This window comes from Myotis myotis, unplaced genomic scaffold (genome assembly GCF_014108235.1).
Source record: "Myotis myotis isolate mMyoMyo1 unplaced genomic scaffold, mMyoMyo1.p scaffold_m19_p_16, whole genome shotgun sequence".
NCBI classification, from domain to species: Eukaryota; Metazoa; Chordata; class Mammalia; order Chiroptera; family Vespertilionidae; genus Myotis; species Myotis myotis.
Window position 1 is genome coordinate 44,596,395 of NW_023416320.1, and position 72,089 is coordinate 44,668,483.

Genomic DNA, 72,089 nt, shown 5'->3' on the forward strand with positions numbered 1-72,089 from the left:
GGATCAGTCAGTCTCTGCACAGTCTTCTCTGTGTCTCTGTGTTCAGGTTTTCCTCTTCTTATAAATCCACCAATCACTGGGCTAGGGCTCACCTCGTCCCCGATGACCTCTGTCTACAAAGACCCTATTTCCAGAGAAGATCCCACTCACAGGTTCCAGGAGGAGGTGAATTTCTGGGGAACGCTATTCAGCACAGTACTCAGCCCGCGTGTGTAGATATGTGTGTGAAATGCACCCAGACCAGGCGGTACACATTCCCGTTCCTCTCTGCCTCCCCTCTGCTTCCTTCATTTCACGTGGACCTCGGGAATTCTCCAGTGCTTTAAGGGTTGAGAAGAGACTTTCTTACTCTTTATTTTATCAGGTTCTATCAATAACTCAAAAATGAGTTTGTTGTTCTCATTGACAGAAAAAAAACCGAGGCTCAGAGAGGTGAAGTCATTTTTCTGAAGATCCCACAGTTGGCAGGTGGCAGGAGAGGTCTGTCTGGTTCTGTGCTCATTCCGCGCAGCTGCCCATAATTTTAATTGTAAAAAGCAGCATGATTCTTCCATTGCCCCCAAACCTCTTTCACTAATGAAGGAAAGAGCCTTCTTTTTGGCAGCTTGAATTTGTTTGTTAAGGTCCACCTTCCAGAGAATCAACAATCCAATCAGGCAAATAGTACTGAGCACCTGCTGTGTTGGAGGCAGCATGGTGGGTCCCCAGGACAGCATGGCGAATGAGAGACAGGGTTTCCGACCTCCTGGAGTCTACAGTCTCACCACAGAGAAGACAGAGATGCAAACAGGTTCACGGATCAATAGACACTTGCAAATTGTGGTGGTTATTGGGGGAGAATGTGATGAGATAGGGATCTGGTTCAACTGGGATGGGGGTCGGTGAGAACTCTGGAAAGGCGACTTGGAAATGGAGATCAGCAACATGGGTGGGACTCAGCCAAATGAAAAGGGGTGAGGAATGTTCCAGGCAGGACAAACTACCAAGTTTGAAAGGAGCTTGTTGGGTTTGAGGGGACGAGGGGAAGTTGATATAGTTGTCAGGGCATGAAGAGAATCAGGGAGCCAGGGGAAGAGGTGGTTTTAGAAGTATGGCTGAGAGACGATGGGGGCTTAGGTTTTTGGCAAAGGAGATCGAAAGAAGGGGTAGGGTTTGAGATGAATTTAAGAGAAGATGAAGGTGCCATCCTGGCCCCTTGCACACTTATGCTTTTCCTGATTAAATGGAAATGTACCGCAGACAATTCCTCTCTCCTTTCTTATGGCCTCATATTCAGTAGCTTCATGAAACCTTGAAGTCATAAGTGGGAGAAAAAAAATCAAGAGAACAGTGTTGGTGCAGGCCTTGACCTCAGCAAGTTATGGAGTGAATGCCAGCAACCACTTACCTCCAGATTCCTTGATATGTGAGCAAGATAAAGCCCTGGTTGTTTAATTCAGGAGCACACATGGGCTTTCTCATAAATTGAGAGAATGCATCCTGAAACGGATACAGGAAAGTTGTGACACCATTCAATCAGGACCTACAGAAAGGATAGGGCTGAAGATTGGGATTTGGAAGTAACCGGTGTTTGGATGAAAGTGGAAGTCATAGGTGGGGATGATTGTAGAGTGACAAGCGAGGAGAACCCAGGAATGGCTGACCTGTCAAGAGTCAGAAGACTGGGACCAATCAGCAAAGGGGGCCAGGTGTACAGTCTATCTCAGGTAACGTGACAGATGCCATGATGCTCTACTTTGGGAATTCAAACCATTTGTTCTTTCAACACTTGTTTATTGAGTGGCCACTCCTTGCTAGACACAGATCCTACTTAAGGTCATGGGCGAATGGCCATTTACAAAGCAGTCCGCTTGGGAATGGAGTTCTCGGGTTTCTGGGGATCCCCACCTAGCATTCCATGTATAGAAGAGAGGACCTATCCCATTTCTAAATGAACCACTGGGCAGGGGTCTTTGTGAAACCCTGCACTGGGCCTAGAGTGGGAAAAATCAGATGCAGCCTGGCCTTAAACAGTCCAATCATTCAACTATGTGATCTGTAGGAGTCTTGGGAAAATCACAAAGCATAAACAAGTTATAGAACTGGAACAAGTTCTATACTTGTCTCTGGAAACGTCATGAGTTTTCTCCGTAACTGAGCAGATTAGGGGGATGCCAGTGCTCTTTCTTGATGGACCACTCCCACACTCTTCCCTTTCTCCATGGGGAATGGGTGTTTGATGACGTGACCGGAGTGGAGGCAGCTGCAACAGAAATCTTCTAAACTTTAGTTTTTGGTCCACCAGCAGGAATGGCAATGTTACAGTCAGAGAACCCCAACTGTGGCATCGACACACCCGAATGTGAGTTCTAAGCCCAGAAATGGAGGCTCCCTTGTGAAGGGGACACCAGTGATCTATGTGAGCATGTTACTTGGCACAGTGATCCTGGGGGCATTAAATCCCAACTCCCATGTATTTACAACTAAAGAAGCAAGTTTGCACCCCCGCTGGTATGGCTCAGTGGTTGAGTGTTGACCATGAACCAGAAGGTCACAGTTCGAATCCTGGTCAGGGCACATGCCTGGGTTGCAGGCTCAATCCCCCGTAGGGGGCATGTAGGAGGCAGCTGATCAATTCTTCTCTCTCATCATTGATGTTTCTATCTCTCACCTCTCTTCCTTCCTCCCTCTGAAATAAATAAAAACATATATATATATATATATATATATATATATATATATATATATATATATATATATAAACAAGTTTGCATTCTACAGCCTTCTGTGGAACTTCTTCAATGACAAGCTTGGAGTCTCACATTTAATCTTTAGCCCCGTCACCAGAAATCTGTTTGACCCTGTACAAGTCTCTTATCCTCTCAGGGCCTCAGTATCTCCCTTTGTAAAATGAGACACTTGACCTAGAATATGACTTTTGAAGGTCCTTCTGATTTGAACTGCTTGGTTGTTTCCATTAATTTTCGTTTTCTTCAGCTGCTTAAAGTTTTACCCTTTTTTGCCAGAAGGTGATGCTATTGAGTTCTTTATGTTATTACAAGGACCTCTTCATTTGCTTTAAGGTTGGGAGATTCAAGTTGGTCTCCCTTACATGCTCTGAATGTGAACTTTTTGTTGCTAGAGGTCTCTTTGTAGGTCCTTTGCCCCTTTCCTAGCCCTGCTGACCCAGGACACAATCTGGTTCAGCTTTTTGAGTCTCAAAGTGTTGGTCTGTACTGTCCCAGTTCCATTGGCCTCAATTCAGGGCCACAGAAGGGAGGCTGTAGGGATGACAGAGGTCTGAAAGTTGGCCCCAAGACTGTGGCTGGTGCAGGTTATACCTGAGATTGGACTGGCCAAAGACCAGTGTTTGGCTTGACCAGGATTTGCAAGACCATTCCTTGCCCCTCATCTCAGATCCCCATGTCCCCAAGTCCCTACCTCTCCCTGCCTTCTGAAGCTACTCTTCATTGTTTGAACTCTCAGGCCTGGCCCTCCAGATCCAACTGGAAGCATCTGTCTCCAGGCTGTGGCCAGGAGTTCTCACATCACCCTGGATTCTGGTGGGATTGCTGGTCTGGGTGTCATTGAGGAAACCACTGGGCTCTCTTAATTGTTCCTACCCAGGATCAAGATCCAAGAGTAAGTCTAGGTGTCCTGTCCCAATAGGCGGGGTGGGCCCTTGATGGTGCAAACCCCTGTCACCCATCAGCAGCAATCAGTGTCACTTTCTCTCAGACACATAACACTGATACAGCTGGGCCTGTCCTGCAAAGACACAGGCACACAAACAACCGTGATCAAATCCGGACGTGCGCCTCACTCAGGGCCCAGCCCCAGGTGTGTCTGTCTTTCTCAGCACAGGTCCCAGAAACTTACCAGCCTTCTTGTCCTTCAGGAGCTGCCCCCATCCACTAGGTCCTCTGCTCTGTGGGAACTTTCTCCCCTAAGTCCCACCTGAGAACCTGCCATGATCAAACCATGTGCTTCCTCCCCCCTACAAGCACAAATCAGGGCTTTTAGATTCAGGGGTTTGCTATGGGTCACTAATGAGAACAAGATACAACACACACACACACACACACACACACACACACACACACGTTTTAGTGTTTGGCTTCTGGTCATGATGGTTTGCTGAATGTATATCACTTCATGTCCTGTACACTTTAAAAAATACAGGATAATTATTAACTTATTTATTGAAAGAACTCTTTTGTGGTCACTGATTTCCTAGGTCCTGGCAATATTTCCCTTGGGTTTAGTGTCCATGGACTTAGTTTGGTAAATCTCCTTAGGAGACACCCAATATTTCCCCAACTTGGGGACAATAATTTCCTTTTTATTCTGGAGTATCTAAGTCAACCACTCAAGAGCGTATTTGGGTCCCATGGTGAAGCAATAGTGAGAAAATATTCTCAGGTGTTAGGGTCTCAGGTAATGCTGCTAATCCTTTCTCCTTTTTTTCTCCATGGACATGCAGGGAGATGCTTGTAGCTTGTTGCTGTGAGAATGGCCAGGGCAAAATGGTAGCCAAGAGGATGAAAGGAGGGGCATCAGAAATGTCTGACTTGCAGTTACGCGGCCCGAGTGGGCTGTGGGATGAGTTGCAGGGTAAGATCTGAGTGTGGCTATGGAGGGACTGAAAGAGATAATCCAGGTGCCTCTCCCATGTTAGGTAACAGCAATGGAGACACCCTGTAGGATCTCCTGTATGTGGCTGTGAGGCAGCCAGTATTTGGATGCCAACCACTCAGAGCTCATAGGTGTCCGAAGGAGCACCTGCCATGTAAAAAGACTTCTTCCCTCTCTGCCTTAATTCCCTCTTCTCCCTGGAGGAGAGAGAAGTGGAGTCAGACGAGGTAGGGTAAGAAAGGACTGAACATACCGCCCCAAGTCCTTCAGGCCACGATGGTTTGAGCGCTGGGGGGATGTGAATGCAAATTAGACATAACCCTATGTGTGCAACTGGACTGGACTGACTCTTTAGTGCTAAAAGGGGCTAAAAAGTTATGGGATGCCAGTAAGGGATGAAAAAGGAGATGCGACACAGCACTGAAGGCAGATTAGAGAGAATAAAGGTTTCATGTTTGTTCTTCACAATATTTAGACTGGCCATGGTAGACTATATTCATGGCCTCAATTCTTTACCCCTCTCTGTCAATAGCCCTAAGTGTTGAGGACACTTTCTTGTCTCTGGGCTTACCTTATTTTTATTACTTGTTTTGGCCAATGGTGTATTAGTAGATGAGATGCAAACAGAGTCTTGGGATGCACTTGTGAGCGGGTTTCCCCATCACCATGAGGAGGGCTTGCTTCAACTGGCTGCTCCTCTCAGGAGGGGAATGATCCCAGAAGAGAATGAGGTGCAGAGCTGAACCACACCAGCCAAAACCACCACCAACCAGCTGGCCCTCAGCTGACCTGCAGATGATACAACTAAATGAGTGTTGTAATTCTTTGGGCTTGGTGATGGTTGGTTGTGAAGTGATTTTGTAGCCTTAGTTAAACCAATCCATCACCCAAGACACTGGTAGCGTGGTGCTATTTCCTGCTGAGCCTCTAGGTGGCCCCGGATTCTTGGCCTACTATGCCAATATTAATCCATGGGAACAGCAGGCCAGGTGAACTCTTTGCCAGACTCCAGTGGTGCTGCTGGAGGTCCCTTCTTCCTTTCCTTTGTACTGTTTGCACTTGTCCCCAGAGAGGTGGTGGCCCAGCTCTCCAGCCCTCACAGGGTGTCTGATTTAGTCTACTTGGTCCCTTTTCTTAGCATTTGTACTCTGGGCTTTTTACAACTTCAAAGAGCTTCTCACCCATATTCACTAATTAATTCATTGCTCCTGTGAGTAAAACCTGAAGCAGTGAGAGGAGAAAGTCATTAGCAAGGACACCAGAGGCTCGTTATTTAGAAGAGGCTGCCCAGAGCCAGGCTCCCTCCACCAGAGCTGTCAACCCTTCCCCTGCCGACAGGGAACTTCACAGACCCTCAGCCGTCAGGCAACACTGATTGTGAGCTCAGCTGTGCTAGGTGCCACAGGGGATGTAAAAAGTTACAAAACATGATTTCCGATCTCAAGTACCTTCCGTCTAGTGAGAACAAAGGCCCTGGAGCCTTGGAATCCTGGCAATTTATAAGCTTTGAGACCTTGGGCTAAGTAGCCCCTCTGAGCCTCAGTTTCCTCATCTCTAAAATGGGATACCAAGTGGTGTAGGGAAATGCCATGGCCTTGGGAGGCGGGCGTACCAGGCTTTGAAACACAGCTTTCTCGCTCCCTTGCTGTGTGGTGGCTGAGCCTGTATTTCAGGTCTCCTGGGACTGAAGGTCCTAATTTATGTAGAATCCTCAGCACAGGCACTGGGAGTTGGTATCTCACCTGGAGAGTCTGAAGGCCAGAACATGTGTTGATTAGTCTTGGCACTCCTTTAAGAGTTCCTGGATATAATACATTCACAATAAAGATAATAAAGATTTGTTGACTTGTTGTTAGTTGACCCATGGTAGGGATATCTATTACTGAATAATGTTTCTGTGTTAGGCAGACGTCTCTGCATTGAAACTACCTATTTACTTAATCCTCATGGCTACTCCAAGACATAGACATTATTATGTTTGCTTTATAGGTGAGAAAAAAGAGGTGCAGCTATGGTGGGCACCAGACCTGACCCCTGGGTCTCCTTTGCCCTCCTGGCCAAGAGGCCCTTTGGTGAAGAGCGTGGACTCCATCTATGTTCTTCCCCACAGTCAGCCTGTCTTTCCTGCCGCTGTGCTGCCTTGCTAAGCCCCAAAGCCAAACTCTGCCCTGGTTTTATCCCAGCTCTCTCGTCCAGTGTTTGTCTTTCCCTTTCTTTCCCGCAGTGGGTGTAGGGTTAAAGTATATTGCTAAACCTGGGTCTCTTCGTGATCTTTCCGCATAACATTTAATCGCTGGTAATGACCGGGACCCCAGCGGCGCTTATCTAGTGAGCTTCAAGTTGGCATTTCAATTAGCTGTACTGATTGCTGGGCTGGGGCATTTCATATATTTGTGAGGAAGCTTAGCCTGAGAGCAGTCAGCGGAGGGACTTATTACCACAGTGCTTCTTGCGGGGTGGGAGGTGGGGGATAAATAACCTCATTACAGCTTCTTTTGCTCTGGTTGAGAGAAAACAAGGAAAGTTGACTCTCAGGCAGTTACTTGTGCAGGGAGGGGCTCTGTGCCCACCAAGTAGGAGGGCTTCTTTACCCTCTCCTCCCCTATCCTCCTCTCCTCTTTCGCTCTCCCCTCCTCTTCCTTATCCTCTTTCTTTATCCTCTTCATTTCTTTCTTTCCTTGACTAGAGCCTTTAAAGGAAATAATAGTAACTTAGGGTCTCCAGGCCCCATGAGCTCAGGGATGTAGATAGGGTTCCATTAACAGTTGAAACTGGAGTTCACACACACACACACACACACACACACACACACACACCCCACTTGTGTCCCACACACCAAGTCCTTTCTTTCTCCCGGTACCCAGCATTTAAAAAAATATTTTTTTTATTAATTTCAGAGAGAAAGGGAGAGGGAGAGAGAGATAGAAACATCAATGATGAGAGTGAATCATTGATCTTGATCGGCTGCTTCCTGCATGCCCCACACTGGGAATCAAGCCCGCAACCCAACCAGGAATCGAACCATGACTTCCTGGTTCATAGGTCAATGCTCAACCACTGAGCCACACCTGCCAGGCATAAAATGCTAACTCTCCAAATGCACATCAGCCAGGAAGCATGAGGTTGGAGAGAGAGAAGAGTGTGAGCTTTAATACTAAATATTAAATTTAGTATTCAAACTTAGGGTTCAAATCCTCCGGAGTTTATGTGCTCTGTGACTTTGAGCAAGGCCGTAAGGCTCTCTGGTTCTCAGCTTTCTCATCTATAAAACGAGAATAATAAATCCTCAATCATAGAGTTGTCAGAAAACAAGAGTGTAAATGGGCAAAGAGCTTAGCACATTGTAAGAGCAAAATCATTGGTAGGTGTTGGCATTACTCTTACTTTAAATACCATGGGGTTATTTATCTTCAGTAATGCCCAGCAGTCTACCTGTCCTTCCTTATTTCTTCTCCTGTTATTTTCTTTCATTTATGTCTTCCAGGACCCTTTACTGGCAACTTTATTAAGTTATTACCTTTAAGCACAAACACAGCCCTGCTACACTTAGGCTTGAGATTCTGGGTGAATGACGGGGAAGGGGCCTTGCTTCTTCCTGTGAGCTCCCTACGGCTTTCCATCAGTTAACCGTTTGAGAGCATCACCCCAGAAGCAGCAGTGCTCTCTGTAGCAGCAGTGGAATCAGTTCGCCGTTGGATTCAGGCTCCTGGTGCCTCACCTTGAAGACATCAGCAGGGCAGTGCCTCCTCAGATCTGAGTCCCGAGTCCCTGGAGTCTTGCTCTAAATGTAGAGACACCAGGCCCAGCCCAGCAGTGTCCTTCTCAGAGGTCTGAGGTTCAGCTCCAAGGGGCCTCTTCCCCAAGTTTCCAACTTTTAATAATTATTTATTTCACTGATACACCTTTAGCCAGGCTCATTACGAAAAAAAAGAGAGAGGGCCCAAATAAATAAAATCAGACATGAAAGAGAAGTTACAGTTGAGATCGTAGTACTAAGAGGGATCACAAGAGAATACTATAAACAATTGTATACCAACAGCTTGGGCTACCTAGAAGAAATGGAAAAGTCTAAGAAACATAAACCTTCTAAGACTGAATCATAAAGAAACAGAAAATCTGAACAGACTGATTACCAGTAACAAAATTGAATTAGTAATAAAAAAATCCTCCCAGCAAACAAGAGTAAAGGATCAGATGGCTTCCCAGGTAAAGTCTATGAAACATATGCAAAACGTTAATACCTATCCTTCTGAAACTACTCCAAGAAATTGAAAAGGTAGGAATGCTTTCAAACTCATTCTAGGAGGCCAACATTACCCCGATACCAAAACCAAAGACACTACGAAAAGAATTACAAGCCAACAACCCTGATGAATATAGATGCAAAACTTCTCAAAGAAATATTAGCAAACCAAATTTAGTACTAAACTAACAGGGTCATACAGCATGATCAGTAGGATTTATTTCAGGGATGCAAGGATGATTTTCTATGTGCAAGTCAATCATGGACGACGCTCAACTTGTGAATGGCTAAGTGGGAACCACAGTCCAGCCCTGCTAACCTCCAGATGTTGCAGTTCACTGAGCTGCACTTGAATTTGGATGCTCATTGTTTTTCCTTTAAAAACACACACACAACAAAACAAAGGAAGGGAGAGGGTCAGAGAGATAGGAACACCAAGAGAGAGAAACATTGATCGGTGCTTCCTGCATGCCCCTACTGGAGATCAAGCCCACAAACTGGGCACGCGCCCTGACTGGGAATTGAACCAGTGACCTCTTGCTTCATGGGTCGATGCTCAACCACTGAGACATACCAGCCGGGCTGAATGACTCGTTGTTGAAAATATCGTTGCTTAAGCTTCTCTGAGCCTCTTTTATGATGCTTGATAGGCCAAACATTATAACATTTACCAATGCTTAAGGGGAGAATGTAAAAGATCACTCACTTAATTATTCTAGATCTACACACGTTTTGGACTACCCTATATAATAAAAGGCTAATATGCAAATAGACCGAATGGCAGAACAACCAAACAACTGAACAACCGGTGGCTATGATGTGTGATGACCAACAGGGGGCATGCGCGGAACATGGCAGGCATCTGCAATAGGTGGCAGAGTATGGAACATGGCAGGTGTTGGCTGCGGCAGGATGGCGGAGCAGGTGAGCGGGGACATCAGACCAAGGTGGGGTGGGGCGCCAGTCGCTGTCATCAGGGCGAGCCTCTGGTAGTTACTGAAAATTCTTTGCTTCTGCACACCGTGGTCTCGCCGGGTGCTCACACCTGCTGCCGGCACTGGCCCCACTTGCATCCGCTGCTGGTCCCGGCCCTGGACCCAATTGCTCGGCACCGTCAGCGGGTGCAAGCGGCGGCTGCTGGCCCCAATCACTCCTCAGGGCTTCTCAACCTCCCCCTGATCCTGAGGGGCAATTGGGTCCAGTAGCTGCTGCTCTCACCCACTGCTGGCAGCAGCCCCGCTTGCACCCACTGCCAGCGCCTGGCACCAAAGCTGCCACTCGCACCCACTGCCTGTGCCAGGTGCCGGTCCTGATCACTCAGCTCTATCAGCAGGTGTGAGCAGTGGCTGCCGGCCCCTATTGCCCCTGAGGGCTTCTCCACCTCCTCCTGCTCCTGAGGGGTGATCTCCTTCTGCTCCTGAGGGGCGATAGGGGCAGCAACTGCTGCTCGCACCCACTGATGGCTCTGGCCCTGCTCGCACCCACTGCTGGCACTGGCCCCAATCAGGCCATGGTGGGAGGGGCCAGACAGGGGTGTGGAGGATGAGCTGAGACCTGCCCCTGTGCCCACTGCAGCTTTGCAGCCCACAGTTCCTTTCAAGGTGCACAAATTCATGTACTGGGCCCCTAGTGTGTAGTGTGTGTGTGTGTGTGTGTGTGTGTGTGTGTGTGTGTGTGTGTATACAAGAGGCCCAATGCATGAAATTTGTGCAAGAGTAGGCCTTCCTTCCCCTGGCTGCCAGCACCGGCTTTCCTCTGGCACCCGGGACACAGGCTTTCCTCCGGCCGCCAGCAGGTACCTGGGAAGGGCTTTTCTCTGGGCCAGCAGGCATCTGGGACCCAGGCTGCAGCCCTGGCTTCATCTGGAAGGACGTCCGGTGTAATTAGCATATTATGCTTTTAATATATATATATATATATATATATATATATATATATCTGTATCTATATCTATATATGTAAAAGTTATATATAAATGATGTACACATATACATATGTTTAAAACTTTTCTAAATCATTCTGTAAGGTAATATCTTCAATTTATAGTGAGCAACAATGGAGACTTATACTGGTCAAGTGACTTACTCATCTTGGACAAGGTAGCAAAGATCTTGGAGAGCTTAAGGTCCCAAACATGTCAGCATCATGAAAAATGTAGGGGTTAAGCTTGAATGAACTCCTGAGCTGCTCTGTCCCTTCCCACTCATACCATGCTCTCTATTTTATTGTGTCCCTCGGACAGGCATGCCTCTGACAACGTCGGCTTCTCTCCCCGTCCTACCTAATAGCATTGGGAGCTTGGGAAAAGCTTTCTTGGATATTTATCAGGCCCCTCAGAGCCCGAGGCAATCGCAGGGGGTCTCTTTGCAGAGAGTGACCAGGCTGGCCACGTGAGGAGCCTGATGCATTATTTTTAGGGCACTTGTTTCCCAGTGCTGATCTTCAGATGGACAAAAGCTGTGTGTGCGCTTCCTGATGATGCTCGGGATGTCAGCCCCTGAGCACTGAGTAATGGGTAGTCACTTCTTTCTGGCATCTGACAAGGCTCAACCATAGACATCATGATGGACTCTCACTGTAGGGTCACTGAAAGGATGTTTTTCTAAGGAAAGGGGACGGTCTCCAGGAGGAGTTTGAGCCTTAAATAATGAAAGTTTAATATTTTGCCACATCAACTGCTAAACACCTATACTTTCTCTAGGTTTCCAAAGCCTTTACAAAAAGGAGACATACATAATACTATATGTAATACTTTAAACAATAAAGAATTTTTAAAAAAAGAAAACAGTGTCATTTATAGTTCACTGAGACCGACTTTTGGATGCTCTTTCCATGTACCTCCCTCAAGAATTACTTTCTTGCATTTCTTAAGCAGTTTTATGTCTTTCCCCATATCTCTAATTTTTTTTTAAAAAAATTTATTTTAGAGAGGAAGGAAGGGAGAGAGAGAAACATTGATGTGAAAGAGATGCATTGATTAGTTGCTTCCTGTACCACGCTCCCTGACCAGGGATTGAACCCGCAACCTGAGTCTGTGCCCTGACCCTGGGAATTCAACCCTTGACCTTCTGGTGCATGTATCAATGCTCCAACTAACTGAGCCACACTGGCCAGGACCCTAATTTTTTTTTTTAATGTAAATCACCTTTGTCTCGTTCCCTTTGAGAAGACATTTTGCTTCTCTAGAGGACAAGAGGAGTGGGAAAACACAAAGGACAAATATAGGGTTTTTCTTTGTGGGACAAAGGAGACTTAAAGGCTATTAAGACTTAACATGAAAATTTTTATTCTCTATTTTATATGCTAATTACTAGGAATTGGTTTAGGAATGGGCATGAAATGCATTCTGTTCAAGGAGACCTGAAGATATCGCTGGATGTGAAGATTGTCTGGATGTGAAGCTTGGAGCCACAGTGAGACTCTTATGACCACAAGGGGCCCAGCTGCCTAAGATGGGGGGGGGGGAGGATGATGGGAGCACCTGGGTGCTTTTTTGATGGCACCACCAAATTCATCACCTACCTCTGGATTTCTTGTTATTATTATAACTTTCCCCCATGGTTTAAGCCACAGTGGCGCTGGAGCTGGGATTTCTGTTTCTTGAGGAATCCTAAGAATTGTTCATGTGGTGGTGAATATTAAATGAATTAGCCCATATACAACACTTCATACCCCGTGTGGCATTTAATAAAGAATCAATAAATGCTAGCTCTAATAAAAATATGACTAAATCCATTATATCTGTCCCCAGGAGTAGCCGAAGGTGTAATTCATGTTTCACTTGGTTCTCCAGAAGTTCTTACAAAACAGAAAAATAAAGGATATGGAGGCCAGCAGTTATGCAGAGAAAAGTTGACAGGTTTTTCTATATTTATGATAATTTCCTTAGGCTAGATTCCCAGAGGTGACATAACTGGGCACAAGCATTTTAAATTCTTGTCACATATATTACAAAATTGCTGTCCCAAAGGCTGAACCATTTTATGGGACAACCAGCAATCTCGTTAAATATCTCTTTCACTCATCTTGGTCAGTGTTTGGAATAATTATTTAAAACGTTTTTTTTTTTCCTTCTGGTAGGCAAAATGTGGACTCATCATTTTGATTTCATTTTTTTGGACTAGTGGTAACTTTTTAAAAAATATATATTTTATTGATTTTTTACAGAGAGGAAGGGAGAGGGATAGTTAGAAACATCGAGGAGAGAGAAACATCAATCAGCTGCCTCTTGCACACCCCCTACTGGGGATGTGCCCGCAACCAAGGTACATGCCCTTGACTGCTATCGAACCCGGGACCCTTGAGTCCGCAGGCTGACGCTCTACCCACTGAGCCAAACCGGTTAGGGCACTAGTGGTAACCTTTAAAATACTTATCTAGGTGTCAAACATCTCCTGGGACTGGTGGAGGTTTAGGAGAGCTCACCAGTAACTTACAGTGGTCTGCTGGTTTGAAGTAATTAAAGGGCTTGGGATAATTTGCCTTTGTAGCAACATGGGTCATCTAGAATTTCCTGGCTATGTTTCTCCTGAACTTCTGGAGTCCTCTTTCTGAATGGGAACAGAAGAATGCTGCGAAGAGCATCTTATTACCAGGGCCACCCCTAAGGTGTGTAGGGACCCTTGGAAGATATTTTTACAACCCCCCTATCTATATCAACAATTTGAATCAGCACAAATCAATGTCAGCACCTTTTTGATGGACAAATATGGCATGATTCCCACAACAGAAATCTCACGCTGGCCACTGGGAGCAGTTCTCCTGCCAGGCCACTCTCCTAGAGCCAGCAATTAGCCACTAGGCTCCTTGATAATTTACTGGGCAAGAGTCTTGGAGATCCATAGGGCATCTGGTCAACCCCACACATAGTAGAAGTGGGAATTGAGAGTTGGAGAACATCTCAAAAGAGAGAAATGGAACCCCTGGACTATTTCCAGTCCCGGCCTGATGCACCCTTCCCGATAACATTGCTTGCCCAAGACCCAAAAGTGCCTTTAGAAAATCAGAACACTCATAATCATGTAGGCCAAGCATGTCAAACTCGTGGCGCACAGGCCGAATCCTCGTGCACTTGGTCCATGTTAGCCTTTGAGTTTGACATGCTTGATGTAGGCCCCCTTGCCTGGGTCTAAGGCAGCGGTTCTCAACCTGTGGGTCGCGACCCCTTTGGCGGTTGAACGACCCTTTCACAGGGGTCGCCTAAGACCATCCTGCATATCAGATATTTACATTACGATTTATAACAGTAGCAACATTACAGTTATGAAGTAGCAACAAAAATAATTTTATCGTTGGGTCACAACATGAGGAACTGTATTTAAAGGGCCAGAAGGTTGAGAACCACTGGGGGGTACTTACTGTTCTCACTACACTAACAGCTAATTACAATTGCGCTTTTCTCACGTACAAGGCCCTGTGCTACATGTTTTGCATTGAGCTAGATGTAACATGATTTCATTTACAGATGCAAAAGGAGTGCTTGGATGCTAACAGACTGGCTTGCTTAGGCAGTGTGATGTAAGCTGGTGCTCAAACCAGCTCGGTCCAAGGCCGTAGCGCCTCTCCTTCCTCCAGGAGTTCCTCCTTTCCACTTGCCTTTTAAACCTCTGACTTTCAGAGGATCTCACATCTGGTCTTTCCCATCAGGCATCTGCCTTGAGTCTGTATCTAATGATCCCCTTGCCAGCCCCTTTCTTTGACGGCATTTCATATTATAGATGTCTTCTTACATTCAGCAAGATCTTTTCAAACAACATGGAATTATGGTTGTAGACTATGTTTCTTGAAGGTGGGCTAACTCTGAAAATAGTTCAGAACTGTAGGGTCACAGTCAGCCACAAAGGACCGCTCTCCCTATACACACTTCGGTTTTTGAATGGTTGCCCCAGGAGTTTTAAGAAATGTTTGTTTCCCACAGCCTAAGTGCCCATCAGCAGATGAGTGGATTAGAAAACTGGTACATCTACACAATGGAATACTATGCTGCAGTAAAAAAGAAGGAACTCTTGCCTTTTGCAACAGCATGGATGGAACTGGAGAGCATTATGCTAAGTGAAATAAGCCAGTCAGAGAAATATAAATACCACATGATCTCACGCATTTGTGGATTATAGAGAACAACATAGACTGTTAAACAGGGACAGATCCAAAGACAGAGAAACAGCGATCAGACTATAACTCCCCAGAGGGAAAGTAGGGGAGGGAGGGGTTAAGGGGAAGAGATCAACCAAAGGACTTGTATACATGCATATAAGCCAAACCAATGGACATGGACAACAGGGGAATGAGAACATGAGTGGGGGGGGGGGGAGTTAAAAGGGGGGGAATAAGGGCACATTTGTAATACCTTAACTAATAAAGAATTAAAAAAAAAGATTAACAACAACAACAGCAAAAAGAAATGTTTGTTTCCCATCCCATTATTTTCCCAGGGAAATGTCAAATGAACATATCATTTCCAAAGAAGCATCTCTAAATTAAGATACTGTGCAATTGGCTATTGTGGGTCTTCTCTATGACTCCCAATCTTATTACAAGATATTCATTCACTCTTTCACCTGCTGGGATATACAACAATGGCAGATGAATGGCAAAACGGAAACTTTGAACTCTGCAGTTATTTCTAAATGGCTACATTTCCCCTGACAGTTTTAAAATGATGTCCAGGTGGACTATCTGATTGCCCTCCTTCACACCCCCACAGAACATGCTTGGGAAATGCAGACAGAAAGTGAACTTTGATGACATATATAAATGGCATACTGTTTTAGTGTGAAATGTGCAAATATGTTGAAGTACTTGGACTATCAGTCCACCGTTGGTGAGAGGAATTTGCATTATACAGTAAGAACTTTTCATTCTCTTGTGAAAGAGACCTCATTTCATTTGCTTTGTATTGCTAAAGACAGCGAGGAAGAGGACTGAAAGGTTGGCATTCAGCCATTCAGCCGCAGAGCCTGCAGCCTGAATATTTTACATCTGTGGATGGGATCCCTTTGGCATCATGTCAGTACACAATAAATGTAATTTCGGAGAGGGGGAGATCCTCTACACCATTTTTCTCATCATAGAAACATCTACTGTGTGAACCAATGAGCTGGTTTGAATCCCTCTATTATAGTTCTACCTTCAATTGTCAAATAGTTATACTTTCTCCAACTTTGACACTTCCCTGGGATGTGATTCTATGAAAAGAAAATTATGGCACCTAAGATTTAATTGAAAGCCTGTTTATTGCAATAGGCCGATACTGGAGAGCCACTCGTCTGAACCTCTGAGGGCTGAGATGGTTGATTTTGGAAAATAAATTAGCTTTTCCCCCCCTTTTGCGTTAAGTGTAATAGTAACTGCCAGGGTAAGGTAGCGTTATTAGGCTTTTCACAAGACTCAAGAAAATCTTGTAAGATTTGTTGTCCGATGAGTTGGAAACACCAGCATAGCCCTGAGACACAGCAGCCACTTCCCCTTCTATAAATGTCTGTAGCCTCTTATGCCACGAAAAACAAGGTAACTTGTTAGCAGAGGAGGTGATTTCAGAGGAGGCAGAAGGGCGATGTATAGGAAGTCATGGAAACCAGGAAGGGAGAGGATGTTAGGAAGATGATATAAAAAATAACACATGCAGCAGAGTGTAAAGACAATTCATAAACGGGAGGGTAGCCAGTCGTCCACCAACACTTGGTAGTTCTCCCTCTTGGATATCTGTGTCCTCTCTTTAAATCCCTGTTGGTAGTTACCAAGGTCCAAGTCTCCATTAAATCTTTCTAAATTACTATAATCGGTTCCTAACTTGTCCCCCCCAATTCCCCCCTCCCCCCGCTGGAACTTAGAGTCAGATGATAGGTGTACTGTGGTTCACCTCCCTCCTGCATCTCTGCCTTCCATCTCCCCATCATTCACTGTCCTTTTCACAAAAGATGGGCTCTCCCATTCTTTTTATTGGACTGGGACCTCCCTTATATGAAGTGTAGTATCAGTGACACCAGGACAACTCCTGATATGTTAAAGGAGTGAGATAAAGGAATTTAGAAAAATCTCTTTCTGGACAAAACCTACATTTCAATACTATTGTCGGTTTTCAAAAGAGCTAGAGTAATTCTTTCCTGTCTACATTTTCTTACCTCTGCCCCAGCCACGGTAGATGGACCATTTAGACGGATGACACAGATTGTGTACATAGAAATGCAGAAGAGAAGAGCACATTAACTGCTTTAAAATATACCGATGATTGTCCTTACTTTATGGAAGAGGCATTTGAGGCTCAGAGAAGTTAAGTGACTTCCCCAAGCCATGGAGTCAGTGACAAGCAAAACGGAAATCCCAGGAACATGCCATTTCCAGGGGGACCTACTGCATACTCACAGGCTCTGCCTCACAGGGAGAGAGTCTGGAGAAAGGGGCAAGAAGGTGGATGAGACAGAGCGCAGGTGAGGCAAAGGCAGGGAACTCCCATCCTCTCTAACCTGTTCCCCATGGTTGATGAGCTGGGCAACAATTTCTATTTGCTGGCACGATTTCTATGCAAATATCCCCTCGCTCTCTCCTTCCTGCCCCATAAATTCTGCAGTGAAATTTATGATGTATGCACATTTTTGGTGCTGCGTGACCTTTTTTCTTTCTTGGTGGGGAGAGGAAGTCTCATAAAAGGGGCGGAGAGTCCCATCTGAGTGGGTTCCCCTGGACCAAGGGGACCCACAGAGACAGCTTAGGCAGTACAGGAGGTAGAGAAAGTCATGATTTTGGAGTGAGACTCTGGAGTAATTTTTAGAAATGGTGTGGGGAGGATTTAAATATGGAGAGCCAATGGAAGTGAGAGTTTTGAGCCCATCTTGTCCAGCTCTCCTCAGGGCAGGTGAGCCCCAGCTGATCTCTGCGTTTTATCTGTCCTACCCCTGGCACCATACATCCTCAAAGTACCGTCTTCCCTTCCATCCTAGAACCTCACATGGTTCCTGTTTCCTAGCAACAATAAATCAATGGTTTGTTTGACAGAGATTCTTAAGGAAACTGGTCCCGTAGGATCACAGGGGCAGAAGTCTCACTGAAGTGGGTTCAGGAGAAAGTCTGAGATGGAAGAGTAGAAATAGGAGACATCAGCCACACATCCCCAAACTGGGGAGGGGTAGCTAAAGTATGCGTGGTCGAATGCATGTATTTTTATTATTTCAAGACAAAAGATATAGGCCTTAAGAATATTAGTAGGCATAGGAGGAGGAGGTGAGTCTCCTTTAAGAATAATTTGATTTTTTCCTCGTCATTACACATTTACTCTATTAAACAATTCATGTCAAACAGTCACCTAAACATCATTAACTCATCATCTTGTCTGCAGCTAGTTGTCATTCGATCAGTTTCCTTCTTCAAGTCTTTCAGGACTTTCCAGAACCTTCTGTTTACAGTTCACAGCTGACCAAGTGTCTGTCTGCTTTGATTTGGCTTATTTACTTCTCATGCCTTAACCTCCATCCACCCTCCAGAATGCCACCATGCAGCTCTATGGCGCCACCTGCAGTTCCTGGAAGGCACCACACTCTTTTACATAAATTATCTGCCTTCCATTATTCTCCCAACCCCTCTCTGCTTGGGAAAGTTCTCCTTTTAGCTCAGGTGACAGCTCCTCCAAAAACACCTTTATCGGCCTGGCCCCAGTCATCTTGGTGTTTTCAGAGCAATCCTTGCTTTCCTCTTTGCTAATAGAGCGATTTTGTGTTGAGGAGCTGTCTAGATACTGAGATGGTCATGGCAGGGACCATTGTGTTTTGTCTCTGTGTCACGGCTCCGTAGTCTGCCACCAAATGGGACTGCAATGATTTCCTACCTGCTGAATGAAGTAAGGGCAAAGAACACTTAGCCATTTGTAGCACAAATTATATCAAGATTCAACTGCCTGTTTCCATTTTATGGTTTTAAAAGGCAATTTTTTTTTATTGTTGTTATATTTATGCCAGTTTGGTTCTAACTTCCTTTTCCTCACATCACCCTGTGGTCCATTTCAGGCCTGTATAGAGTGCCGGGATGCGGTGATGGGAACAATGAATCACAATATTTTCTTCTTTCTTCCCTTGTAATCGCTGCATCACAGAGCATCCGCCCCGCCCCCCATGGACACAGTATTGGAGCAGGTTAGTCAGCCTCTGAGCAATAGCTGCTTCTAGTTTCAAGTGATAATATTTGGGGCCGCTAGAAACATCTCTGCAGATCACACTTCCTTTTCCTTTAGAATTAATTTCTGGGGATAAATTCTCCAAATTGATATTCTTGGGTCAAAGAGTGTAAACATTTTTATGACTCCTGTCACCGCTTGCAAAGTAGCTTTCTGCAAAGATGATGTCACTTTATAGGGCCACCACCAAGCATGTTTCGTCTGTTAGGCGATTTGTTCATTGTTATATAGCAAGTCCATGTAGAGCCGGGTTTCAGACCCAATTCCAGCGTCTATACCCTTAACTACTATCCTGCACTTAAAGCTGACTTGTGGGAGAGGAGAGGAGTTTTCTGTAACTCTGATTTGGTAAAAGAGAAGGAGGGATGATCTTCTGAGATGGGCCATAGGGAGGACAGTGTCCCATGGATACCAGGTGAGCCAACAATGGCGGGCTGCATTCTGGGATGGATACGCCAACTTGGTTGGCACATTTCTGTGACATTTTTCAACAACAGTCTGGGCTTTGAGAACAAGAGAGAAGAGGGGGCAAAGGGGCATGTTCTGGGCTTGTGTGTTATTGGGTTGCAGTCAGAACTGAAGCAGGGGCTTCTGCGGTCTGGATTCAGGAGGGTAGCATTACCGTGGCTGACACAGTGGCCCAGGCCAGACGGAGACCCACACGTGGCCATGGGGCTTAGCTGTCTGCACGGTTCTGTCACCACTGCCACCATGATGACGGCGACTCCTGTGTTAGTCAGGGTTCTGCTGAGACGCAGAACCAGTGGGATATAGGGATACATCATATAGATCCAATAGGAGGAATTGGCTCACACAGTTACAGAGGCTGAGAAGTCCCCCAGTCCGTAAGTCGGGGACCCAGGAAAGCCAGTGGCATAGCTCAGTTCAGGTCTGAAGGCCTGAGAACCAGGGGAGCTGGTGCTGTAAATCCAGGTCTGAGGGCAGGAGAAGATGAGATGAAAGGTCCCAGCTCAAGCAGTGAGGCAGGAAAAGGGGGTGAAGCTTCCTTCCTCTCCATTTTGTTCTATCCAAGCCCCCCCAAGGACTGATGGTGCCCACCCTCACTGGGGAGGGCCACCTGCTAGACTGCGACCACAGATTCTGATGCTAATCTCACCAGGAAACACCCTCACAGACATGCCCAGCAACAATGTCTAATCCGGGCACCCCATGGCCAGTCAAGCTGACACATGAAATGAACCATCACAACTACTAACGGCCAGAGGACACATCCATTACCTGGAAGGTGCCGGTCCCAGTGGGAGGGGCTACGTGTGGCTCATTTAGCCCTGCAGACCCCCCTCTGGGGCAGCATGCTGGCCTGTGCGGGTCCGTGCTCAGATGCACTGCCACCTTCCCTGCTCGGCTCTGTACTGCAGCGGTGGGACTCTGCGAGCTGCCTTTCTCAGGCCGTGTGGTTTACTGGCTGCCGTTAGGCCGAAGAGGGATGTCACCAGCGATGTCTGCATCTCTGTCATGGCTCAGCTCCTAACCCCTGCCCTCCCCTTCTGACTCCAGGCTCATAGGTAGGCAGGCCCCTGGGGCTCCAGCTCCTGCCTATGCAGTAGGTGCTGTCATTATTCTCATTTGCCACAGAAGACAGAGAGAGGTTACTTTCTCGAGATTGCGGGCTACTGAGTGGTGGTGCTAGAATGCACACCGGGCAGTCTGACCAGGGAACCGAGGCTTGGAGCATCAAGGAACAAGTCCCGAGTCCTTTTGCTAAAAGGTGTTGGAGCCAGAATTGGGCTGCCTGGAAAGAGCAGCAGGTGCGGGGGAGGCGGAGAGCGCCACATGCAGGAAGTGCCCTTGTCCCAGACTTTGATGCCCTCTGAGCTTGGAAGCCTGGATGCCCATGCTGCCCAGGGAAGGAGGAGGCGAATGAGGAGGAGGAGGAGGAGGAGGAGGAAGAGGAGAAAAGGGAGGAGGGGAGGATCCTTTGGGATGACCTGTATCTGAATGGCCAGGTCCACATAGCAGACTTCAGAGGCTGGGTTTCTGCATGCAGTCTCTTTGTTGTCCCTCAGCCAACAGGCTCCAATGACCTCAAGCGTCAGCCCTTCTCCAAAGCCCCCGCCCATCAGGGGCTGCTCTCTGGCCTTTGGCTCGGGCTTTTGGGGCTTTTGATCAGAGGGTGCGGGGCACTGAAGGCACAGCTAGGATGCTCTGTCTGTGGGCTGCCTGGGAACTTCTTGGGATAGCTTCAAAGGTCGGAAAGCAATTTGCAGCTTTTGTGTGAAGGCCACAGGGTTTGGGGAGGGAGTGCTCCAGTTGGTGGGGGAGCTAATTAGGCCCTGAAACTGTTTGGCCACCTCACAAGTCACTTGAAAGCCCTCGGGGGAAACTGGGGTGAGGAGGGCGAGGACCACTTTGTGCTCAGCAGGCAGCTGAGCTCTTGGCAGGGTTGGGAATGAGGTCTGGGGAGACCAGTACTTAATAACCCTCAGGGGATGCTGGGTGATTGCCAGGAGTGGCTGCCCTACATTCACATCCTGCAGCAGGCTGTGCTGAGGCCACAGGCCTAGGCTGCCACACATTGTTTCTGGGGCATCTCTCTTGGCAGAGCTACTGATGACAGGTCACATATGCTGCTGTATCCTTATTAATAAAAGATCTCCACTCTTATCAATGAATTAACCGTTTCCATAGTGATTAATGCACTTTGCCAGAGTGAAATTAGAATATTCTAAAAGCAGAAACCCTATGGAAATGCCAGGAAAGTAAGAGAGATGTTTCGATTATTTATAAACCACAACCACTGCCATTTTTTGGGGGGAGGAGAGGAGCAAAAATATGCATGATTAGACCACATTTGGGGCGATAGGGATGTACCTCGAGCCATAGGGAATTGCTTCATTTTGAAGGTTGAGTAGACCTAATTTTAAACTGGCTACCTGCTGGCACTGTTTCAGTCCCTCATCTAAGTGAGGATAATCGTGGGTTCGCATAAGATTGCGAATAATAAATAGATAACCCAGGCCAGGCCCACGACATGTGTTCAGTGAACCTGAGTTGTTATCATTATAACACAAACACTCCGAAGGACTAGTTATTGAAGCTCAAAGACAGCCTCCAGCCATCTAAGTCTTCAATCCTTCCTTTCAGCCCAGGAGACGGCATGCAGAGCTGGCACCACGCACCTGTCTTGACACCTGCAGGTCACACAGTCATTTCTACTGCCTTCTTCATCCGTGTCCTTTGGCCTTTGACGGGAATGACTGGACAAAGTATACAGATTTGCTAAAGAAGGTAGGCTAAATATCACAGCGGCACTGTAGCAGGGCTGTTCACTGTTCTCCGGGCCGGTGGTCGAGTCCTTTCCTGTGTGTCTGTGTTTTGATCTGCCTTCCACACCCGTCCTCTTTTTCTGTTCATTGTGTGGACTCCTCGGGGCCCCTCTGCAAGGTGTCCTCCCTAAGGGCTCTGTGGTCCTGGCTGCAAATACTCCAGGAAGCCTCTCGGTCCCGTGCTGCTCGGGGAGCAACCTTGACAGCCTGAACTTGCTTGTAGTGAGCAGCGAGGCACAGCTGCTGGGTGGCCTCGCCTCCTGAGACGTCACGTGTGGGAGTCTCGGGCAAACAGAGTGTCAGGGAATATGGATGGAGAGGGTTTATGAGGGGGCAGGCACTCTGCTCCCTGCTTTCGGGGTGTCAGCATGTATCCTGGACACTTTGGGAAAGGCAGGCGGAGGTGGAGCCAGGCACCCGTAGGTTTGCATTGTGCTTCTAGTTTCCGGCTGCGTGACCGAGCGCAGGTGACTGAGGCCTCAGCTCACCTGCAAAGTGGCAATCATGCTCACTGCCTGAGAGGGCTATTGGGGAGAGAGTGAGATGCCGCATGTAAAGCCTGAGGCAGAGAAAAGAAATGTGAATTCTTTTCTTCCGTCTTTAAAGTTCTGTTGAATAATTTCTGCAGGTGTTTGACCCTCCCAAAACTTCTCATCTGTGGATTTCTTGTCTCACCTTTTCTCCCTTTGCACCCTAAAAGCACCCCCACATTTCCTCTTTTCCACTCTGCCGTGGGCTCATCTCTTTCAAGCTGCTGAAATATTCACTAAGTCCACGTGCCTTCTGTGGTTTTGCTCCTCAAAAGTTTGCTTCTGTACTGTCTGTTTAGGTGAAAACACATTGAATTCCTGGCAAAGTGTTCCCAGGAAGACCCAGGCCCAGCCTCTCACTACCACCAATTTTATAATTCTAGTATTTAGGTCTATCATCCATTTTTTTTAAAGTCAATTTTTGCTTATGCATGTGCTAAAGGTCGTAGGTTTTCAAAATTCTGTTATTTCTTATGGATATCCAATCATTCCAAGCACCATTTGTTAAAAAAAGGACTATTCTTTACCATTGAATTGCCTTGGGAAAGTTGTTAAAAATTATTTGACCTCAAATAAAGGGTTAATTTCTGAATTCCGTTTCTTAGTCTCTAAGCCTATCCTTACGTCATTGTCATACTGTCTTGATTATTGTAGCTTTATAGCAAGTTTTGAAATGAGGTAGTGTGGTAGAATGATAATGTTAACAGGAGTAATGTCTCATTTTACCCGAGGAATGTGATAAAGAAGAATAGATAAACCAGAAATTAATGTAATTGGCAAGCCTTCCATGTGCTTTGGCTGGTAAACCATAAATCTCTCCAGGGACTGGCTTACAAAGGGTATTCAGTGCAGACGGCTCTCCATGGTCACAGGATGGCCTGGGCAGATGTCTGACCTCATCATGTTTTCAAAACTGCTTAGCGGGTTCCAAATAGCTGTGCGCTGTGTGCTGGAACAACCATTTCAAAGAGAAGCAATAAACCTCAAGCTGCTTTTCAATATCTCAAAAGAAGCACGTGGGGCCGTAGGTCCACATAAAATTAACACCTCCATTGTCTTTCACAGCCAGACTGGGGGGGGGGGGGGGCTGCTCTCCAGTTTGGCTCTGTAGATCTGTTCACAAGCAGGGAGAAGTGGAAAATGCCAGTCTGTAATGGGATTCAGATTTTCAGAAGCTGAGCATCAGATAAAATGTGTGTTCCCCATATTACTGCTCCTCACACTTACAGCTTCATAAAATAATCGAGGAGACATTCTCAAACATCAATGACATAGGAATTCCTAGGCGTTGACAGCAAGCTCTCAAGGGGCAAAGGTCACTGAGATGTGATGGAACATTCCCGAGTGGACTCAGTGCCTGGACTCAATTCTGGGTTCTTTCTGTCCATGGGTGCCTGTGCCTTCATTTCCTCCCCTTTCTAAAGGGTACAGGCCTACGAGCCATTGTTATGACATAACTAATACACGGCATATCTGTTTTTAAATCATTACCTTTTCATATTTTTCAGAGCTCAATAAAGTGGAATAAAATAAGTCATAAAGAAATCAAATGAGCCTGGCCAGTGTTGCTCAGTGGTTGAACCTAGGAACCAGGAGGTCACTGTTCGATTCCCGGTCAGGGCACAAGTCCTGGTTGCAGGATCGATTCTCAGTGTGGGGCGTGCAGGAGGCAGCCAATCAGTGATTCTCTCTCATCATTGATATTTCTCTTTCTCTCTCACTTCATTTCTAAAATGAATAATAATAATAAAAAAGAAATCCAGTGAAGTAACTTCCTTTGGTCAAATGCCCTTCTCCCCCACAAAACACGGAATTAAAAGGAAGCAAACAAGGCTCCAGAACTGCAAAATGCCAGGCATGCCAGCCCGCCCAGCCCCCTGTAGGAGTATTCTAAAGCGTGGCCAACCTCGTCCACCCAAGCTGCAGTTAGAAACGGAAAAGGGAAACTGGCCCGATCACTCCAGTCTTCGGCCGCCAGGGCCAGCAGCTGCCTCTGCTAGGCGTCTCCTCGCCGTGGTGAGGGCTCCAGCTGGAGCTGAGGGGCTGCCATCTGTACCACCGCAGGTGGTTGTATAATTAGCCACACACATTTGTAGCGCTGTAAAGAGAAGGCTAGTCACAGATCCATCTTCGCCGTGCATCTGTTAGATGCTACAATGGACTGGAAGAAGGTCTGTCCTGAAAGTAGATGGGTCCAAACGCCTTTGCCTTTTAAATCTTCTGGAGTTGCTTATTTAGGCAAAGTCGCTGCCAAAGCCCGCATGATTGGAATGGCAGGAATAAGCGAGCTTGAAGGGTATCTGCATCCTCTGCTAGCCACTGAGCTTGAGCCTCTTTCGCACCCTTCAGGGGCCTGCACCAGCCACCTGTGCCCTCTGGAGGGGCCACTCTTTACTTAACAGAGGTGGGGAACCTTTGTTATTTTCTGCCAAGGGCCATTTGGATATTTATAACATCATTCTCGGGCCATACAACATTATCAACTTAAAAATTAGCCTGCTATTTTTGGTCAAACATTTAATTAACTCATCCCTATGGCTTGGCATGGCCAGACCCAATGACTTCTTGGGTCTTATAGGGCCCGTGGGCTGGACGTTCCCCACCCCTGCTGTACTAGAACCTCTTGCACTTCTGCCTTGATCTGAGGAATTTGGTCTGGCTTACTGCTCATCCTTCAAGATCACATGGATATATATTTGTATCTTTCACACTGACCAACAATGGAAATAATTTCAGTTACATGCCACTCAAATAAGACATTTATATTACTTTTAAATTAAAAATGCATTTGTTTTGAAAGGCGTCCCAAACACGTCTGTGAAGATAGGGTCCCAGGTTAGCAGACAATGAGGTTCCATGAAGCCCCTCTCTTGTTGTTCTGCACAATGCATTGATTTCTCTTGTGTGGACCAGAAGGGGAACTTGGAAGCCGGTGCCTTGATGATTAGGTGACTTACATGTTAGGATGGAAAAGGTGATAGATTGATCCTCCACCTGCTGCTCATAATCTTACTTTTTATTTTGTTCAGAGCCAATTGAAGAAGGAAGGCATTGGGTGCTCATTGAAAATGTCCAATAATATTGATTTGATTTCCCTGAACCAGTGACTTCTCCTGTCTTAGTTTAGGTCATTTTTAAAGTTTTGGCTAATCTGGAAAATTGCCATTCAAAATGATTCTTAGTCTTCATTTGGTAGTCATGTTCTTCTTGCAAAAAATGGCTTTTTCCAATGAATAGCTGGCAAAACACTGGCTGGACTTCCATCCATCAGGAAAGGGTGATGTTGGCCACCAGCTGCCCCAGTGATTGGCACCTGAATGGACGTACTACTATATGGGATTTCAAATTAGAGTTTCATTAAAAGTTTGAAAAGGCCCAGAGTGACACACTCCTGTTCTTCTCAGGTTGTTGAGATGTCTTCCAATGGCTCCTAGGACTGAGAACCATATCCCTTATTTAGATAAAAGGCAGGTCTGACATGTCATTCAGAGAATAGGTAGATTCAGAAAGCAGGCCTTTGGGTGTTGAGAGTGTGTGTGTGTGTGTGTGTGTGTGTGTGTGTGTGTGTGTTAGCACCTGAAGCAGGCTTTGTGAGCCACTGTCCCAGGGAAAGTTTTGTGACTCACCTGGCAAGATGAGCTAATGGGTTTCTACATTTAGCATCTGGGCTTTTGAGGCACCAGAGCTTTTTTTTTTTCTTTTTAGCTCTGATTTAAACACTTACTACTATAAAGATGAGGTGAAGGGAGAGCCACTTTCTGATAATAAGGAGAAAGACTTCTTTAAAATCTCTTATGAGCTAGAGTGATGAGTGAAAAGGAAGAGAAATGAGCCTTGGCTAGATTTTATACTTCACCAAGCCAGGAGAAGAAATGTTCTGAGTGTCTTTTGCTCAAAGTAAGTACTTGAAACCCAGCTCAAGATGTGAGTAAAGCTAGCTTGGCTTATCCCTAATTTAAAATAGAAAAGGGAAAAGTGAATCAGTAAAAATGTAAACCCCGGGGAACCAAGGGAAATTTCAAGAAGCTTCTCATATTTTGTTCCTGTGTTCTGGTTCCAATCCTCTGTCCTCCCGTTGGTTCATGGCTGCCAGATTAATCCCCCTGACATGACATTTAGTGTAGGATCCTTTCCCTGCTCAGAAATCCTCAAGAGTGGCTTACTGTCCCCAAAAGGAGACCGAAGTCAATAGTCTGGCTTTCAAAGGCCATCTGCCCACCTGTGAGACTCTCCCTCCACAGCGACAACCCAATGATTCTGTTTCTCCTGAGCATCTGTGCACATTCTCACTTCTTGGTTTTGCTTGTGTATGTGGTGCTCCAACCCTGGTGTGTGTGTGTGTGTGTGTGTGTGTGTGTGTGTGTGTGTGTGTATTACTGAAGAGATTCCTTCAAAGTACCAGCACCACCTCCATGCTATTTTTTTAAAAATTTTTGTTTTATTGCTTAAAGTATTACAAAGAGCATTACATAGGTCTCCTTCCCCCCCTTGACCTTCCCCCGGCCTCCCCTACCCCCCAGTGTCTTGTGTCCATTGGTCATGCTTATCTGCATGTATACAAGTCCTTTGGTTGATCTCTCTCCTCCTCTCCCCCCAACCCTCCCCGGCCTTCCCGCTGTAGTTTGACAGTCTGTTCAATGCTGCTCTGCCTCTGTGTCTATTTTTGTTCATCAGTTTATAATGGTCTTTATTATCCATAAATGAGTGAGATCATGTGGTATTTTTCTTTCATTGACTGGCTTATTTCACTTAGCATAATGCTCTCCAGTTCCATCCATGCTGTTGCAAATGGTAAGAATTCCTTCTTTTTTACAGCAGCATAGTATTCCATCGTGTAGATGTACCACAGTTTTCTAATCCATTTATCTGCTGATGGGCACTTAGGCTGTTTTCAAATCTTAGCTATGGTAAATTGTGCTGCTATGAACATAGGGATGCTATTCTTACATGCGGGATGTGTCTATGCCTGGGTCTGCTTGTCGGAATCCTAGTCTTTCTTGAAGGCTGGCTTCAGAGTCCCCAGAAGCCCAACTTAGATAAGTAGATATAAAAGGAGAAAGACATTCTAGGCAGGGGGAAAATGAGGCAAAAACTGGGAATGCTTGAAAACCAACAGTCAAACGTTAGGCCTGCACATGTCCTAAATGAGTTTGCACTGCCCGAGGCGGCCGCACAGGGCAATTATAAGGCCCTCTATTGGAAAGGTGCCAGCTTTGGGGTTGGACAGGATTGAGTGTCAGTCCTCTCTTACTTACTGGGGCTGGATTGGCTTGGGTAAGTCACTTACTCCTTCGACATCTAGTTCACTCACTTGGCAACAGTGGGCTATGTATGCCTTTATCGTAGGGATCCGATGTTTGACAGCTGCAATGTGTGTGGCATGCAGTGGGTACTTAGTCAATGTTGGTTCCCTTCCCTTCTGGCTGTCTGGGTAGCAGAGACAGAATGAGGAGCCAGCCATTGTGACTGAGTGGCAGGCACCACCAGGTTGCTAAGGTGATGGCATTTGGAGATGGAGATTTAGATGAGGTCATGAGGGTGGGGTCCCCATGATGGAATCAGTGTCCCTATATAGTGTCTTCCTCCACCATGTGAGGACACAGTGAGGTGGTGGCCACCTGCAAACCAGGACGTGAACTCTCACCAGGAACCAAGGCAGACAGCACCTTGACCTTGGACTTGCAGCCCCCAGACCTGTGAGAAGTAAATGCTTGTTGTCTAAGCCACTCAGTCTATGGCATTTTGTTTAAGCAGCCTACACTGACTAAGACACGTGCCTTGCCACATCCCCCATTTCCACCTGCCACCCCTACGTTCCTGTGCGTGAGAACTTTCTCTCTGAGGCATGCTTTTCCTGCCCATGTGATGAGTTGAAAATGCTGGGGAATTACACTCTTAGGGAACAACGACTAATGGGGGCTGTGTATAAACACCCTCATCCAGAAGGAAGTATTTTACACTGACTGTCAAAGTGAGCCCATGGGATTGAACTCCAGATGCCCATCGTGGTAGCTGGTTAATAACATACCTTTAATTGGCTGCCTTCCCTTCCTTATCATTTCCACTCCTCTGCTATTATTTCCCCCTCCCTCCCACCTTCCAAATAAACTACTTGCACTACATCCCAGATCTCAGAAGAACCCAAACGAAAACAGATGCCTAGCCTACATTCCTCGTTACAACTCCTCCCTGTAGGGCTGGTCTAGCTCTTCCCCAATTATTTTCTAGATCGGGATGGCAGAGGAGGTATATCATCTCGGTCCTCATGAGCCGTGCTGTCATCGTGTACGTAAGAAATGTGACAGGGGCAATAACACACTACATCTCTGTCACTCTAGTGTGTAAACTAATACAACAGTCGGGCACCTTCCATGTCTCTGATATTAAGTGATGAATGAATTATTGATGACAAGTCCCATGTTCCCTTGAGTCAAATATTAATATAGCAATATCTCTCCTGTGGTGGCCAGATTCCTTTTGAATGATTTCATCACTCAGAAATCCCACCACGTCTTTCACCTCACCCAAGATGAATTGGGTGCATTCCGGAAAGACAACTCGAGGAGATGGAATGTTTAAACCTGGTCTGTTGCGTTTCATCAGAGTTGACACAAACAGGCTTTCCCTGGGACAAGTGTGAGACATCAAAGAAAGATTTCAATTGTCTGAGGCTTTCATAAGGTGGGTTATAGAACTTGTTTTTGCTGGCCTATTTCATGGTAGCCTTGGAATGGGAAGCACAGAACACAAGCTTGGCAGAAGTTGGAATGGTTTTTCATCTGCACCAATCACATTTCATATTTAGTTTCCAGTATTTTGGCTTTGGGACCTCACCCTCCTCTGGGTCTCAGCAGCACTTCCAATCTGTAGGGCTCTATGAAACATATATACATCTTGTACTAATATACTTATTGGGGAATGTCTTTTCTTTTCTACTGGGTCATAGTCTCCTTGAAGTCATGGTACTCAGTTTGTTGACCTGAGATATTCTTTACCTGAGGGCCTTTTATCTGTACTCATCCTTGCATCCCAGGTCTCGGTGAAGAACCAGGAACATTGTAGGCACTCCATCAATGCTTGTTAAATGACAACCTTTGCCACTAAATGCATTAAAGGACCTCCCTTCTCAGTAGGGTGTGGGGGCTGAGGGGTCCTTAGTTCATATCCTTATCATCTCTCTTTTGCATCAAAAAATACTCTCTTAAAAGATTTCAAAAGGAAAGAAAAAGTGCTAAAAGTTCTGAGAAAACCCTTTGGGAGATGATAAAAGGATGTTTTAGCTTTTTAATTTTATTAATAGTGCTGCTACTCAGTGCCATACACTGTCATGCAGCAAACATTTATAGTACAGTGGATGTGCAATATGAGCAAAAATATTGTTTTAAACCACGGATATTTGCGGTTATTTGTAACTGGAGCCTAGCCTAGCCCATACTGATTGACCCATTTGCTGATAGAAAAATCCCGCTATAGACCCCTTACTCATTGTTTGTCTTTGTGCGTCAAGCCTTCCTTAATGGAAAACATATGGACTATCTTTCTGGGGTCTGTTTCCTAAATTCATTGTGAAATACAAAACAAAGGCCAAAACTCTGAAGCTAACATTGGAGATTTCCTCCAGGCCCCTCCACCCTCTGCCCCCCAATCCTTTTTTCTTGTGTCTCTTCTTGTTTATGTTGAAAGACTAAAACTCCAGTCAGGCTGGGCTATTCCCTGTTTGCTGTCCACATCCTGCATTTTCTTTCTTCTGTGCATAACACAGCGATTCAGGGCAGGCACTTAAGACTCAGACAAATTTGGCTCAAATTCTAGCTTCAGCTCCCGTGTGACCTCGGGCAAGTCCTGTACTCTTTCAGAGTCAGTTTCTTCTGTGAACAGGAGATACAGCATCTTCCTTGCAGTATTAGGGGGAAGATTAATGGGAAAATGTTCGAAAAGTGCTTAGTACAACATGACTTATTGTAGGTCCTCAAAACGTGGAAGCTGGGCTACGGTTTTATGCACTCCTTCTAGCCGGAAGCTTTATCGGTGCCCCTAAGTCAGTCCTTTCAGGACAGTTTACAGGTCCTGTCACATTCCCTGTGTGTCTCTATTTCCAGCCCATTGTTCCTTCCTCTTCTGTAGTGACTGCATATCATTTGTTATTTTCTGAAACCCCTAAGCAATTATTGGTAGATCACAAATTATGACCCGACATTCACTTTACTGCTTTAAATATACATCTTTCATCTTTTATTTTTTAAAAAATATATTTTATTGATTTTTTACAGAGAGGAAGGGAGAGGGATAGAGAGTTAGAAACATCAATGAGAGAGAAACATCGATCAGCTGCCTCCTGCACACCCCCTACTGGGGATGTGCCCACAACCAAGGTACATGCTTTTGACTGGAATCAAATCTGGGACCCTTCAGTCCACAAGCCGACGCTCTAACCACTGAGCAAAACCTGTTAGGGCCATCTTTCATCTTTTAGCATGTATGAGACTTGAAGCTTCTTGAGGGTAGAATCCATGTCTGTTTTTTAAAGTTTTGTATACCTCAGAACATCCGATACTACCCCTGTAAAACCACTGAGTAGGAACCTACCATTGAGGTAACCGCAATAAAGATTTTTTTGAATGAGGAATGCATGGAAACTTACCACATTTGCCCTACTTCACACCACAGCCACATCTCCATTCTGTAGGTCCTGGGTTTCTGCTGAATATTTCATTTATGAAAAGAGAGACAAGGAGAAAGAGGCAAACTTTTGGTTCATGTACTGAGCTAGGTACATTACAAAGGTTGTCTGATTGATTTTCATTTTAGCCCTTTGAGGCAGGGATTTGCTAAACCACGCATCCAGGTGATGGACAGCGCTGGGCGTGTTGACTTCTGGAAGCCATGCTGTTTTCATTACATGAAATTTGTTGTTGAGTCAGGCTTTGTAACAATGTTCACAACTTTTTCTCAAAACCAACTCATTTTCTGCTCTGCCTCTATTAAATGTGCAGTTCTTAGACTGCGGTTTCTTCTTTCAGACGCTGGCGGAGCTTTGAAGCTCGAGACGAGACACTCAGAGCAAATGCTCATGGCAGATCAATACCCAATGAGAATGCAGCAGTCCTGCAATGACTTTGAGAATCAACTGGAAAGTCAGTCTTTATTTATACAAACTTCACTCTGGAACCCCATGAAGAAGCCCAACAGGGAGAGCTTGGTCGAAGGAAGATAATTTCTTCTGGCCTCCATGGCCTCCATGCAGAAAGTAAAGGACTCAGCTACATTTGAGGAGACCTGAGACAATGTCATTGTATGCGTATGGGGAGATGAGAAAGGGCTTCTCCACAGGTATCACCTCCCGGATCAATACATCTCTTGACAGCTAATGGCTGCAACTGGAATTTGCTGAACAAATGGGGTGAGGAAAGGCTGTGGAAGGTTGTGAGAGATGGAGCTTTGGGAAAGGGCAATGCTAGCTATTATCCTTGGCCAGGAAGTGTTGTTCATTCATTTTAACACCTGGCTTGTCTCAGCCAAAAGTAGCTCTACCCAGAATGCTAACTGGAGAGGAATGTATTATTTTCTTTGGATCAAATTCAACCTGAACCTCATAGACAAGGCCCTCTGATTTTTAGGTCAGGATTTACAAACTGCCTTTGCCACTTCCATTTGGCCTCTCACCTCTGCTTCATGTTATGAATGGGCTCATGTCAATGCATGTTTGACTTCAGTTCTTGTACAACCTGGCAAACTTTCCTAGTATTTGACATTTCTGAGCCATACAGGGGTAAATTCCCAGGCAGGATTAACTTCTTATCAACTTATGGGTACTTTTATGTAGCATTTTTAAAAAAATTTAAACCTCTTGTGCTAGTTGCTTATATAATTATCTCCCTCACCTGGTTCCTTGACTAATCCTTATGATATCCTATAAGGTCACAGATACACACCTGTATATAAATGTGTGTGTATATATATATATATTTGTGATGTACATATATCAATAAATATTTGTTGAATTATATTAAGTTTAGGGAAAAATCTGCTTGTCTAGTCTAATTATAATAACCAATTCTTATACAGCACTTTCTATGCCAGAAAGTCTTCTAAGAAATTTTCATATGTTAATTCTTTCAATCCTCACACCACTCCTCTAAGGTTAATCCTGTTATTTTCTTTTCTTTTCAAAATTTATCTTTATCATTCAAAGTATTACATATGTTCCCCCCCCCCCCCCCGACACAGTCTCCCCACCCCAACCCCTTCTGCCAGGCCTACCACACTATTGTCTGTGTCCATGGGTTATGCATATCCTATATAATAAAAGCCTAATATGCTTAGTGTCCAACTGCTCGTTCAACCGTTCGATCAGTCACTATGATGTGCACTGACCACCAGGGGGCAGACACTCCAACCGGTAGGTTAGCTTGCTGCTGGGATCTGGCTGATCGGGACTGGGCAGGACAGGCCAAATGCACCCTGGATGAATTCGTGCACTGGGCTGGTTTCAGCCCGATCCCCACAGGCCAGGCGGAGGGACTCCACTGGTGCATGAATCTGTGCACTGGACCTCTAGTATGCATATAAATTCTTTGATTAATTTCGTCCTGTCCCTCTGAGATTCATCAGTTTGGACCATGCTTCCATATCTCTTAATTTTTTTGTTGCAATGATAAATGGGATTTTTTTTTTTAGTTTCTCTTTCTGAGAATTCATTATTGGTATATAAAAAAAGCCATCGATTTTTGAGTGTTGATTTTGTATCCTGCTAGATTGCCAAATTCATTTATTAAATCTAGTTGCTTTTTGGTGGAATCTTTAGGGTTTTCTATGTACAATATGTCATCTGGGAATAATGAGAGTTTTATTTCCTTCTTTCCAATTTGGATGCATTTGATTTCTTCTTGTCTAATCACTGTGGCTAGGACTTCCAGTACTATCCTATCTAATAAAAGAGAAACATGGTAATTGGTGTACGACCGCTACCCTTCCCATTGGCTAATCAGGGCGATATGCAAATTAACTGTCAGCCAAGATGGCGGCCGGCAGCCAGGCAGCTTGAAACTAACATGAGGCTTGCTTGCTTCAGTGACAGAGGACTCCAACGTTCCCACCTGCCGCTGCAGGCCTCTGAGCTGGCAGTTTGAAACATAGTTACAAAAATAGAAGCTAAACAAAACCCCAGAAACCAGCTTTCAGCTAGCCGGGATCTCAGACCTGGAGTTGATACAGAGTTTCAATTGTAGAACCTAAACAAACCAGATACCTGCTTTCAGGAGTGGAGGCCTAAGAGCTGGAGCCTCAGAGCTAAAGCTGGCTCAGAATAAAAAAAAGAAAAAGAAAAAAAGGAGCAGTTGGAAGCTTCAGTCCCAGCCTGAAAACAGCCCTCAGCCCCTCACCCAGAATGGCCAGGCATCCCACTGGGGACCCCCACCCTGAAGGGTGTGTGGCCAGCTGCAAACAGCCCTCAGCCCCTCACCCAGACTGGCCAGGCACCCCAGTGAGGACCCCCACCCTGAAGGGTGTGTGACCAGCTGCAAACAGCGATCATCTCCTCATCCAGGCTGGCCAGACACCCCAGTGGGGACCCCCACCCTGATCGAGGACACCCTTCAGGGCAAACCAGCCAGCCCCCACCCATGCACCAGGCCTCTATCCTATATAGTAAAAGGGTAATATGCCTCCCGGCACTGGGATCAGCATGACAGGGGGCAGCGCCCAAACCCCCTGATTGCCCTGTGGCTCTGTGTGTGACAGGGGGCGAGGCCACAACCTCCCTATTGGCCCTGATCTGTTCCTGACAGGAGAAGGCTCCTAAACCCCCTGATCGGCCTTGCTCTGTGCCTGATAGGGGGGAGCTCCCCAACATCCTGATCGCCCTGCAGCTCTGTGTGTGACCGGGTGCGGCGCCCCAACCCTCCTACCCCACGGGCCCTGCTCTGTGTGTGACGGGGTAGAGCCATAACATCCCCATCGGCCCTGCCCTGAGTGTGACAGTGGCGGTGCCCCAACCCCCTGATCAGCCCTGCTCTGTGGGTGATAGAGGGCGGCGCCCCAACCCCCCCACCCCACGGGCCCTGCTCTGTGTGTGATGGGGTAGAGCCATAACCTCCCCATCGGCCCTGCCCTGAGTGTGACAGTGGCGGTGCCCCAACCCCCTGATAGGCCCTGCTCTGTGGGTGACAGGGGGGAGCTCCCCAACCCCCTGATTGGCCCTGCTCTGTGTGTGACAGGGGGTGGCGCCGTAACCTCCCCATCGACCCTGCCTTGAGTGTGACAGGGGGCGGTGCCCCAACCCCCCAATCGGCCCTACCCTGAGCATGACTGAGGGTGGCATCGAAACCTCCCAATCCGCCCTGCTCTGTGCATGACAGGGGGCGGCACCCAAATTCCCTAATCGGCCCTGCTCTGAGCCCGACCAGCGGCTGCACCTAGGAATTAGGCCTGCCCTCTGCCACCCGGGAGCAGGCCTAAGTCAGCAGGTCGTTATCTCCTGAGGGGTCCCAGACTGCGAGAGGGCACAGGCTGGGCTGAGGGACCCCTCCTCCCCCCCGAGTGCACAAATTTTTGTGCACTGGGCCTCTAGTCCTATATAATAAAAGGCTAATATGCAAATTGTCCCCTCAACCGGGAGTTCGACTGGGAGTTCAACTGGGAGTTTGATCAGGGGGCGGAGCCATCCCGACAACTGGCCGAGGCCCCTCCCCCCAGCTGGCCAGGCCCAATTGGATTGGGGCCGGCCAGCCAGACCCCACCCATGCATGAATTCATGCACTGGGTCTCTAGTGTTAAATAAAAATGGTGAGAGCGGAAATCCGTATCTTGTTCCTATTCTTAGGGGAAATGGTTTTATTTTCTGCTCATTAAGTACAATGTTGGCTGTCGGTTTGTATGGCTTTTATTATGTTGAGATATGATTCTTCTATTTCCACTTTGCTGAGAGTTTCTATACAAAATGAGTGTTGGATTTTGTTGAATGCTTTTTCTGAGTCTATTGATGTGATCATGTGATTTTTGTCTTTCAATTTTTTAAATGTGATGTATCACATTCATTGATTTGCAAATATTGTACCAGTCTTGCATTCCTGGAATAAATCCCACTTGATCATGGTGTATGATCTTTTTAATATATTGCTAGATCCGATTTGCTAATATTTTGTTGAGGATTTTAGCATCTATGTTTATCACGGATGTTGGTCTATAATTCTCTTTCTTTGTAGTGTCTTTATTTGGTTTAAGAATTAAGATAATGCTGACCTCAGAAAAAGAGTTTGGAAGTGTTCCTTCCTTTTGGATTTTTTTGGAATAGTTTGAGGAGGATAGGTGCTAGTTCTTTGAATGTTTGGTAAAACTCCCTTGTGAAGCTGTCCAGCCAGGGTTTTTGTTTGCTGGGAGTTTTTTTTTATTACTGCTTCAATTTCATCCATTGTTATTGGCTAATCCTAGTATTTTCATCTCCATTCTCTAAATGAAGATCCAGAGGCACAAGGAAGTGAAGTAAATTGTCCAAGGTCACACTAATCCAGCTCAGAAAGTCTGTCTCTAGAATCCACGTTCTTTATTCTATGATGCTCTTCACTTACACTAATGGAAGGATGACAAGTTAATTACACATGGGCAAAATGTTTCTTTAGGATTTTGTGATACTACTGCCTATAGGAACTCACATCTACACAAACATACACATTTTATTTGTTCATTCATTCATTCACTTTTCATTCAGTGCATATTTGTTGAGTGTTTACAAATGTGTTTGTATATGCTAAGTCCTTGGGATAGGTGAGGGGTGTGTGTGTGTGTGTGTGTGTGTGTGTGTGTGCACGCGCACGCTCATGCACCTGTGCGCATGCTCATGTGTTAGGGGAAACAGATTTCTATTCTTTTTCCGAGTCATACATGTATTGTTTATTTAGAGAAATTCCAAATCTTATTTTGGGCTATTCCTGATTCTGTCATCCTCTGGTATTTTAGGAAAAGGAGAAGTTGAGGCAAGAGGGGAGGAGGAAACCATAATGACAGGTCTCAGAAAATCCACTTATACTGTTGCATCAAGGGTAACAATCAGTTTCCATGCCAACTTCCCTTCTAGTTTAATCAGTTCCTACCCAAGCCCTGGACTTGTCTGCCATATGTACGTCAACACCCTTCTCTAGCCATTGCTGTTTGCACCAGAGAAAGACACATAACCCAAGGTAAATCATTGTACCGCGAATGAAGAGACACAGCAGTGCTAGGATATTAAATGCTTACCTGGGAGTCATGTGGAGCTGAGCCTTGGGTGTGGAGCTGGGTTGTGACCAGAGAAGATAGCTGGTGCCTGCGAGAAGCAGAGTTCAGAGAGACCACCTGTGGACTGAGAGACAGAAAGAGTAGCTGAAATTCTCAGCTTCTCAGCTCCAGCCCTGGGAGAGCTATCTGAGTTTAAGTGTTCGGCTTTCTGTGAGTTTCCATCATGTTAGATCTTCCCATGGAACCCCCGGGTGCTTTTGAAACAGCTTCAGCATATTTCTCTTCTCTAACACATAATGACCCTTGTCTTAAACAAGCAGTGAGTGGCTCCTCTCTCCTCCAACGAGGAAACTTTTGGAAAATAGGCTCCCAAACCCAAGAGTTATGACAGGGGTTCCGTACTGCCATTTAAATCAATGAGGAAATGATGTGCTTAGCTGAGGCTTCAACTTCTCTACTGTAAAGACACAGAGAAGCCCACAATCTTTGCTTCCTCTTTACTCCTGAGCTCTGCATAGTAGTATTGGATGAATGTCCCTGAAGAATGGAAATAGTGTTGTGAAGGGCCAAGCCCTGAGGCTGAGCTCGAAGGACTGTGGTTTCAGCTAAGGGACAGGCCGGGCCAGCTTTGCTCTCTGGCTGTTGGAAAGCTGCTGTGCTTTAGATGCATCTCAGTTCTGCTCAGAACAAGGTGTGGAGTGGTCCCCAGAATCAATGAAACAACCAGGTAAGCCAATATAAACAACTGAAATAGGTTTTAATAGGAGGTTAAATAGAAGACCTAAAAATATTAGATGATGGATTATGGGAATTTTTCTACCCCTTTAAGTACCTGCAGATGCAGAGGAAAGTAGAAAAGTTGTGGGGTTGCCTAGTTGCCAGGTTGCCCTCAATTTTCTCATGCCTAAAGTGGGGAGATGGATAATAGATTAGATAATCTATAAGGGCCCTTCCAGCTCTATGGGTGACTTTGAGTGGAGTCAGAGTCATCCTAGCAAAGTCGGCAATTTAACTATTCAAAAAGATGTGATGCAACTGATCTTCCGGCATATATTTGCACAGTATCTGCTCAAGGGGGCCAGTATGTGTTAGTGCATACGTTTTTGCTAGGGCTTGAGTGATGGAGACTTCAGTTTGTGTTCTTAAAAAACACCCTTTGCTCTGTGATTCCTTGGATGAATTGTCCAGCAAAACGGAATTTCCACTGTAAGTGCAGCCAAAGGTGGGGACCTGCTATGAGAGATCAAGACTGAAGCCTGTGGGGTCTGGGGGTGTAAAGCAGAGTTTAAATTAATGAGGAAATAAATCTAATGTGCTTAGACTAGTGCTTGTCATGTTGAAGGTGCTTGGTATAGACAAGACTTTTTCCTTTTGCTCCCCCTGCTCTTTCATCTTTAGGTTCACAAGATTCTGCTCCATATAACCACATGTGGGTGGTTTAACCTGCCTTCCTAGGAAACTAGTCAAACTCATTCGTAGTGGAATTAAACCCATTCATAGTGCCAAGAAAAGACAGAGGAAGAAGACAAATAGAATTTTTGGGTGAAATAACTCAACTATTCTCAGAAGCAAGATTCATTATGGATAAATGCTTGCTGATTGGCCACAAAAATGCATTGACATAAGATACTTTCAGGACGAGAAGGGACACTGGCTAGATGAAACGGAAGTGAAAGCCAGTCCAAGCCAGGATGAAGTGATGAAATTATTCAGTTAATTAAGGGTTTTTTGTTTTTTTTACAGTAGAGCCAACCTCATGTGTGTGTAGAAATCCAGTAAATATTACAACAATGAGATGGTCTAGGGCAAGATAATTAAAAAAAAAGACTTTATAAGAACTATGTGTTAGCATATCATTAAAAAATACATAAAGATAACTTTTGCTTTTCAGATAATAATTTGTTTTTTTGGGGGGAAGGGGTTGGACAGGATAGAGAGATGCTTAGCTTTGGAGCCAACAGGAAAAAATTGGGATACTGAGGAATGAAGAGAGAAAGTCTACATGGCCTAACCCAGAGGTTTTCAACCAGTGGGTCGCAACCCCTTTGGCTGTCGAACGACCCTTTCATAGGGGTCGCCTAAGACCACCCTGCATATCAGATATTTACATTACGATTCATAACAGTAGCAACATTACAGTTATGAAGTAGCAACGAATATAATTTTATGGTTGGGTCACAACATGAGGAACTGTATTTAAAGGGCCAGAAGGTTGAGAACCACTGGCCTAACCTGTGTTCCTTCCCAGCAGCAATTGGCTTGATATCCTGCAGCCATTTTTTTTGGTGGGGAGAAGGGGGGCAACAAAATTAAATAGGTAACCAGCCTCTGAGGGCATTGAGAACTCAAACTTGTGAAGACCTCATGGTCATGGACTTGATTTTGATGTTTACAAATAGCTGGCATCCTGTGCTAGAGGTGAAGCATGAATGAAAACTCACAAAAACACACATCAAACAAAGGCACATATCTTTTCTATGCATAGAGTTGTACCTTCTTCAAAGTTCCACCCTGAATTCTATTTAATGCTTAAGACAACCTTGCAAGGGAGGAATTAGTTTCATCATTTTTAGAGGAAGAAACTGAGGCTCAGAATGTCAGTGATTTTCCCAAGTGATCTCCATAGTAGAAACTTAATGATTCCACAGCCAAATTCAGTCCTCACCCAACACTTGTCTCTATTGATTAGATCTTCTCCAAGGGCTCTAAGTCATACACTTACTGTGAAAATCATTATATTAAGAAAAGTTAGTTTGTCCTGCACCCAGCTGCTATTCTCATTTTCTGTTACCAGGTGAATAAACAGTTTTGCAATGTTCTAGTTCAGTAGTTTTCTAACTTTATAGACAAAAAGATCACTGGATATCTCTTACAAATGCAAATTACTGGGTCCCATCTCCAGAAAATTTTGAGACAATGGGTCTGGGGATGGCCAAGGGACTCTGCATTTTTAAAAATAAAAAATGAAAATTTCTCTAGAGTGTGACTACCTTTGAGGAGCGACTGTAACTATAGCATTCACTTTTATGTCACCAGGGCCTAGCACAGATGACATAATACCTAGCAGACACCCAGTGTATATGCACTAGATGCTGGAATAAATATGGAATCCTGAGATAGTGTCATTCCAAGTGTGTCATAGAGCTCTCATTTCCAGAAGGATTCTGCACAGTGACTTGTCAAACCTCCACATTGATGGCCAGACATACCCATGTGCCAGGCATCCAGGATTGTTAACTAAACAGTCTCATTTCTTTCTTTCCTCTAAAAGTAATTACTGGTTGCTAAATATTCAAACATGCATTCAAAAAGCAGCTCATTACAATATGTTAAGAAAGAAATTACTATTTCTAATTGCTTCTAGTAGTTAATTACTTCTAATTATTACTCTGAATAATAAATTACTGCTTCTGATTATGTTGTGAGCACAGTTGGAGCATTCAAAAATGCAATTTCCACAGTTGTTTACATCAGAAAGTGTTTACTGAATTAGAGCACTATAATTACCCCCACATAGCTGGTAGCAAAAAATAATAACATTTGATAAATTCAATCAAAATATGTCATTTGTTTGTCAGCTTATTGCAGAGATCAAGCATTAAAATGAATGCTTGACTTTTTCAGTTTTTTCAGGGGGCAAAGATATGTTAAAATTGGGATTTTTGTTTCATTTGGTTGAGTAGGAATTAAATTAGCATTTCTTTTGTTATTTAAAACAACAAGGAAAATAATCAGGCCTCTAATAGCGTTAAAAATTGGTTACACAACCAGCATACTAGGAAAAAAAGAAATGATGCCCACTTAAAGAGAAAAACCCCAGAACAATTTTATTGCATTAGAACATATCTAAAGTACACAAATAGTAAGTGTACAACTTTAAGACTTCCCAGCCCCTGGCTTGAATCTGTCACTTCACTCACCAGTTTATTCGGTCAATGACAGAAGTAGATAACTTATGGCAAACTGTAGGCTGACATTTTAAAATCTCCTACTGTTTGCCACAACCACATGTCATCACTATTTCTTCCCCATGGTGATCTGCCACTGTCCCCTGGGTGCTGGACACTCTTCAGAGGTTTCCAAGAGCTGTATCTCTGGGGTTGCCTTTGTGTATTCTCCTCCCCTTGAATGTGGATAGGACTTGTGACTTGCTTCTGACCAACCACATGGTGCTGAGATGGGATAGTCATGACGACACGGATGTGATTAATTACATAAGACTGTACGGTCCACCTCGCTGGAGCCTCTGGTCCTTTGCTGGTGTTGAAGAAGCAAGCACCATGATGGGAAACCCAGGTGGAGAGAAGCTATGAGTAGCCTCTAGGAGCTGAGGGTGGTCCCCAGACAACAATCAGCAAGTAACTGATGTCCTCAGTCCTACAACTGCAAGGAACTAAATTAGGCCAACAGCCTACATGCCCTTGGAAATAGATCCTTTCCAGTCAAGCTTCAGAGGAGATGGCTGATTTCACGCTATCACAGCACAGTTGAGTGCTTGTAACAGAACATAACGGCCCACAAAACCTAAAATATTTACTATCTAGCCCTTTACAGAAAAAGTTTGCCAACTCTAACCTAAACAGAACTAGTACATCTGAATTTAAGCTGTTTACCCTAAAATGTTTCCATGAGATGCAGACATATACATACAGAAGCAAAATGGTCATTTGATTTCATAGTCCAACTAACCAAACCCAAGGGCAACAGAAGAGATAAGTCACAGGGATAAAAATTCACTGAGTTCAAAGTACATTTGAGTGGAGAAAAGTTGCAGCATTACTTTTTGGGAGTGAGATTTATTTGTGCTGGTGCTTCTTTTGAAAACCTGAGCCCTGCCTTAACGTCTGAGCCTGTGTTCCTATGAAAATCCCTGTTTTTTACAGAGTTGTTGACATTATCAAGTGTACCTCTTGGGAATATCCGTGTTAGAGAAACGATGTGTTTGTGCTAGGTTGCTAGGTACCAGAAATGCTATGAAATCTTAAAAAGTAAAGAGCTGCAATAATATATTGGTCTCAGTATGCATGTGCACATGTCTGTGTGTTTGTGTCTGTGAGGCAGGGTCCAGAAAAAAACTGGGGAACAGTTGTGTTAAGGCAAAACCCAGCTGGCTCAACTATTTTGGGATTTGGAGACATCTAATATATCCAAACTTTGGAAAACACTATATGACAATTAGTTGGAACATGAACGAAAAGGAAAAGTCACAGTGGGGTGTCATGTTCATAATATAGAATAACTGTCATCATCATAGATGACTTCAGCATTGGTGACCCCTTTAACAAATCTGTCCTGTGGGTCATCCTGGGTCCTCTGTAGTTAGGCACAAGCACAGACACACCCTGACGCATGTCATTCCTTGGAACTGCTTGATATGTGCATCATGAATAGGAATCAGTCTATCTGATGTGCAAATGTCAGAGTTGCTTCCTTGGGGCCAGTGAGCTCCCTGACTTGGGACGTATTCAAGCAGAGAATGGGCACTTCCTCGTCCAAGATGCTACAGAGGTCTCTTGACCATTGCCTGGCATATAGTGGGTGCTAGAAAATACTAACTCAATGATAAAATAAGGAAAGTTAGATTAGATAGCTTTTAAAGTCTGTTCAAGCCTATCTCTAATCCTCTTATAGCATTTAAAGACCATGGCACTGTTCAGCAACTTCAGGTCCTTTTCTGGGCACACAGGAGGCATTTCTCAGCCACCCTTGCACCCCGAGAGACCTTTCTGGTTCTATCTTTTCCCCCATGGCTACCAGAAGTCTGATGTTAAAGATCTTGGTGTCATATATGGAAGGAGCCTAGATCCTGAGTTACTTCTTGGAGGAGAGCAGTCAGTAGGGTTGCCCACTTGCTTTCGACTTTGATGTGAGTAGAACATAAAACTTTTATTTTATTAATGACACTAGATGAGGGGTTGTTGGTTGCAGTAATTACTGTGTGTGTTTTTTTCATGTTGATGCATTTCATGAGTAAATTAGATAAAAATAACTACACTCAGGGAAAGGAACACCATAAGTTGAAAAATTACTTCTTATAGAGCAGTAAAATGAATGAACTACAGCCACGTGCACAGACACAGAAGCATAATGTTAGGGGAAAACATATTTATATAATGTAAATCACATGAACACATACCATATGATACCATTTACATCAAGCTCAAATACAAGCAAAACTAAGCAATGTATTGTTTGGTAATGCAAGCATGTGGTGAAGCTGGAAAACAAAGCAAAATGCAGGACAGTGTTAAGCTAGGGTAGGGTAGATGGAGGAATGCTAGTAGGGAGGACAATATAGAAATAAAAAATTCTTGGCAACGTTCTATTGCTTCAACCTGGCTGAAAGTACATTGGTGTTTATTTAATTATTCTTTATAATCTAAATATTTATGTGCATTATTGTGTATATATGAAAAATATTATGATGGAGTCATGTCCCATGCACTTCTAACTTTCAATTCAGTCATACATGCATCCTGAATATTCAATTATACATACTTATACAACACAATAGTCAATTGCGGTAAGCACAAATATACTTGGTCATATGCTGCATATTAATACACACTGCAGCCGAAACCGGTTTGGCTCGGTGGATAGAGCGTCGGCCTGCGGACTGAAAGGTCCCAGGTTCGATTCCGGTCAAGGGAATGTACCTTGGTTGCGGGCACATCCCAGTGGGAGATGTGCAGAAGGCGGCTGATTGATGTTTCTCTCTCATCGATGTTTCTAACTCTCTATCTCTCTCCCTTTCTCTCTGTAAAAAATCAATAAAATATATTTTTAAAAAAATACGTACTGCAAATTTATAGACACTTATTTTTACAGAAGACTGCATATACAAAACCTTGAATCTGGGTTATTTAATGCATTTTCAAAGATAATTTTGACCAAATGCATGTGTTTTCTTAATTGCTTACATTGGAACCCAAATCTTCGATAAGATGCCACTCTGTTGTATAATATGGCTCACACTAGGGGAGTGTTTCCCCAGATGGGCTCCCCAGATACCTACAGATTCATAAGTTAGTTTTGAATTTGAAGTCTTAGGAGTAATTCATTGTTCATTTGCTTGCAGTAAGGACACCTAAGCCAACAGGTTATTGTATCTGTGTTAGCCTGGAATTAAACACCTCAAGCTAAGTTACAATGCTTACATATTTCATGCTGATTAGAAGTACTGGTTAGCAATTTATCTGTCTTTGATTAATTAAACATGGGAAAAACCAATTTGTTACTAGTCTCAGCTTGGAAGACAAAATTTATCAAAGCGCAAGGCCCATGGGAAGAAATTAATACAATGAATTCCTGCTGGTGAAAAGGTTTAGAATCAGTGTCTTATATTAATTCAAGTTTATTTTGTGTTCATTCATTTATTAACTCATTCACTTATTTCGTCAATATTTTCTGAGTGTCAATCAACTCTGTGTCAGACAGAACTAAGCATAGGGGATAGAATGGTGAACTAATCCAATATTCTTGCCTTTATGGACTGAATGCGTGTGCCTCTCCTGCAAATTCATAAGTGGAAGCCCTAACCCCCAGTGTGGCTGGGGACTCAAAGGAAGTAATTAAGGTTAAATGATCTGATAGGATTAGTGTCTTTATAGGAAAAAGCACCACTGCTCGCTCTCTCAGAAAAAAGGTGTCTGTCTGTAAGCCAGGAAGACAGCTCTCCCCAGAAACAAAACTGGCTGGAACCTTCATCTGAGACTTCTAGCCTCCAGAACATGAGAAAAGAAACTTCTGTTGTTGAAGGCACCCCGTCCATGGTATTTTGTTATGGCTGCCTGTGACACTAATGTAACTGCTCTTATAGAAATAATGGCATCATGGTGGGTGTCAGCATAAGTAGTTTTGCCGACAGAGGGAAGGACGCTAACATGCATGTAACACATGGTCCAAAACACTGTTCATGGGTGTGACAGATCTGGGTCTAATTCCCTTCTTGGTCATTTAATGACTTGAGAACTCTGGGCAAGAGACTTAATTTCTTGAGCCTCAGTTTTCCCTTCTGTAAACTGGGGTAGTGTACCTCTCATGTGGGGTCACTGTGAGCAGTAGGTGAGCTTGTAAAATACTTGACACAGCCCCTTCAGGTAGAAAAAGCCTCTACGTATTATTGACCTCATGTATCAGTTCACCCGTCTAATTCAATCCTCACAACAAACCCATTTGGTGGGGGTTTGCTATTTCTTCAGATTGCAACTTGGACCCAGGTGTGCCCACCACCTGAGCCTGAGTTGTCTCTACTGCCTCACGGTTCCTTTGTGCCTCTAAATTGAGAAAGCTCGAGGGGGGCGCGGGCACGTCTCTTTTATGCTGAAAGATACAGTCCTTTCCTTCCAGATCAGTGATTTCCAACCATGCATGGGTGGGGTGATGAAGCTACCCCTGGGGAAATGTAGCATACCCCCTGGGAGACGGGGATCACCAGCTGTGAAAAAGCACATCATTGCTTTGATTTGTTTTATGAAAAAATCCACAATAGCCACGTAATATATTTGCATTGGCTTTATCCACTTCAAATTTAATTTGCAGTGTTGGATTAGAAAGGAAAAGAGAGGTTTCTGAAGGAGAGCATGGCTTAAAAAAATAGATTGAGGCTCTGTTCTCCTGGGTCTTTCTCAAGGGCAGTTCCCTGCCTTGGGCCTCTTTCTAGCTAGTGGGTCAGGCCAGAGGCTCATAGGAGGTTTCTAAGACACTGATGGCTTTAGAACAGCTGACTGTTCCGCATGCTAATAACGATGTCTGCTGGGCTTGCGTGCCTGCAGCCTTCGGTAGGAGCAGCTGCCTATGATATTCCAGTCAGTCTGCTCCCACGTGAACAACAGCAAGGTACATTCCTGCTAATTACCATAACCAAGTTAGTAGAATTCTGAGTGAAAATCTTCAGGGCAAAATCACTGGTCCCCACTGTTCACAATGAGTTAGTGAGTTATATTACATGAGTTATATTGCAGGGCACAGGGCCTGGGCTTTGGGTAGGAAGGAAATGGCAGGAGAAAGACCACTTGCACCATGGAGACCAGGAGTGGAGGGCCCCCCCCCAATCTGTTATGCTGAAGGTCTCAGAGGTTAATGAGGGCAGTGCAGGCACTGCTTGCAAGGGTTCAGTGATGCCTTTGAAAACTACAGACCCAGGACAGGAAATTTAATCTCATAGGACTTGAAAGTGTCCATGTGTCCATTTTCTGGATGAGGAAACTGAGACCCAGAGGGGACAAATGATGTGCTCAAAGTCCAGCAGGAACTTGAAACCAGTCTCTAGATTTCTACCGAACCAGTGCTCTTCCTTCTTTGTCATCAATTCTTTAGTTTCTGGGAAAATCTGTGTCAGAGCCCCAGAAAACTACCTACATCATAACTATCATTCCATCATTCTGTATCTGTTGGTAGCCAGGCAGGAAAATAGGACCATACCAGGTAGTCAATTGCAGGGTCTGGTCAAAGAGGTCGGTGGGGAATGGGAAGCAGGAAGGTGAGACAACTTGGAGATTCATAATTGTAGGAAACCGCCATCAGTCCAAGGGCTCAGACTAAGGGAGGACAGAGTATAGCCAGGACCCAAGAGCCAGTGCTCCATTGTCAGGAGCTGGAATTCTGGAGGAGGGACTAGGTAGCAGGCACTGGTGTCAAGGGCAGGGGGTTGCCTGGAGGATGATGGACTACAGAGGCACTGGAGTTACCTCTCAAAGTGGGGAGGAACAGAAATATTCTGATCTCTCTCTTTTTCTAACTTCCAGACTTCTTGCCACTGTTTTCCACCAGACAGAACTACTCAGAATCCAGTGGGCAGAGGAGCCCAAAAAGTGTGGTTCCAAGGAAGGGAAAGAGTGGAGCTGAGAAAATAGACAGATGAGCTTCAATAACCTACTTGCCCTTGTCTGAAGGTTTTTTTAAAGGGTTGACCTCCAGATGATTGGGTGATAGGGACATCTGTGGATAGTAGAGGGATAGTCCCAGAATCATTGGCTCATGGAGTCATGGGGTTGGGATGCTGATAACAGTAATTGGCACATTAGAATGAGCACAGCTTTGGTATCACACAGACCTGGATTCAAGTTCATGCTCTTTCACTTACCAGGGGACAACTATGGGAAAATAAATCAACCACTGTGTTTTCTGGTTTACTTATCTTTAAAATGCAGATATTAAACCTTCCTTGCCGAGTTTTTGTGATATGTCAATGGTAAAATGTACATTGAGCATCTTTACCTTTTTGGCACATATTCAATAAATGGTAGCCTCCAAGCTTCAGCAGGACCCAAGCCCTATTCCCCTTAGAGAAGGTGAGTGTCCTTTATGTAAATTCCGGTATATATTTATGACTATTTTATGGGATAAGTTCAGAGAAGAGCACTTTCTCCATCAGTTTATATGCCTATCAGCGATGTTTGAAAACTGGCTGTTTTCATACACTTAAATTATCACTTAAAAAGTACCTTTATGTTGACTGCTTTTTTGTGGGGTCATGTTCATGGTCACTGCCATGGATGAGCTGAAATGAGCAGAGAGAGAAAAACAGATGGTTAGCTTGCCCACTGGTAATAACTGAATGTAAGGATAGAATAGTGTCTGGAGTGGAATATAGGCCACTCATTTATCCATCCCTCATGTTTAGCACATGTCTCAATATCACCTTCTCAAGGGGATAATTCTAAGAGCTATTATTTGTGTAATGTGTATTATGTGCCAGGCCCAGTGGTTTAAACTCATAAACTCTCACAATAATAGTTTCTATTATTACCTTAATTTGACAGCAAAAGAGGTGAGAGTTATTTCAGAAAGTTATTTCAGAGAGTTTTTTCAGAGAGGTGAAATAACTTGCCCAAGGTCACACAGCTAGCAAATGGCTAAACCAGGATTCAGACTCTGGCAACTATGGCTGGAGAACTGATGCCTTTGTCCTATACTACATTCCTCTCCGGGTACTTTAGGAATACACCATATCCTATTTTTCACTCATTCTATACCAGATAGTGGTAGCCTATAACTTTTTGTTGCACAAACAAAGACAACTGAAATAAATTTCTGGTTCCCAAGGTAGTCACGTGGAAAAACAGTGCTCACCTGGATATAACAGTTCCAACGACAGTTAATTAAAATTAATTTTCTCAGTTCATGGTCAAAGCCATGGAAGAACAATGGCAAGAAATGAAGATCAATTATAGCATGCTATCCTATCATACAAATATGATGCATCTTTATACAAACTCTGTCAATATGATTTATATAACACTTACTCCTACTTTACAGTCCAGGAATCTAAGGTCTTACAACTAGTAAGTAAGGGGCGGGGGGGGGGGGGGGGGACGGGACTTGACGATTGCTGTCTTTTATTTACAGGTGATATAGTCAAATTATACATATATCTAATATAGAATATGTAATGTGTAAAATCATATTTGTATACAAACATATATATATGTATCTGTTCAATTTTAATTACATATACATACATACATCTATTGCTTCAGGAAGTTATGAAATTGCTTTGCTAAAAACTATAAAATTCCATTTGCTGGAAGAAGAATTGTGACCCTAGGAGAGTTGAAGGACAGAACAGAGGAAATGAATCACTTGAATATATAAACTACCTAGAAATGGCTGGGCATCCTGCATGCTAGCACGTTAAGTGGGCCTATAAAATCTCTCAACTTATTTTATAAATGAAATAAAGAATGTAAATACATGCAAATAAAGTCACGAACTGAGGCTAAATGGGGAAATCTGAGAGCGGAGTATGAGATCATGTTTTTTTCTCACACCCAGGCACCAAAACAGCATGGCAACCCAGAGACAGGTTTGAAGGGGCTCATGGTTCCCAGTGCAAAGTATACACCCTGCTCCGCCCCTCAGTACAGGATGTGAGAGTGAGGAGAGGTAAGCAAGATTAGCGCCTTGACAAGCTCCTTCATCTCTGAGACCATGTGATAGACGTCTTCCTTCTCTTAAAAATCAGAAGTAGGTGTTACTTCACTATAGACTAGAGAGAATGTCAGGTAGATTATAATTTCAAAGGAATAAAAATCAATCGATTTTTCTTTTTACTTAACGGTGATTAAATTGTGTCTCCACAGAGTGCAATAAATGGCTGTATGATTATTCTGTGAATTTGCACTTTATAGATCAGTCGTTTAAACACTTTATTTTTAAAAAAGTAGAATAACTGCCCTGTCACGTGGAAAATGACTTTCTGAGTAAAATCTTAAATAGAAAACGCTAATTCAGAAAACAGATAAAAGAGGAGCAGTTCTGGTTACATCAGGGTTGGAGACCCTGGGACATTGTTTTCCTCCTTGGTCTCACTCCGGGTGGCTTCTGTGGCGGTCCCTCTGGGACATACCCTAGGGCACTATGAAACTCAATCCAGAGGGACATACCCTAGGGCACTATGAAACTCAATCCGAAGTCCATCTGGTAAAATCAGTAAACTGGGATACTTAATCCTCAGCTACTTTTGTTTATCTCGTGGCATGTAGCATCTGGATAATTCTCCATCCCTTTTCACTTCGTGTGGACAGAATTGATCAGCTGATTCTGGAGACCAGTAAGGTATTTACTTCGTGGTCTGTGGGTCACCCACATTTTTCCCACTTTTAATTGACTGGGTTGCGAAAGAGAAGAGTGAACAAATTATGCATTCACTTACATGCCCCCAATTTTCCCCATGTGCTCTCTTCACCTGGAATGTCCTTCATTGTCTCTCAGTAAACTGGAGGACATTCTGCAGGGCTCAGCCTAATAGTCCTTTCTATGAAATAACTGACTATAATAGTCCTCCTTCTCCGTGGTTTTGCTTTCTGTCATTAAGCAAGATCCAAAAATATTAAATGAAAATTCCAGAAATAAACCATCTATAAGTTTTAAATTGAACACTGCTCTGAGTAACATGATGAAATCTTGTGAGTCCCACTCCATCCTGCCTGGAATGGGAATCATGCCTTTGCCACACTGTAGACGCTCACTGCCGCTTCGTCACTCAGTAACTGTCGTTGTTATCAGATCAGCTGTCACTGTGTCACGGTGCTTGTGTTCAAGTCACCCCTATTTTACTTAATGATGGACCCAAAGTGCAAGAATAGTGAGGCTGGCGATTCAGGTATGCCCAAGAGAAGCCACAAAGTGCTTCCTTTAAAAGGAAAAGATGAAAGATCTTGACTTATAAAGAAAGAAGAACAATAGGCTGAGGTGGCTAAGATCTGGAGTGAGAACACATTTTCTACACGTGAAATTGTGAAGAAGGAAAAAGAAATTCCTGCCAGTTTTGATTCCCCTTCTGAAACATCATCAGAAGGTCAATGCAGGTGTCCCCCACTTTCTGAAACTTATGCCACTGGCTTTTACAAAAGACCTACATTAGTACTGGTTTTCGCTAACCAAAAGAAATCCGAAGAGGATTTTTTGCTTTTATGACAAAAGCCATTACCATACTAAGGTAGGTCTCAGGTCAGGTCAGCCTGGCTCACTCCTGTTCTGGATAATTCTGGGTAGGGCCCCCTTTCACCCTCAAAAGTAGTCCCAGTTTGGACAATGCAGTCTATGGCCACTCTATGTAGAATATATTCTTCTGGTAAGTAGCTACGCAAATCTTTTGACTATCATGTTGTCTGATTTTTTTCTCCTATAGAGGGCAGGGCAAAAGTAGGTTACAGTTGTGAACACAGGGTTTATTCTTGTATTATTATGTATGAATTATTGTATTATTTTCCATACAAACAACTATAAACTACTTTTGTCCCAGCCTGTGTGTGTGTGTGTGTGTGTGTGTGTGTGTGTGTGTGTGTATTCCATATCTAAGTCCTTTTGGGTGACATGTATTGTAAATACATTCTACTCTGTGGCTTGACAGGGAATTTCTTCATTTTTTAATTTTATTTTTTATGTCTCACACTTAACTAACTCTCTCAGTTATTTTCGAGGGCAAATAATGAAAATAATCCGAATGGCTTAATCTTTTCACACAGGATATAGCCCTGCCTCAGATGCTGAAACACTCAGTCCCTCGGCCGCAGGGATGGGGGAGAGTCAGAGTCTGATGTGATAAATGTGGCGGCCCATTGCTGTCCCCTGAGAAGGGGCCTTCACAGGGCAGCTTCCTTCCGAAGAAGCCCACAAGATGCTCGGACCCCCCGATCTTTCCTCCCGAGTGATAACATTTAGGCCTCAGTTGTAGCTCAGCTCCAGGTCCAGATAAGCAACAAACCAGCGAGGGCTGACGCTAGGACCAGCTTCCTGGACCCCTTGCCTGCCGATCAATCAGTGGAGACCCAGACCCTGAAGGGACACACCTGAAAAACTGCTGAATACTCTATTAAGATCTTTCCGGGGAAACTCCCCTGAAATCTCTGCCCTTAAAATCCTTAGGATGGAGGACCCAGTGTGCTCTCCCCTCTCCCTCCAGGGAGCACCCGCATTCCCTCCCCTTTCCTTTCCCCCTCCTCCACCCCAGGCACATTACCATTAGCTTCCCCACCCCCAAGCTCCAAGGGCCCTTCCTTTACCTCCTTGTTTCCTAAACCCGTTTCTCCTAGGAATTACTGCTTCTACCTCTGTAATCTACCCAATAAATGTTCTCTCACAGTTTGCATCTTGCTCTGAATTCTTTCCTAGCCAGAACCCAAGTACTGAGGTTGCTGGACCCAGGTTTGGTCTGCCCCCTGCCCCCCCCCCCCCCACCAGTCAGACACATGGAGCCCTTCCTGCCACCTACAACAGTGCATGCCTCATTCCTCTTTCCTTCTTACTCTTTCTCCTTGTTTTCCTCCCTTCCTTTCTCCTCTCCTTTATTCTCTTTGTTCTCTTTCCTTCCTTTCATGTGTGACATAAAGGAAACAGGAGGCTTGATATCTTTGCCTTGGACCTACAGTCTCGCTGTAGACACACAAGTTACCACACAAACTTAATACACCACACCAAAGAGTCTGTCATTTAGTGCAAAAGATGGGGGCAGGGCTATCAAAGGCTTATCAACGTTCAAAGATAAGGAAGAGTGAAGACATTCTTCATGGAAACCACCAGGAAAGAATTCTCTCAAGCACAACTATAGAAGAGATCATGCTAATCAGATCTCGAACGCCGCAGCTTGATGGAAGGGACTTAGTGATGCTTGAAATAAGTGCTTTGAAATTTCAGTTGTTCATCCATTAGAAACAGACATCTGCGATTTCTGGAGTAAAAACAAGTAGCACGTTATTCCCCTTCAAGTCTTTTCTTCGGTCTCGTTGTTATGCCCTGGGAAAACCCAGCCAGTGGAGGACATGTCACCTGAATTGATTTTAATTAGTACTCCACAAAGAAGCCGGATACGAGATCACTCTGCCAGCATGTACCCAGGTGAAACCTTGGAGCACTGTTGATCTGGGGGCATTTCTAGGGTATCTCCCACAAATAAAGATGGATTACAACAGCTTTGATGAAAACATAGTTATACCTTTCACTTTATTACCTGTATATATGCCTTCAGCACTCCTAAATCATTTGGGACATGGATGATTGGTATTTTATCTATGAACAAAGCAAGGACAAATGGCTGATTTTGTCTTTCATCATAATATTGGAGGAAAGTTATCAATAAGAGTTCTTTTTATGCATGCCTCTTCATCTGGAAAACTTTTATTGATTTTGCAAGATTCAGGGAAAGCTGATTTTTTTCCTTAAGGATTTTGCCCATTTATTTCAGAAAAATAAGTATTCTGATCTCTGCCTCAACCATTTTACAGATATCACTGAGTTCTTAGTCGATGCCAGGGTATGGTGGTGGGTGCTGTGTAAACAACAGTGAAAAATATAGTCATGATCCCTACCCAAAGGCATGGAGCTTATTCAGTTACAATAACTACCATATTGGTTAAAAATTTTCTGTTTATAGAAATCTTTCCTACTCTGGTGTGGCAACATTTGAAGATGGGTACTGTGTTGAATCATGCCAGTATACCCCTTATCCCATGTAGTGCTGTCACCCAGTAAACATTTAGTGAATCATATTGAATTGATTCTGGGTAGTTGCCGGGAGCCGGTCCATCCTTGCTGTTTCAAGAGACCGGCATATATGGCATACTGTTCTTAATATTTTTGCTCACCTTCTTGGCACTATGTGTTTTAACCAAGGTCTCCTCTCTGAGAAAGGTTGTTTCCCCAGGTAGGGATTTTCCCCTGAAGTTAGGGAGGGAATAAAACCTCTTAACTAAGTGCCAGGCGGGTAATTAATCACTTTAACTACGAACAATCGTGCTTAAGCTACATAATCTTTACTCCCTGGAATGAAGATAAGAAACGCCCTAACCTTTGTAATAGAGATTGATAGGATTGGAATCAACTGGTATAAAAACAGATGTAAGAAGACAGAACCTACACTCAGAACCTAGGCACAGAACCTACACAGAACGTTCTCTAGAGACAGAAGAACTTCGCTGGAGAGAACATGGCAAAAGATCCTGGACTGAACCTGACTAGAACCTGGTGACTGAACCTGGCTGGAGAACCTGGACAGAACCTGGCTGGAGAACCTAGCGAGGGAGCATGGCTACAGAACCTGGCTGGAGAACCTGGAGAACCTAGCAAGAGAACATGGACACAGAACCTGGCTGGAGATCCTAACCAGAACTTCGCTGGAGATCCAGACCAGAACTTGGATGGAGATCCTGGCTGGAGATCCTGGCTAGGCTGCTGATCAACTGAACTCCGTCTCCGTGTCATTCCTTCTTTGCCGACTCCATCCACACCTTTGGGGACCCCTGGACCTGCTGGGGTTGGACTCCGGCAGGTAGTCTTACCTCCAGTCATTTCTGTGTTACCCAGTAGAACACTCCTCTTGCTTTTCCTTTCTATTCTATCCTTTAAGCCATTCTATTTTAGGTTTTGATGTAGGAAGGCAAATGAGCAAAATCCTTGCACTCATATGTCATCTTAGATGGATTGACAGTCATTGTCTAGAGTTGCGTGGGGAAATGATTCTAAGGTCTCAGTACAATGTAGTGGAGAGAGAATGGGATAAAGGAACATGGGTAGACTATAGGTTTGGAGCTAGCACAGATGAGAATAAGCACATTTAACCACATTCACTATTGATAATTGGCAATATTCAAGTAAAAAGTCTGGGACTTTACCTGTATTATTTATCATCCATCATTGACACTCAATAACTGTTGTAGAAATCAGGCATGTGAAGTCATAATCTCCCTCCTGTGTGTCAGTATATCCTATCCCAGTAACTTTAAAGTTCTCAAATTGCCTCACCTCCCTCAAGAGAGAAAGTGAATCTAATGCCTAGCCCACTCATATTCTATTCAGGCAGATTAGTTAAGGCATTGGGATTGAAATTGCACTTACCCAGCCTACAAGAGTCAGAGTGTTAAGTCAGGGCTTCTGAATTCAACTTGACTTTTGCCCTCTGCCTCCCATGTAACTTTGAACAAATCATGTATTTTTTGTTCTGCACTTTGTTGTGTCATCTATAGATTGAGGTGTTTGGACAAAATGATACTGAAGGTTCTTTTCAAATGTAATATTCTCTGTTTAATGAAATTAGCCAGGATTGTTCTACTGAAGACCTGCCTTTTGGGTTGTTATCACTTTGTGGTGACTCTTCTGACATAATACTGGGCAGGATGAAGAAATCATAGATCTATTCATCAATAGGGAAGGGTGACATCCTTGAGGGCAGGACCCGTGTCTAATGCATCTTCATATCTCTGTGCTCAACAGGTATGTGTTAAATCAACGAAGCAAAACTTCTAGTGGGAGGAGGATTCTGGAGGAATCCATGAGCACCAGTTTCTGGCAAGCATCATTTGTGTCCTTAACATCAGCCTGGGACCTGATGACAGCAACTGAATATATTGTCCTAAAGGTCACATAAAATTTGCTGCCCAGGACATGGACTGGTTATGGGTTACGGTTATTGCTGTTTTAACTAAAGACAGGAAAAGAGTCCTTGCTTTTAAGGAAAACCTTAGTACATGTGCTTGATTGTCCGCATCTGTCATGTTCTTCCTGACCAGGTATTCACAACACAAACATAATGAGGATGCTTGGAGGGAGGAGCAGGGGAAAAGGCAGCAGATTAAACAGCAGCTCTTCCTCTTCTCTTACTTTCTCCGCAATTCCATTCCTGTCCCATCTTCGGCACAGCCCAGGCGAGAATGAGTTCAGAATTTTAAGAACCTGGACAGAGCTCTTCATTTTCAGCCCGACAGGTACAAGAAGTGAGACTGTACATATGATTAATTCTTAATCACCTCCTAGTGGGACGTTTGGCTCCATTTCTTTCTCCTTGCACACAGAATGGTGCTCGTAAATGGAATTCTAATGATTCCCCTATGTCTATGGCTGAGGCAGGAGGATTTTAGTTTTAAATTACAGATTCCCAGCTCTATCCATCAGGAAGTCAGATATAATTGGTATGCTGGAAGGGCATGGAATTGGTATTTTTACAAAGATCCCCCAGGTAATTCTGATAACCACTCAGGTTTAGGATCCACTGATGTATTAAACAAGGTCAATATTCCTTAGTATGGCATTCAAGACCCTTGGTGATATTCCTTCCAACTCCCTTTTCCCCTTTCCAGCTGATGTGTAGCCATTCCTTTCATGCCATTCCTACCCTCACACCCACCAGATCGCTTGTGGCTCCCCCAAATGACATGTTCTGTGCATCTTCATGCTTTTGTCCATGCCTACAAAGCTTTTGTGCAGGTATCTGTCTGGTGAATTTAACATTCTTTATGGGCCCATTTAACCTGAGCCTTCCATCCCTGCGTCTCCTGGTAACCATCCACCCGACTGCAGAATTAATTGATCTCTCTTTTTGTTCCCATAATATCCTGAATATTTTGTCACTATTATAGCTCCAGTGACATATTTTCTACTCTTAAAAATTGGCACAAACAACTGCATAGTGGGATAGAGTGTTTTAAATAGAACAGAGTATTTAAAATTATTTTTATGGTTAATTTTTAAACCAAGATAAAAATAACACACATTAAGTCAAATGATATAGAAGTAAGCTTACAATTAAAAAAATGAAACCTCCCATTCCCCTGTCCCTAGTCTAGTCCCAATTTCCTGAGGCAATAGTTTAAGACATCAATTTTTTGGACCAAATAATGCAAAATTTAGCAGAATAGGGGCAGGGGGTAGGATGGGACAGAAAGCTCCTTTTTCCTATTTCTGTTCCCCAGACACCCATTTCCCGTCCCCTTTCCAGAGATAAATTCTGTTGCTAGTTTCTTGTGTATGCCTCCTGGGATGGTCTCTGAGTTTTCAAATGCATATTCACACACACAAACACACATAGATGGATTCATACTGTCTTACTGTATATACATTATATATTGCTTTTATTACATAACAATATACCTTGAAGATTTATTCCATATTTGTACATAGAGTACCTTCTCATTTGTTTGTTGGCTGTATATTATTTCATTGCTATTAGCTACACCATAATTTATTTAACAAATTCTCTATGGGTGGAAATTTAGGTTGCTGCCTAACTTTTGCTACTACAAATAATTCTGCAGTATATGGATATCATATTTTCAAGTGCAAGAATACCTGCAGGATACATTTCAGAGTGGAATTGCTGAGTGTAGATTTTTATATTAAATATTTCCAAGCAGCTCTTCAGAAAGCATGTATGAACTTAACACTCCCACCATCCATGTGCTTGTCAGACAATTGTGTTATTAAGTTGTTGTTTTTTAAAATTTTTGTAGACTAGTCTCCTCTACATGTGAGGAGGGACCATAGCATTTATCCAGGAAAGCAGGGCTTGCCCTGGTTCTATGACACTAGGTTGTATGTACAGTGGATGCTTTTAGCTTACACTGAGGCCAGGCAAACAGAAAACTACCTACAGAGTGGCTCCCAACTCAAGAGCCCCCTCCAAACTGCTTCCTGTCACCTGCTCCTTTGTAATGACAAAGGTATTCAGGATGCTCCCTTCATCAGTTCCTGCATCCCAATTCCCATTGTTAGAAAAAAAGCAGTTATTTTCATTGCAGGGTATGCCATCTACCATTGTAATTGTGCTCAACCATCTCTGCCTGAAATTCAAAACCACAGGCATTCTTTCCAGACATTTTCTGAATCCTGAACTTCAGTATAATAGGCAATGGGTTTGGGAAAACCACTGTGATAACAGTAAGTCTCGCCACGTCCCTTCTTGATTTTATTTTAGGAACATCCCAATTCTGTTTGAAAACAGCCTGTGTCGTGTGCTCCTACCTCAGGTTGTAGGCTTCTGTCTGTTTTCTATCATTTTTACAGTAGGGGTGCTGGTTGTTCCCAGGAAATCTCATGCTTAGATTTTCATGGGGCAAGACATTCAACGGACCTCACTGACTTCTCTTTGAGATTCTACTTATGCCATGTTAGAGCTATTCATGCACCTGTAAAGAATGTGAGGGGTTATCTAGTGAGCTGCTTTTTTTGTTTTTTTGCTCCACTAAGAAGCAGGAATTACAAAAGGGAAGAGAAACAAGTGCTGGAAGAGTATATTCTTTGCTCCAATACATTAAAATGACATGTGGGCCTCAAGATTTGTCTCCAGATTTATATTTGTACCTTCTCATCCTTGGCCTTGGGCTCTGCAGAAAGACTTATGATGCCCAAGAAGAGCAATTTCCCCTGATTCATTTAGGGTTACGGTGGAATTTATTGGGGAAGTTTATGTTTTACTTACTAGAGAGCAATTTGACTTCCTTGGTCTGGCACCACTCTCGAGGGAACATGAAATCTCTCAGAAGCCAAAATTGAAACCAGGAGCCTGTAAAATTCATGGAAAATTAAAAAAACAACAACACCCTCAACCCTTATAATACAGTAATTACTTCCCCAGGTTCCTTTCCAAACCTTGCTCACACTCTGACCTACTTTAAGAAAGCAGGTACAAGCTGACCTACCTTTTACAGTGATCTTTATTTGCTTTATATTCTACACAAACATTTTCTATGATGAACTGTTTCTTCATACTTTAATTTTTTAGTGGCTGCATACACATCCACTGAGTTACAGGCCATATTTTAAAAAATCATCTCTCTATGACCAGATTTAAGGCTTTATTTACCCTCAAAATTAATGTCACAACAAATAGCTCCGCACATTTACTTTTTTCTTTTTTTGGTTAAAATGTTTCTTTAAGACAGTGGTTCTCAACCTGTGGGTCGCGACCCCTTTGGCGGTCAAACAACCCTTTCACAGGGGTCGCCTAAGACCATCCTGCATATCAGATATTTACATTACGATTCATCACAGTAGCAACATTACAGTTATGAAGTAGCAATGAGAATAATTTTATGGTTGGGTCACAACATGAGGAATTGTATTTAAAGGGCCAGAAGGTTGAGATAAATTGTTTAGAGTAGGATTTCTTAACCAAGGAACGTGGATATTTTCTACAATCTTGATAGGCCTTGTCAAAGTACTAAAAGAAGAATTTTCCAACTATTTAGGCTTTCCAAGAATGGAATGGGCCTTTGTTCCATATTCTTAGTAGTCAGCATTACTACGAGTGGCCAAGCATAGGCTCACTGATGAGCTTTATTGCTACCACCTTAGCCCAGGTTAATCTCTTGCCTGGATTACACCAAAACAGGAGCTTCCTAGCTGGTACCTCATTGCTTTCACTCTTGCATTTCCTAAAACCCTTTCTTCATATGTCTGTCAAAGCACTGTAGAATAATCTCTGGAAGGTCAGAAAATAATGATTGAAGCCATATAGACAGAAAGTATCCTAATGGCCCTCCCGGGCTGTCCCCTTGAGACCTTGGTAGCCATGGAAACCACAGCTTTTTGGTTTTGATGCTGGACATGAGGCAACATCTCCAGGATGTCCTCCACCGACCCCTTGGAACACTGCATGCTACTTGTGGTGAATTTGGTGTGATGCTTTCTTCCCTCCCTCTCCTTCAAACCACATTGTCATCCAGATGCACCTGTCTTGTGGAGCCTAGGTTAGTTTGAGCTTTGCTTTTGGGAAGGCAGGAAATGTAAGTGTATGGCTTCTTCTTCTACATAGAGGAATCAAAATGTGGAAATTCCACCATAGCTGGTTTGGCTCAGTGGATAGAGCATTGGCCTGCAGACTGAAGGATTGCAGGTTTGATTCCGGTCAAGGACATGTACCTCAGTTGCAGGCTCAATTGATGTGTTTCTCCCACATCGATGTTTCTCTCTCTGTCTCTCCCTATTCCTTCCACTCTCTTTAATAATCAATGGAAAAATGTCCTCAGGTGAGGATTAACAAACAAACAAAAAAAGGTAAGAATTCCTTCACACACCGAGTCAAAGAGCCTGTAAAATGTTAATTATTGGGTCAAGCTTTTCATCATGGAATACAGATTGTTACAATGGTAGAAGGTTTGGTTAAAGTGGGAGGAAATGGAAGAAGATGTTAATGTGGGAAAAATACCATGTAAGCTGCACTGAGTTAGACTTTAGGAGCCACAATGTTTACTCTTATCTGCTCTCAAGTGGTCCATAAAGTTCCCTGAGACCACTCTGGCTTCTCTGTTTTAATATTTGAGACCCTAGCTACTAATGCGGAAGTGATTAAGATTCTCATAGCAACACGTTGGCCCTCTCAAATGACTAGAAATGGAGAAGATATTGTAGAAGTTATAGAGATGTGGTAGTGAACATGTTGAGAGATACTTCACAAGAGAAGCAAAAAGCAAAGGATCTGATGGGTGCAAAATCAGTTCATGTATGTTCTTGCAAGAATAACATAAATTTCAGTGTTTGAAATTGTCCTACTGAAATGAAATTAGTCGAAATTAGAATATTTTGATGACATGTCTTAGTGTTGAATTTGACTCATGTGGTTTTGAATGGATGGAGTTTGGAATGAAATAGAATCTCAAAGGGATGTGTTAATAGGCGCGGAACCACATGAAGCTGACGGAAATAGATTGTCAAAAATCACCTCAGAAACACATTGGCAGCTCTCCTGCCACTTACTTTGATAGCCTCATAAATGACACACATTGTCCAACACTTAATGAAATGGGAAAATGCCTAAGTTCCATGTTAATGACTGTCAACTTGCTGATTCACAACACAATGCTCCTCAGTGTCAGGACTCTTGTTTTCTAGAGAACAGGAGGAAAGTGACAAAGGTACATTTGTAAGCTAGAGATATGGGCCCAGGAAGAGGCCAAATTAGTCTTTGTATATTGCTCATGATTCAGAAGAAGGAAAACTTAATCACATTAACAGTCATAGGGGCATCAATCTAATCTTGTGTTGAGCATGGCTTTAAATCCAGTGATTTCAGCCACCAATATTTATTGAGTCTTTACTAGAGGCAGGTACTGTGCTAATGACTGGGCACATAATGGGGAACAAAACCTGGCAAGTCCTTTAGCCCCATCCCAGTGACCAAAGTAGTTAATCTTGTACTTTCCCTGCTGCAGCCCCTTGAACCAACCATTTCCCTAAGCCTTGGAGAATGACATTTGGAAATCAAGAGCTTCTCATTGGTTATTAGGATGCCATTGCTTAGAATCTTCTCAGTGGGCAGAGTTATACCTACTTCTATACCAATTTGCATATATGTATTTAAAAACCATGAGTTTATACTGATACATCCAATTCCAGTGGAACTCCGCAGGATTCATGAGAGTTCTCCCTCTTTCCTTGTTTATAACTCCTTTCTCCAGCAGTAACCAACCTGGTTCTCTTTGTCTATGGTATATTAACTTATTTGCTCAATCCCAAAGCTCACATAAGTAGTTTCAAAATTGCCAAATATGCCCCTGTGAAAAATGAACCTAGTAACTAGAGCACAATATTTGTGTATAGTTCCTTTTCTGTTTAGTATTAGAATACAAAGTGAATACTTATTTTTTCAATAATATTTAAGTCAATTCATATTCCTGTTAAAAATCTACTAACTAGAGTATAATATTTCTGTACAGTGCCTTTTTTGTTTTTTAGCCTTAAAATACATAGCTGGTGGTTGCTAGAGGAGAGGGGGATTGGAGAACTAGATGAAAGGGGTGAAGGGACTAAGAAGTACAAATCAGTAGTTACAAAATAGTCACAGGGATACAAAGTACAGCCTAGGGATTATAGTGAAAAATACTGTAGTAACTATGTATGGTGCCTGGTGGGTATTAGAGATATCAGGGGGAACACTTTGTAAAGTATATGATTTCTCTAGCTACTGTGCTATATATCTGAAACCAATACAAAATAATATTGAAAGTAAACTGTAATTGAAAAAGAAAAATAAGCACATATAGGGTGGGCCAAGACACACACACACACACACACACACACACACACACACAGACCACACAAGGTGGGGCAAGATATATATGTATATCTTGTATTTATGTGTGTGTGTGTATATATATACATATATATACACACATATATAGTGGACTTATACATAATTTAAAATATTTTGAAATAATATGCACACAAAAGCAGTCCATTAGGAAAGGCTACCTCTCTATCTGTCTTCCCTAGGTTGGAGAACAATAAAGTGGATGTTTGCCACTGACTTGCTTGCTAATCCTAAAACCAGCCAGGCTATTCTATGAAGAAGTAAATGTTGAAGGTGAGTATGCATATTCAGAAAGTAGAATGCAGAAAATTAGCAAATGTCATGGTGTAAAAATATTTGATAATCTGTGGTGAAAAAGCTTCTGTTGATCACGAAGCAGCTGAGAATTACATGTATAAATTTGCTAAGATTACATCTGATGAAATCCTTAATCCTTAACAAATTTGCAAATGCCAATGAAACAGCTCTATACTGGCACTGTATCCAGAAAAACCTTAGTTATGGCTGGTAAGAGAACCCTAGTGCAGTGGTTCTCAACCTCTTGGCCCTTTAAATACAGTTCCTCATGTTGTGACCCAACCATAAAATTATTTTTGTTGCTACTTCATAACTGTAATGTTGCTACTGTTATGAATCGTAATGTAAATATCAGATATGCAGGATGGTCTTAGGCGACCCTTGTGAAAGGGTCGTTCGACTGCCAAAGGGGTCGCGACCCACAGGTTGAGAACCATTGCCCTAGAGGGTTTTGACACTGAGTCCAGGGTGACTGTTTTTATTTTCATTTTATTTTTAAAATCATTTTTAATTTTTCAATTAGTTGACATGCAATATTATATTAGTTTCAGGTGTACACTCCAGTGATTAGATAACATATAACTTACTAAGTGATGAGGTGGCTGTTTTTAGATGTGTCAGTTCTACGGGAAAGATTAAATAGGTAGTGATTGGGAAGAGCCAACTTCCAGGAAGTTTAACTGATGTATGTAATGTACCTGCCATTACTGTGCAACAGGAAACTTATTCAATACATACTTTGCACCTATGGCTGGAGTTCATGGCAGGCAACCTGGACTAGACAAAATTGTAGAGTTATACTGTTCATGTACAGTGCTCCATACATCCCTGTCCTGAACTTCTGGGGGGAAAGAATGTTTTTGGCATTTAAGTTTCCCTTCAATATCGCATCTGTAATCCAGCCTTGTTGGTCAAGAAATTTTACACTCCATGGAGGGCAAGCATAAATCCCAACCCCCTTTTGTTTTGTCCTTTGATTGCATGTTTGTTGAGGTTCACAGATGCCTAGGAATCCCAAATATACTAAAAGAGTTGAGTCTTAGGGATGTTATTTCTGCAGTAGTTAATACTTAGAACAATGTTGATACAAAATGCAAATGCTATCAGTCTTGACAATGTAAACACAAACTACAGAGTTTATGAGTGGACTTTGGGGTGGGAAAGAAAAAGTGAAAGGAAGGCCAAGGTTGCTAATCCATTTATCTTAAAAGTTGCTTAAGAGCTAGTATCAATATTTGATGAATAAAAAAAATAAAGGATGAAATGCAGTGTTTAAATGTAAGGTCAGTCAACAATTAAAGGAAAACATAATGACATAAGTGTATTTGGGGGAAGGGGAATTGGTGTGGTGTGAATTGATACTTAACTGTCTGTAGGTGGTTAACTTAGAATTAAATGTGCAATATTAAAAGAATCAAAGACACTGAAGCACAATAATAAAATGCAGTAGTCCCCACCCATGCTCGCCTCTCTCCTAGGTTCCCTCTCAACCTTAAGAAACTATATGCATATTGGGTTTTTTTTTTATGGTAATCTAGAATTATAATTAAAATGAGTTTAAAAAATTAAAAATTGAAAAATTGGAACAAAGGTTCAATATTAAGGGAAAAGAGAGTTACTAAATCATTTTACATATGAAGCATATTATTTTATAATGTACTTTCACACCCCTTATGTCATTGGTCCTCATGGAGATTATGTGAGTTTGGCAGCTTTCACATTATCAGGTTATTTCAAAGGGAGGAAAACCAAATACAAAGAAGGTGACTAATCTGCCCAGTGTCATCTGGAGAGGGAAGTGTAGATGCCATGGTCAGAACCTAAATCACATGTCTTTTAGTCTTGTTCTTATTTCTGTGTATCAATGGTGCCCAAACAGTGGCCCAGAAAGACATTTTTATTGGCCAAGAGTTTCTCTTTAGATACATTCCTGACAATCTTTCTTTGACCTAGAGATCCCTGAGTTGAGCTTTCAGGACAAGTAGATAAGGAAAGAACTCTAGTCCCCTTCTTGAAGCTCTTGTGGCCTACCTCTACTTTTAACTTCCAGGGTCTTGAAAATATATAAGATGATGAGATAAAGTTTGACCTTCACTTTTCCAAGTATCACTCTGTCATTTGGGAGTCAGATTTTAGATATGACTTTTGTAAAATATGAATGTCCCTGTGACATTCAGATGTACATTTCTAGGCTCTTATATCCTCTGGTATTTGTACTGTGATGATTGTTCTCAAAAGGACATGTCAGTTTCTGTAGATTTGTTGAGATGGTATTTCGGCTTTCTTTCATGTTTTTGGAATTGAACTCTGATTGACAATTTTTTCTTTGAAGTTAAGCATACATTCAGAATGCACTGTTTCCTGTCCACTTAAATCCCACACCAAATGCTTTTTACATTCCTTATTGTCTATTTCAATGAAATCACATTGGTTTTCTCCAACAAAGTCCTAGGTTAGAATTTTGATGGAGAAGTTTTGCCTGCACTTTTTCTCAAGAACTCTCTATCTTCATCGATAGTGGGCTGTTTACATATTAAAACAATATATTATCCCCAAACAGCTGATGCATAGACTTTATTTCTTTTTTGATAAGTGTTATAGGTATATATATTTAATGAAATTTTCATGTATGTATAGCATTTTCAGAATGATAATTAATAGAAAGTAGCAAAGTAAGGAGGGAAAAAGGCTGTGTGGTTAAATGGCTGTGGCTTACATATCACTCTGTTGGTTATTATCTTGGTAATGCCAAGCAAATTATTTACACAATCCAGCTCTCAGGTCCTGGAAATGTAAAATAGGAATAATGTTTTCTATTTTAGAGTTTTGTTGTGAGGCTTGAAAAAGAGAAAAGAACTACTCAGTATAGAGTCCTCCATACAAGTTGTACTCAATAAATGGTAGCTACTATTTTTGTAAGACTTTTTCACTTCAAGACCTCCAGTGGATGTCTGAAACCATGGTTAATAATGAACCCTATATATAACATGTTTTTTTCTCTATACGCACATATATACATATAATAAAGTTTAATTTATAAATTAGGCACACTAAAATAATAATAAAATAGAATCTATAATAATAAAAGCATAATATGCCAATTAGACCAGCCAGCTGAATGACCTTCTGGATGTCATTCCAGACGTCCTTTTGGATGAAGCCGTGGTGGCGGGGGCCGAGGCAGAGGCAGTTAGGAGCAATCAGGCAGGCAGGCGAGCAGTTAGGGGCAATCAGACAGCCAGGCAGGGGGTTAGGGGCAATCAGGCAGGCAGGCGAGTGGTTAGGGGCAATCAGACAGCCAGGCAGGGGGTTAGGGGCCATCAGGCAGGCAGGCGAGCAGTTAGGGGCAATCAGACAGCCAGGCAGGGGGTTAGGGGCAATCAGGCAGACGAGCAGTTAGGAGCCACGGGTCTCAGATTGAGAGAGGGTGCAGGCCGGGCTGAGGGATGATTCCCCCTCCTCCATGCATGAAATTCATGCACTGGGCCTCTAGTAATTATATAATATTCTGTAATAAAAGTTATGTAAATGTGGAGTCTCTCTCTCAAGATATGTTACTATACTGTACTCAGTTTTTCACTGAAAGGAAGCACTTTATGGCTTCTCTTTGCCATATCCAAATTGCCAGTATCAGGACTCTTGTGCTTTGGGACCATTACTAAGTAAAATAAGGGTGACTTGAACACAAGCACTGTGATACTGTGACAGTTAATTTGATAACTGAGATAACTACTGGGTGACTAAAGGGTAGGAAATGTATATAGCATGGATGAATCACGTTCCAGGCAGGACGGAGTGGGATGTTGCAAGATTTCATCACACTACTCAGAACAGCGTGCAATTTTAAACTTATGAATTGTTCATTTCTGAGATTTTTCATTTTATATTTCAGATCACAGTTGACCACAGGTAACTGAAATCATGGAAAGTGAAACTAGGAATAATGAGTGGGACTACTGTATCTAGCAATATTCATGGTAGAAAAGAGATAATAAAAAATATAATGATGAGGAAATTAATGAATAGGGTATTTAATATTCAATCTCACATGAGAATATACTCAACTATAATAGTCTTTTGTTTTACTGGTGGACTGGATCTCAGATCTGTACCCTATCCTGAGGTATTACATACAAGTTTTATAGAGGTAGGGACCCTATGGGGTTGAGAGTTAATGCCATGTTGCCCTAGCTGAGATTTCACTACTTAAAGTGGAATGGAAAGTGGGCAATTGTAGGAGCTTTCAACCTTTATTCTTCCCCGGGTCCAAGTAACTGAATCTATTGAGGCTGGTAGGTTATTAGGAGGATCAGTAACAATTATGTTGCCGCTGTGATCTCACTCAGGAGTCATCCTTTACCTAAGTCATGCTCTATTTGTACTACTTGCTAAATTTAGGGTCTTGGCTTTCACTTCAATTATACTGTTGAGATTGAATTTCTTTCCTCACACCTTCTATACATGGCAGGAGTTTTGATGTCTTGCCTACATAAGTTTTGTCAGGCCCTCTCCTCAGAAACCTTATTTCTCTACTGCTGGCTTCAGTCATGTTCTGAAATAGATGTACTATCTAGGGGTAATAATCATCTACCTGACCTGGAATATTCCCTGTGGAATATTATCCTTATCACACTCATTGGACAGGTCTTTGAAGCTTATGATTCTAAGTCAACCTCGGCTGTTACCAAGACTGAGAATTCAAGATTTGTAAGGATTGGCATTTTGCAATAGACATCACATATCCCCAATCAATGATGGGAACTTAAGGGGCTCTTGGAGTCAGTGTCCAAATGGAGCCCTAACTCTGGAGAGTTTCCATCCCTGAAGAGTATAATCTAAGTTCTGAATGACCTATCTCTTTTTTGCTTCATTGAGGATGCACTTTAGGTGGAGACTCCAACAGTGCACTTGGGAGAGCCAGCAAAAGAGCATTAAGTTATCTAATAATGCATCTCCCACATTCATCTGCAAAATCTCTTCCCTGCAGTGCCCAGAGATTCCTCAGGATCGCGGGAGGGAGACAGTTCCCCACCTGGGAATTCTGCCCCAACTTTCTTTTTCAGGGACATCTTGTCAGTTTCCTTCTCTTCCTTCCCATTATATATTACCAGGTTCTGACGCTCCTGACTCCCCTGTCTTGCATTCAACTCTTCCCTAATCACTTTCATGACATGGCCAATTCAGGTTCCTCTAGAATGGCTGTTTGTGAAAGCCTCTGAAATACTCCCTGGCTTGCAATGTCCTCCCCTCTCATCCACCCTGAATAACCACCAGTCTCACAATGGCACCGCTGATCAGAAATGTTGTGTGATGCAGTAGAAAGGGGTATGATTTGGAATTTGACAGGCATCCATTAAACACTCAGCTCTGCCAGCTCCTACCTAGTGCTCTGCTATTTCATCCCTCTCAACCTTAGTCCCCCCACTTTTAATTTAAGGATAATATCATGCCTACCTTGACAGTTTGTTGTGAGGATTAAGTGGGGCTCATACCTATGAAGTCTTTAGCTACAGTAAGCACTCAAGAACTGCTGTGTTCTTTCTATTATCATTCCTGCCAGACTGATGTCTTAGCTGTGTTTCTCAAAAAAAAAAATAAAAAAATAAAAAGCCCCTGAGTTAAGGATTAGAGTGAAAGTAGTTCATTTGAGAATTAATCCCAGAAAGCACTGTTAGAGATGCAGAATGAGATAAGGAAGAGAGTTAAAAGCAATAAAGGGTATGGGAATGTGCAGGTTGTGATAAATTCTGTAGAACCCATTTCAGACCTGTCCCACTGAGGGTCAAGGAAGCTGGAGTATTTGTCCATCAACGTGAAACTTTCATGTGTTAAGCATGGCTCCTGGGAGTTGACTCCCCTGCACTAGCCTGTGCCCTGAGCTGGCCACACATGCCCCCTGCTGGAGAATACCCTCAGGCAGATATGGTGTATGGGACCTGTCTGTGGTTACCCTCTGGGGAAGATCTAGGGGTTTGTTCAGGGCATTGACAATCTTCTTTATGGTGCCTGACATTCAGTAGGTCCTTGTCGAACTGAATAGAAACAGGACATCAATAGTAGGTTAGAGTGAGGTCCCTAAATAAAGAAGAAAAATGCTGGTTCCTTAGCCCCTTAACTTGCAGAGTGGTTGGTAGGCTGGCAGGGTCAGACACACACACACACAGGAGCTCCATGAGAATAACATGATGTTTGCAGGCACAGGGAGACCCTCTCTCAGCCTGCGCTTGGGGTGGGAGCCTCTGAAATGCTCTCTGGCCTGTGATAGCCTTCCCTCTAATCCAGACTTGACCTCGTTAGAATGTGTACCTACTAGAAACCCCCTTTCCTCTTTCCACCTCTGGTTAATCAATTCTTATCTCATTCATAGCATTACAGTGCCCAAGAGCTCCAAAGCTAGCCATGGGCCCAAGACAGTTCACGTTTATTATGCTTCTCGGCATCCTCCCTCCTGATCCGTCAAAACAGAGACCATCTCTGTCCCCCACTGAGTGCACAACCGCCTCTGCTGGGACCTGGCTTATTGTTATGTCATTTCATTCCTCTCATCTCCCCTTTCATCCTGCAATATCCACTATAATCTCTTTGTCATCTCTTTGCTGCAGATGTCCTATTCGTTTCCTTTTCTGTTCCAGGAAGATTCCTTCTCATACCTGCCTAATTTCCCTGGGTCCTTTTACTTTCCAACTTGTTTGCCTTCTATACCAAAGCAAAGGATCTGGTTTGTTCCTCCTTAACACATTCAGTTGATTAATTGCGATAATTCCACTCCCCCCGCCATGCTGACTTTCGCTTTCGCATAAACAGCCAGACATTCCCTGTATTGCAGCAAGCATACATTGAGAGTGTACTGTATGCCCAGTTCTGGTGGTGAGGGACCTACAGGACGTATAAAATATATGCAAGATCCTGCAGAATTAAGAGTCTAGTTGATAAAGTACCCAGTTATAAGCAGGTAAAAAACTGAACAATGATATAAATCATATGTGTGCCACAGACTATGCTGTATGTTCTAGGGTAGCTTAGAAGCAGAGAACCATTTGGACTAAAGGAGGAAGGGAGGCTTTGTGAAAAAAACCCAAAAACTCTTCACTTGTATTGGGGCTCCCCAAGAGCACACTCAGGTTTGATGGTTCCCTAAAAGGACTCATAAAACCAAACAAACTGTTATACCGCTACAGTGAAAGGATACAGATTTAAATGAGCAAAGGAAATAGACACATAGCATGAAGTGCAGGAGAGATCAGGTGTAAGATTCTAGTTGTCCTCTCTCAGTGGAGTCATATAGAAATCACTTAAGTCTTCTAGCAATGTGTGTAACAGGGATGGAATACTGTCACCGAAAGTGTCCAGGACCCCAAATAGGTTATGATACCCTGACTCTCTTGGTCAGAGTCTCATGTTGTGATGCCTATGCATATCTCTCCCAAAGAGCTTTCCCTGCCTCTATAATACGCCATTAAAAGTTCTTTATCACCAACTAGACTGTGAACACTCCATGGAAGAGACTGGGTCCTATTTGTTTGAATGTCTACTGTGGTCAGAACTTGGTAGGTCGTCCATAATGCTTGCTGAACACGCTGCTAAATTAGTGAATGAATGAATGAACAAGAAGGCTTTTCAACAAGCATGTCTGGAGTCAAACTTATGATTACATTTTTTCTTTGTCCAAAGTCCATCTCTTTAGGAGTCCACACAGTTATTCCTGTTGGCTTTCTCTCAATGAGGCTATTTCTGTGACCCCTCCCTGGGCAGTCACCTTTCTGACCAGGTTCTAATAGCATTGCTCAGTAATTCAGCCCACAAAGTCAAAGTCAGACTAGAGTTGTGACCCTTCCTTAGTCATCCAGCCTTTTGTTCAAGCTCAGCTCTTGGTGGCTTTTGACATTTTCTAATGTATAATCAACATCAAAAATAAATCTCCTTTCTGAGCATGAGATCTTGTTACTGCCACAGAAGCTACTTGAAAAGATGCATTTCATGCTCTAGAGAGAATTCCAAAAGAGGAAAGCCCAAGTGTCCTTATTATGGCAACTCTGTGGGAATAAGTTTGGAGTTTCCCAAAGGGACCACTTTTTTTTTTTTTTTTTATTGCTTAAAGTATTACAAAGGGTATTACATATGTGTCCATTTTATCCCCCCGCCCTAGACAGTCCCCTAGCCTCCCCTATCCCCCAATGTCTTATGTCCACTGGTTATGCTTATATGCATGCATACAAGTCCTTTAGTTGATCTCTTACCCCCCTACCTCCTGCCCCCCAACCCTCCCCGGCCTTCCTGCTGCAGTTTGACAATCTGTTTGAGGCAGCTCTGCCTCTGTATCTATTATTGTTCAAAAGTTTATAATGGTCTCTATTATCCATGAATGAGTGAGATCATGTGGTATTTTTCCTTCATTGACTGGCTTATTTCACTTAGCATAATGCTCTCCAGTTCCATCCATGACGTTGCAAATGGTAAGAGTTCCTTCCTTTTTAGAGCAGCATAGTATTCCATCGTGTAGATGTACCACAGTTTTCTGATCCATTCATCTACTGATGGGCACTTAGGCTGTTTCCAGATCTTAGCTATGGTGAATTGTGCTGCTATGAACATAGGGGTGCATATATCCTTTCTGATTGGTGTTTCTGGTTTCTTGGGATATATTCCTAGAAGTGGGATCACAGGGTCAAATGGGAGTTCCATTTTCAGTTTTTTAAGGAAACTCCATACTGTCTTCCATAGTGGCTGCACCAGTCTGCATTCCCACCAGCAGTGCACGAGTGTTCCTTTTTTTCCACATCCTCTCCAGCACTTGTCGTTTGTTGATTTGTTGATGATAGCCAGTCTGACAGGTGTGAGATGGTACCTCATTGTTGTTTTGATTTGCATCTCTCGGATGATTAGTGACTTTGAGCATGTTTTCATATGTCTCTTGGCTTTCTGAATGTCCTCTTTTGAAAGGTGTCTATTTAGGTCCTTTGCCCATTTTTTGATTGGATTGTTTATCTTCCTTTTGTTAAGTTGTATGAGTTCCCTATAAATTTTGGAGATTAGGCCCTTATCAGATATGACATTGGCAAATATGTTTTCCCACACAGTGGGTTTTCTCGTTGTTTTGTTGATGGTTTCTTTTGCTGTGCAGAAGCTTTTTATTTTGATGTAGTCCCAAAGGGACCACTTTAAGTTGACCAAGAACTTGGACAAGTTCTAATGTGTTGATTTAAGAATGGCTTGATTTTCTGACAGTATTTCTATTTATAGAAATCCCCTCCATTTTAATAGATAAACCCTAAGTTGTATTTAGGACTGGAGGCCAAATTTTCCCCAACTACACTGTAGTTATTTATTGTAATTTTTCTTTCTTGAAATTGAAGTGCTGAAGCCCTAATACTTGGTATGAAAGAGTCTATTTCAGTGGTTCTCAACCTTCCTAATGCCGCGACCCTTTAATACAGCTTCTCATGTTGTGGTGACCCCCAACCATAAAATTATTTTTGTTGCTACTTCATAACTGTAATTTTGCTACTGTTATGAATCATAATGTAAATATCTGATATGCAGGATGTATTTTCATTGTTACAAATTGAACATAATTAAAGCATAGTGATTAATCACAAAAACAATATGTGATTATATATGTGTTTTCTGATGGTTTTAGGCGACCCCTGTGAAAGGGTCGTTCGACCCTCAAAGGGGTCACGATCCACAGGTTGAGAACCGCTGGTCTATTTGGTATTTTGCTGTTGTTCAGCACATATTGAAGCTCCTCAATATAGAATCAGAGATCTTCATAATCATAAACTTCCCCCAAAGTGAGCACTGCACTGGCTCACATTAAAGATTCTTTTCACTAATCGCTATTTTTAAAAAATTGCATGCCAGTCTGGATTCAATGCATCTATGGAGAATTCTGAGAATGATGCTTTTCCATTAATAACACCTTTTTTTACATTCCCCCAGTGCTCCAGGAATGCAAGCCACAGACAAATCTTTCTTGTAATGCTGCTTGTCATTTCCGCCACAAAGGAAACAAACAACACAAAGAGCAACACGCAATAAAGGCCCCACGAAGGTGAACAGTAAGAAGAGTTTCCCCCATTCTTCACTGACCCTCAACAGATCAGTTGTAAAGACCCATCCATTGGCGATGATGAAAGATAAATAAACATTGTAAAAACTGTTCCTTGCAAGAAATCTAGCTTTAAAGAAAACAACATTGATTTATTTGATTTCCAATCCAATAAGCTGCATTTTAATCATCTTTCACAGCAGATACTTCAAAGGAGAAGAAAGACATATAAAGAAGAAAGTCTTAAAGATAATTTGGGATGTCTCAAAATCTCATTGTGCTTATGAACTCCTGGGCTGTGTATGTATTAATTTGGATTTTCTTATTTATATAATGAGTTGACAAGCTGATAGGTCCTAGGGGCCACCCGAATCTAGGTCTGCTAATTATCTAACATAA

General features: G+C 43.3%; 1 long non-coding RNA gene across 1 annotated transcript; it reads right to left on the reverse strand.

The window, feature by feature from the left end:
* Window positions 1–31,183: 31,183 nt before the first annotated feature.
* LOC118670994 lies at window positions 31,184–58,678 on the reverse strand. The gene is made up of 5 exons (XR_004972538.1): window positions 58,667–58,678; window positions 57,737–57,820; window positions 47,493–47,548; window positions 37,069–37,171; window positions 31,184–31,536 (listed from the first exon to the last, which is right to left on the reverse strand). It is a non-coding gene; the product is annotated as an uncharacterized LOC118670994 (long non-coding RNA).
* Between the last annotated feature and the right edge of the window lie 13,411 nt (window positions 58,679–72,089).